At 44.5% G+C, this 71642-nt stretch overlaps 2 protein-coding genes across 3 annotated transcripts; one reads left to right on the top strand and one right to left on the bottom strand.

Moving 5' to 3' along the window:
- Positions 1 to 24570: 24570 nt before the first annotated feature.
- FAM43A (family with sequence similarity 43 member A) lies at positions 24571 to 27713 on the bottom strand. Its single transcript, XM_008151616.3, has one exon. It carries the CDS (start codon positions 26731 to 26733, stop codon positions 25447 to 25449), a length of 1287 nt encoding a protein of 428 aa, XP_008149838.2. The 5' UTR covers positions 26734 to 27713; the 3' UTR covers positions 24571 to 25446.
- A 15940-nt stretch (positions 27714 to 43653) lies between these two features.
- LSG1 (large 60S subunit nuclear export GTPase 1) lies at positions 43654 to 70067 on the top strand. 2 transcript variants are annotated; one of them, XM_008151615.3, is made up of 14 exons: positions 43654 to 43781; positions 45516 to 45642; positions 47804 to 47924; positions 48099 to 48185; positions 48827 to 48913; positions 52339 to 52399; positions 53524 to 53700; positions 55521 to 55934; positions 59404 to 59505; positions 59654 to 59797; positions 61617 to 61740; positions 64243 to 64322; positions 65636 to 65809; positions 69575 to 70067. In XM_008151615.3, the coding sequence occupies exons 1-14, from the start codon at positions 43683 to 43685 to the stop codon at positions 69752 to 69754; spliced, it is 1977 nt and encodes a 658-aa protein (XP_008149837.2). In that variant the 5' UTR covers positions 43654 to 43682; the 3' UTR covers positions 69755 to 70067. The 2 variants fall into 2 exon arrangements, with proteins under 2 accessions (XP_008149837.2, XP_028016533.2); XM_028160732.2 differs by lacking the exon at positions 48827 to 48913.
- Positions 70068 to 71642: the final 1575 nt, after the last annotated feature.

Below are 71642 nucleotides of genomic sequence, written 5' to 3'. Positions count from 1 at the left end.
ATACAAATTATGTGAGGAGATAAGAGGAGTAGAGGGAGGGATAGGGGGAAATAGCTTGGTGGGAAGAAAGAACCTGGAAGTCCTGCCAACATTAATTGCTAAATTTGACCTTAGGAAAAGTGAAATTACTGTGTGGTGTCTTGTACTTGGACACTATACTTGGAACATTGACAAGTGAGGAATTATGCAATCATGATGTCATGCCAACCTGGTGAGGCAGGCATACCTGCCCCATTTCCCAGAGGATGAAAGGGAGGTGACATGGTTTGCCTGGCATTATCCATCTGCTGGCTGGCTGAGCTGGGATTCTGAAACAGGCTTCCTGGTTCCAAGAGCAGACTGGAACACTGGTGAAGAAGCCCAGTCTGGATTTTCTTGGGATGTTAGCAGTGACCTGGACTGGACTCATTTCTATGAAGAATAAAGACGAGACAGACAGATTAATACAACCAGGACAGTGGAGACCTGTGCACTGTCTAAGCACCTGGGAAAGCCCGAGGGAGATAAAATAATCAGGATTTCCAGGCCACCAAGTTTCCCCTGAATCTTGGGTAGGAGGTAGGTGTGAACTTGTGCTGTTCTTACACAAGCCCCAGCAGTACAGAGACTGGAGCCGCCCAAGGCGGTGCAAGCGGCAGGTAGTACGCCCATGTGAAGGGAGTCAGGACTGAACCTCGCTGCTGAGACCTGCAATTCCCAGCAGACAGCAGGTCTGAGAGGAGCTGCCAGATCGGACAGGAAAACTGGAAGGGGAGGAAGGAGGCGCTGCATGTGTTGGTGGGCAGGGCTGGGAGTGTGCAGCACACAGGGCGATGGCCCGTGTTACCACATGCAGACTCCCTGCAGTGAGCTTGCCATCCCATCTCTCCCCTGGTCACCTCTGCCTGTGTCATGCTCAAAGCATCCTGGGTTGGTGCCCTGCTTTCTGTTTGTTACTTTGCTTAATTTTTATTATAAAATATTCCTGAAAGGCAGTATAGAGAACAATATAACTTGTGCCCACCATCAGGCTTTGGAAAAGCCTAACATTCTTTTCCATATTTGCTTCAGATAAATTTTTTTTTAAGACAAAACCTCACAGATACCTTTGAGGCCTCTCTGGTTTCTTTTCCCTTCCTCTGTCCCCAGGGGAAACCACTCTCTGGAATTTGATGTTTATGCTTCCCACTCATGACTCTTTACTTTTACCACATGTGGACATCCATAAATAATCAATGGTATTTTCACATATTTTACCTGGATCTTCATGGAATTATGCTGTTAACTTCATATAAAGTAATTTAGTATTAATAAACTATAATAGTATATTTTATATAATATAAACACTAGATAATACATGAAATGTGGTGGTAAACAAATAAATATGATATTAGCATAGATGAAATCAACTGCTGCTTGCTTTGTTTTTGCTAACATTCTTAACTTGGTATTCATCTATGGTAATGCTAATTCATTTTTTTTTTGATGCTGTATAATATCTCATTGTACGAAAATACTATAATTTATGTATCCACTAGAGGCCTGGTACACAAAATTTGTGCACGGTGGGGGGGGGGGGGGTGTCCCTCAGCCCAGCCTGCACCCTCTCCAATCCAGGACCCCTCGGGGGATGTCCAACTGTCGGTTTAGGCCCGATACCTGCGGGATCGAGCCTAAATCAGCAGTCAGACATCTCTCTTGCAGTCTGGGATCACTGGCTCCTAACCGCTCACCTGCCTGCCTGCCTGGTGCCCCTAACTGCTCCCCTGCCTGCCTGATCGTCCTAACTGCCTCTGCCTGCCTGCCTGATCGCCCCTAACTGCTCTGCCTGCCTGCCTGCCTGCCTGATGCCCCTAACTGCTCTCCCCTACTGGCCTGATCCCCCTAACTGCTCTCCCCTGCTGGCCTAATCACCCTAACTGCTCTCCCCTGCTGGCCTGATCGCCCCTGCCTCTGCCTTGGCACCGCCACCATGGCTTTGTCCAGAAGGACGTCCGGAAGGTCATCTGGAAGATGTTCAGTCTAATTAGCATATTACCCTTTTATTAGTATAGATACTCCTTTTGATGGACAGGCAATTTTTTCCACCTTTTTTCCAATGTTCCAATTTTCTACTCTTTCAAATAATGGCATAATGAGTATTCATGCACATGTGTGGGTTTGTCCAGGCAACATACGTGGGAGTGAAATTGCTGGTTTGGGGGATGCATATTTTTCACCTTATGCCTCAAGCTCTTTTCAGCCTCTTTGCCCATTCCTGACCATCATGAGTATTTTCCCAGGCAGGGGCACTTCTGGAAGTGAGACTGAGATCAGGAAATGCTACCCAATGAAACAGGAACTGCTAGCCATAAGTACTCGGCCCATATGTGAGCACCCATTCTGAGCTAGGGCCTGTGTGCTTGTCAGTGTGGGCAGATGATCTTGAGGAGCAGAGGAAATCGAACTGCTGACCTGTAGACCCGAAGGCTAGATCTAAGCCTGCGGTGACCCCACCAGCTTTATTTTTGGGGCCCAACCTAAAACAGACAGCTGCCCCATTTTTTTTTTTTCTGTTAAATAGTTAACTTTATTTTCCCTTATCAAAGTAATATGTCCTCTTGACTTAAATGTTAGAAATTTTCGAAAAACATTTTCATGGTAATCACCCAAAATATCACTCCTTTCAGAGACATTCACTGTTAACATTTTAGTCTATTTCTCTTTAATCTTTTTTCTTAGTATTTTTCTCTTACATATATGGTCTATTGTATCCTATTGTAATGTAACCTAACATTATGTAATTGTTCATATGTTAAAAACACTATAATTTAGCCCAGCCAGCATGGCTCAGTGGTTGAGCATCAACCTATGAACCAGAAGGTCATGGTTTGATTCCCGGTCGAGGTGCCTGATTTGTGGGCTTGATCCCCAGTATGGAGCGTGCAGGAGGCAGCCAATCAATAATTATCTCTCATTGTTGATGTTTCTCTCTCTCTCTCTCTCTCTCTCTCTCTCCTTCCTCTCTGAAATAAATAAAAATATATTCTTTAAAACACATTATAATTTTAATGAATTCAGATTATTCTATCTTTTACTTCATTTTCTAGTATGTCTACTTTATTATTCCTATATGTTGGACATTCAGGTTATTTCTAATTTCTATTTTCACAATTAAAACACAGTGGGCATCTTCGGGGATATATCTTGGATGGCTTTTTAGATTCATAAGAGAGGATCTTAGAAGTGTAATTCTCAGAAGGGCAAGGGGCATTTTAAAAACTTTTGATGGACATTACTAAACTGTTCTAAAAAGATAACCATGTCTCGGGCCCACAGACCTTAAAGTGTCCATAATGCCCAGCTGGCCTGCCTTCACCCAGGCAGCTAATTGTAAGATCCCTTTACACTGGGACTCAGATGTGGAGAGAGGAAGGACCTTTAAGTGCTGGCGTGCCTGCCCACAGACTGCTGGGTTTGGTGGAGGAGACTGTTTGGCGTCCTCCCAAGCAGTGTGAACTAAGCTGCTTCCTTCCATGAGCACTAACGAGACAGTGCAATGGATGAATCATACTGTGGGAAAGTCAGGCTGCAGAACCAGGCCTCTTATATAGAGTAGACAGTTAAAATAGGCCACTGGGACAGTAGATGTATTATTTAAATTTCTTTAGGTTGAACAACAACAACAACAAAAAGACTCTGGCTACTTTAAACAAAACAAAAAGGAATTTGCTGGGGTGAAAGGGCTGTGTCTACTGTTGGGCAAGCTCTGCACTGCGCACAGGCAGTGGGGAGTCATTGTGAATGGCACTCCCTAGAACTGTGCGGCGCACTGCCTGTACCACCGTGCTCAGCAGCCCTGCTGGACTATCTCGTACAGCAGTGTTTCTTAAACTATCTGGGCTGAAGGACCAGGTGTGTAAAATTATTATTAATATTATTATTAAAATCCATTGTAGATCAATACTTTGGTAAATTAAATATGAGTTACTAGAAAAATGAAATGCCACTTGATGTCTCAGCAATGTCAAGTGCTATAGAAGTTACTAAACATTCAGTTTCTGCATTTGCCTCACTATGGACGGGTAATATGTAGTTTGGGAAACAGCACTAGTCCACCACCCACACTTTGGGCAGTCCTGACATACATTATCCAAACTGCATAGAGTGGGGAGGAAATGAGAAGTCCAGAATAACTAGATCCAAGTAGTCAAGTGGAGTAGACTCTTCATCTCCCACATGTCTTTCACTCTACTCTGCCTGTTGGTACTATTAAACCTCATTGCAAAATTGCTTTCTCCAGATTGCAGAAAATGAAACAATTAATAGCTCTTTACAGTTTATGTCTTGCAGCCTCAGCCACCAAAGGAAGAATTATTGGTCCCCAATCCAAATATTCCACAGAAGGGACTTAGTGGCCCAGCCCAGGCATAGTGCTCACTCCTATGGCTGGGGATGTGTTACCTGTGGTCAAGGGCAGGCACCGAAGGAAATACCAGCTCTCCTGGGAACCATGTGAGAGGTGCTGGGTGCAGTTCTCAGAAAAGGGAGACAGTATTACCAGAAATAAGGGAATTTGCCAGACAGATAAAATAGTGGGTTTCCATTTATTGGGCTGCTATTTTCCCATACCTATATCAACTGAGTAGATTTTCTGAAATATATTCCACAAAAAAAAAGGGGGTTTATGGCCCAATAAATGTGGAAAAACTATAGATGTTATCACCTTTGTAGAGATTATAAGGCTTATTAGCATATACAGTCTGAGAAGTTCTGTTTGTTTCTTTAAAAAAACACCTGTTTAATTATGTTTAATTCAGTGTTTCTTCAAGGTCATTTGATAACTAAAAGCTTTTTTTAAAGCAACATCCAGTAACACCCCATAAGATTAGTGTTCCAAGAACAGGTTTTGAAAAAGCCCTTCTAGACATAGATGTTCTCCAGGAAGATAAGGCCCAGATCCTTCAAACAAAACAAAACTTTATACAAACCAGAGAGATAGATATTTACAGAAACTGGTAAAGTATTTGTAAAGAGTCATTGTATAACGTAAGTTAAACACCATCAAAGCTACCAGGGTCTAGGCTCAGAGTTTCGTATGTTGACATGTTAACATAGGGTACATCTCTGCAACTCCAAACCTCCCTTCTCTGGAACATCCCCTTCCCAGGGCCCTGTCACAGGTTGTTCAGAACCCTTTTCATGTGATGCCCCCTTTGAGGGAAGGTGTATCTTTATGTCATTATGTGGCTGGCCACTGTGGTTTGCAAAACCAACTTAATAGCACAGGACAGCCGTTCTGCCCTGTGTGCTCATGTAATAAAAGGCCCCAATGGGGTGAGCAACACGCTTGAGAGCAGCGTTAACAGCACCCCACATCTGGGGAAGCTTGGAGGCGGGGCCGACATTAATAAGTATAATGAAGGCCTTCTCCTCTCTAATGAGAGATTAGAATCTTATACCAGATCAGCAAACCAGATTATAGGCATAACTGATGGACAGAGTAAACTGCCTGGACAATCAGGACCAGGGGGCCTGATACAGGCTGGCCGCCAAGTCTGGAAACACAGGCAACTATATAATAAATGGTTTTTGATATTGCTTTTAATGCATGATAAAATAATACCTATGTTTCCAGACTTTGTGGTCACTCTGTAGCCAAAGCTGTTATTTGTACGGCGCAGTCACCGAATATCAGGAGGCCCTGTTCTAAATGCTTCACGTGAATGAGCTAATTTCATTCTCACAGCCACCCTGTGACGTAGGTAGTGCCATCATCTCCATGGGAATAGGTGAGGAAATTGAGGCACTAAGGGATTCAGTATCTGACCCAAGATCCCACTGTTGGTGAGTGGTGGAGCTGGGCTTTGAGCCCAGGAAGCCTCATTCTAGAGCCCATAACCTCCAAGAGGCCTAAGACACCTGAGCTTTGCTGAACAGCCGCCAATAAACAGGGATTTGGGTTCTCTATCTTATTTTGTTTTTGTTTTTTTTTAACCACAGGGGGCACAGGAGTGATCACCATAATTCACATCTGTACTATTCTATGCAGTTTGGTCCTCATCACAACCCATTACAATAAACCAGGCAGAAGCTATAGTTCCACTTTATAGATAAGGAATCTGGGCCTTTAATGGGATCCCTACCTACCAAATGGCAGAACCATGTCTTCTGACTTCAAGAGTCTCGTGGTTTTAACACACTTTCTGTGCTGGGTTTTGTGGAGGCCAACATCCAAGATGGTCCCAGTGATTCCTGCCTCTTATCCTCTCCCACATGAATTAAGACTTGCTTGTGGAAGCACCAGGATGCTCTGGAAATGACAATGATGACTTCTAAAGCTAAGTCATAAAAGATGTTGGAATTTCTGGATCATCTCCCTGAATCACTTGCTCGGGAAGAAGCCAGCTGCCATGTTGTGAGGATGCTCCTGCAGCCCCACGGAGGGTGCCCTGGTGAAGAATAAAGTCTTCCACCATCCTGCACAAATGCCCAGCCCTGAGAGTCTGCCCCCACGGAAGCAGATCCTCCAGCCCCAGTCAGGTGACTGCAGCCTCAGCTGACATCTTGACTGGGATTTCATGAGATACCCTGTGATGGTTAATTTTATATGCCAATTTGATTGGCCATGGGTGCCCAGATGAAACATGTCTGGGCGTGTCTGTGAGGATGTTTCTGGGTGAGATTAGCATTTTAATCTGTGGACTCAGTAGACTGCCTTCCCCAATGTGGGTGGGCATCACCAATCTGTTGAGGGCCTGAATGGAATAAAAGGTAGAGGAAGGAGGAATTCACCCCCACTTTTTCCTGCTTCGCTGCTTGAGCTGAGTCACCTCATCTCATAGTCTCTCTTGCCCTCAGACTGGGATTCACACCATTGGCTCCCCTGATTCTCGAGCCGTTGGACTCAGACTGATGACACCACCTGCTCTCCTTGGGTCTCCAGCCTGCAGACAGCAGATAGTGGAACTTCTCAGCCTCCATAATTTTGTGAGCCAATTCCTTATAATAACTCATCTCTATACACTATCGGTTCTGTTTCTCTGGAAAACCCTGACTAATCCAGACTCCAAGCCAAATCTACCCAGCTAAGTCACTCCCAAATGCCTGACTTTCAGTATGTGAAATTGTGAGATAATAAATATTCATTGTTATTCCTAAGCTAATTTTTAAACTTTTTAAAAAAGTTTTGAAGAAATGTTTTGCAGCTATAAGTTCCAACTCCAACTTCTGATCCTGATGAAGGCTACTCACTAGCTGTGACCTTGAGAAAGTCTCTAAAGCACTCTCTTTGCTAAATAATAATCTAGAAATTTTTTGGAGTTGTGACTAATTAACCATTACAACTGGATTCAGGGACAGTTCTGTGCAAAGATGAACTCCTGGCACAAATAAGGCAGGCAAACTTTAAGCAATGAATGAATATTTCAATCCTGCATCTGATTTACCAACTCATAAAGATCTAATTTAAGACTCTGTTAGCAGTAGCCCCCAAATGGTCACTGAGCATCTCCTGAGTGGCCTGCTCTGTGCTGAGCTACCCAGACGGAAGTGGGCCTTTGCTTAAACTGTGTAGTTCACCAAAAATGCCTTCCCTTACCTCCACCTACCGCAAACCCATCTCTTGCCCAAGGCCCATCTCAAATGCCTCTGAAACTGCCCAAGTCCACTTCAACTGACCCTGTCCTCTAACTCAGCAATAGTGTGCTGGGAAATGTTTAAAAACCAGCTCTCTTGAGAGAAAAGGTCTTAATTTGTACCCTTTCTTGCTTCCTGTGTTGTTAATACTTCTCCCAAAGCTGATTTAAAGCTCCCAACATGATGTCCCTAAGTGCAGAGTTGGGAAAAGATGTACGTAGCTGGCTCCAACACACCGCTGCATTTTGGACACTTCACTCTCTGACTGTCCTCTTGATTGTTTTAAAATGTCCCAAGGACCTGTCTCCCTCTCCCATGCCAGAATCTCTTCCTCGCCCAGCCTTTTATTATCTCCTGCCTGGACTATTCTGAAAGCCTCTTCCCTGTTCTCTCCACCCCTAGGCTGTCCTCACGCCCATCCCTCCTCCCACCACCTTGTAGTGAGCACTCTTACACTGTCATCTCATGGCACCACGCTGCCCATTCTTAAAATCCTTCAGACCCAGGGTTTTCAATGAAAAGGTCAAAGTTGTTGGAGATACAAGCTCTTTACAACCTGACCCCATCTCTCTATCTCTCCATCTTTACACACACACACACACACACACACACACACACACACACACACACACACACCTCACACCTCACACACTAACCCTAAGGCACTTCTCTGATGAACCATGGCACTCTACATGCTCCCTGAATATTCCTACAGCCTAAAATGCCTTCTCCCAGTCACAAATCCCACTCCTCCCTCTGGGCCCACAGGCCTGGTCCTCTTCCTCAGTCCCTCTTGTCTCCACATTTCCATGGCATTTTATTGGGAACTCAACTGGAGAAGTTACTATGGGGAATCATGGCTGGTTCTGTGTACCTCTGCCTTTCTCTCCCCTACCAAAGCCATAAGCTCCTTGAGAGCAGAACTCTCAAGTGAGTCTCCTATTGTTCAGTGCCTGGCACCATGTCCTGGCCTGATGGTAGAGCCTGTCTGGGTCTGGAAAGGGGGGCGGGGGCGGTGCTTGGATGTCAATGGGGTGAAGCAGTAGGAATGGGCAGAGCCAAGGACCTCTCCCATCCCAAATCCTAGGAAAGCTCCTGGCAGACAGGGGTACAGGTTGCTGAGGCAGGGGGTGTAGAGGGTAGGGGTTGAGGAAAAGATGCCCTTCCAGAACTCTCTATAGTGGCTGAGGCTCCCAGGACCCCACTCACACTTGTGCTGAGTGTCCACTGTCCATACTTAAAACCCATCTCTTAGGGTCTGTGTCTTTTATGTTGCTTTAAAATCAGTAATTAGGGGCTCAAAGCAACCATTTGACCACATGTTGTAGGCTCTGGTTCAGATCCTGACCCAAAGGGTGGAAGTCAGCCACTCCTTTTCCCCGAAAAAATTCAAACTTAAGTCATGCATCACACAGACCATGTCTTAAATTTCAGTTAGTTTTCTTAAAATAATTGCAAGAAAGCACCTTGGATGTTATCTCTGCTCTAATTATAAAGAGACTTCAGCACGTCCCTTTGCTCCAGCTGGCTTTTCCATCTGAAAAAGGAAGCTAGTGACCAGATATCACTAATATTTCTGACACTATGATTCTAAGCCAATTCCCCCTCTCTGTGCCTTAGTTTCCTCATCTATAAAATGGGGAAAATAATACCTAGCCACCTGAGAGGGCCGTTGAAGACCAAGTGAGATAATGAATACAAAAATACCATTGTAAGCTATGCTATAGCATATTAGTTATTATTTATAAAATTTAAATGTTTTAACATGATTGTAGTCATCATGGTAAGTGTTAACTTAGGAGAAAAGCTAGAGTGCATTAAAGGCACGCCTGCCTAAGTGGGGACTCCTCAATGGTTGGGTAAAGTCAGAGATCAGACATCTTCTGGGCGAGCAGTGGACAGACACTGCTGGCCAGGCCTGTATCAATAGGTTTCATTATGGCTTTTTTATGCCCCAAGATCTACACAAAGGATTGGCCATTAGAATCCAGGCATGCTTGCTTTTGAATGTTCAGTCAGCCTTTTAACAAATATGCTGGAGAAAATTAAAGTAACTCATGCCTGTTCACCTTTCCCAGGTGGAACATAACTAGGTCACTGTAGTATTTCAAATGTCTTCTTTCCATCACCGTTATTAGTATATATTATTATTATTATTATTATTATTATTATTATTTAGCCCTTCAAAAACAAGTTCAAAATTCAGAAGTAAGCCAGGTCTCACTTTCATCTTCAAGATCATGGCCACACTCTTCCCAGCAGCCTTCATCCCCACGTCTGCAAGCACAATAAAGGTCTAGTTAGGAAATCGTTGAAGTATCCTTGAGAATTGGTACTACTGCAGTGACTGAAGCCAGGAGACAGCCTGAGGAGTCCATGTCACTCCACAGATTTTGCCTGAAAATGATTGCTGACCGCTACCCCACGCTGCCAGACAAAGAGGGACACTCCCTTTAACCCTGCTTTGCAGATTAACAGAGAAGCTCTTGTTAGGAAACCTCCCTGCGGTATTCCTTCGCGTATCACCCTGTCTGCCCAGACCCTTCCTCTGGAACCACCACCATGATGTTGGGAGTGCAGTTGCTGTTTCAGTCATTCCAATCGATGTTTAGAATAAAAGGTTGAATGCTAAGCAGCTCACTTTTTTTACCAGTGTATGTTCTTGATCTACAAAGGTGGACAGACGCAGATCACCAGATGGCCTACCCATGGGTGACCATCTATCTTGCATCAATGCAAAAGCCCCTGCTGACGGAAGAAGCTAAGTAAGAAAGAATGACTTACTTCTCCCACTACCTAAAAGCAAGAGTTAGCCAATCAGAAACCTCCTCTTGGTATCGGAAAGGCAGCCCATTAGGAAAGAGGCGTGAAAGCCTAATCCAATGGTGCTTTTGTGAAAGGACTAAATACCATTACCAATAATAACATCCTATTATTGTTGTTGTTGTAAAATCTTTGATATTTGTAAATTATTTTACAGATTAAAAAAGTACTTTTCTCATGATTGATTTTTTGCTAGCATAGCCATACTGATAAAACATTAAGTTATTTCCATCTGTTGGTAAATATCACTGACCTAAGCCTTTCTGCAGTAATCCTTCTGGTGTCACTCAGGCCCTCCCTCTGGAAACTACCTCTCCCACACCTCCTGTCTGACACACACACACACACACACACACACACACACACACACACACCTGTCCAAGACCCAGCAATAGAGGAGTAGAGGAGTTAACACCTGGCCAAATAGGGGCTCCCAGGACCTATGGCAGGCTAGTGCTGTGACCAGTGTCCATTCCGATAGTGAGTGAACATGCCATGCTGGTCATTAAATGTGTTAATACCTCCCTTGCCTATCTGCCCTGAGGACTTCAGATGGAATAGCCTGCAGGCTCCCGGTACTCTGTACCCCACACTCCAGTGTCCGACTCTGTGGCAGCCCCAGTGTGGGAACACAAGTCAGGTGGCTCCAGAAAGCCACAGGGCAAATGCTGAGTGCCTGGTTAGGCCCTCCTGTAACTGTGAAGGAGGGTTAGGAAATGTCCTCAGTGATGAGTCCTGAAAGGTAGCTTCCTTCCCCTCAGCTGTGCCCCAAAGCTCCAGGTTGGGTGCCTCTTAAAAACCAGAAATAATATCACATACAGCTATATGGGAAAGTCCCCAACCTGCCATCTGCATCAGCTCCCCTCTGTTAAACCAATGGAGAGAGATAATAACCTATCTTAAGCTTAATTAACATCTAGGTCTTGCTGCTGGGAGATTCCCAAACCCACGTCTCCCAGTAATTGCAAACCTTTATTTATTTGGGCACTTTCATGATAGCCACATAATGGGAGCTAAGGCCCCAACCCCACCCAGAGCCTCATACTTAACCAGCTGCCAACATCCCCTCCCCACCCGCATCTGCCCCTCCCTGTTACTCTCTTGCCTGTCTACCATGCCCCCCCCCATCACCCAGAATCCAATGCCCATATCTCCCTTCCCTATGTCATTCTTAGTTAGAGCACTCAGAGCTTACAGAGCACTCAGAACCTGGAGACTTGGACCGCAGTTCCAGATCTGCCCATTACTTACTCCATCACCATGCACTTGATGTGCCCAGCACATTGCCTTGCAAACAGAAGGTGCTAGCCTAGCTGGCATGCTCAGCAGTTGAGCATTGACCTATGAACCAGGAGGTTGAGGTTCCATTCCAGGTCAGGGCACATGCCCAGGTTGCAGGCTCAATCCCCAGTGTGGGGGTGCAGGAGGCAGATGATCAATGATACTCTCTCATCATTGATGTTTCTCTCTCTCTCTCCCTCTCCCTTCCTCTCTCTGAAATCAATAAAAACATATTTTTTTTTAAAAAAAAAGAAGAAGGTGCTAAACACTTGTCAGTGGCCTTCTTTTTACTCCATTTCACTCTTTAATCCCCAGGTCCCTCATCTGAAAATTGAGTTGTTGATGCTGCCCTCCCTGCCTTCCTGAGTGGCTATAAGGATTAGGAGAAAAAATGGCTGAGAAGCATTCTATATAATAAAAGGCTAATATGCAAATTGTCCCCTCGACCGGGATTTCAACCAGGAGTTCGACCAGGAAGCAGGGCTGGCCCGCCAATCACCCATGGCCCCTCCCCCGGCTGGCCCTGCCCCTGATCAGCCACCCCCACCCCAATCAGGCAGGCCAGCCGGACCCCACCTATGCATGAATTTGTACACCACACCTCTAGCCCTTCATAAGTTACTAGAGGCCCGGTGCATAAAATTCGTGCACCGGGGGGCAGTCCCTCAGCCTGACCTGCACCCTCTCCAATCTGGGAGCCCTCAGGGGATGTCCTACTGATGGCTTAGGCCTGCTCCCCATGGTTCTCTGCTCTCTACAGGGCCTGCCTGCTCCACACTGCGGCAATGAGCAAGCAGGCCCTGCTGGGTGCTGCCTGCAGGCTGTGTTTGCCTGCTCGTGGGTCGCTGCGGCAATGGCCAAGCAGGCCGTGCTGGGTGCTGCCTGTGGGCCACACTTGCCTGCTCCTGGGTCACCGTGGCCATGGCCAAGCAGGCCCTGCTGTCTGCTGTCAAGCTGCATGGCCAGACCCTCCTGGGGGCGGGTCCGGCTACACCATCCACCCTGGAGTCACCTGTCAGGCCCTGCCTGGCTCCCCAGGACCTGCAGCAGCCATGGCCACTGTGGGTCTGGCCCTGCCTCCCTCTCTGGCCCTTGAAGCAGCCTTGGTGGCTGCTGACCAGGCCCTCCCCCAGCGCAGGCGTGCGGAGGCCCCTGCCACCCCACCCCTGCGCTGCGTGCACAACCTCCTCCTGTCTGGTCGACCCGTTATGGTGTCCCAGTTAATTAGCATATTTCTCTATTTTATATATAGATAAGGTAGCACCTACATAGAGGGTGGCCTCCTCAGAGGAGAGAGGGATGGAGTGCTGGAGGACTCACTGGCCAGCACAGCCTACCAGGGGACAGTTTCTTTGTCCAGCCTCGCCAGTCTAGGTCTGACCTTCAATAATGCAGGTCCTAAGGAAATACTCAGTCCCCATCCTCAAGAAGTTATGTGGGAAGCAGGACTCCCAGGAAGCAACTAAAGAAGAGCAGGGTAGGCTCAGCCGCTGTGTGGCCAGAATCTGTCCTGAGATCCAGCCCCAGCCCGCCCTCGAGGTTTCTCCAGAGGACAGCAATGAAAATTTCTCACACTTTTCCATAAAAGTGGCTCAGGTTCATGATTTCCTTTGAATTGCACAATGCCACAAGATAGCATAATTATCTCTATTTACAGATAAGGACCCTGGAGAATTGTACCTCTTGGTACAATGTCACACGGGGAGCCTTGTAGAATGGGGTGTAAACCTAGGAACAGGGTACAAAACCAAAATTGGGATACAAATCTAGGAACAGGATGCAAACCCAGAGTGGGGTATAAACCCAAGATGGGGTGCAAATCTAGGCCTCTGAGCTGGACTACTATGTTTCTCCCCAGTGGTAGTTACCTCCAGAAGAGACACACTTATTGACTTTGTTTTCTTTTTTCCTTTCTTTCTTCCTTCCTTTTTTTTTTTTTTTTTTTTTTTTTTTGCAATGATACATTTATTTAAACCATGTGCAGGTTTATCCCTAAACTTATCAAAGAATAGTAATGAGTAGAGTAATGCTGTAATCCATTAACACCCATACCAATAAATTTTCCAGATAATTCTGTTAGGTACCATATGCCTTTTTTAAATTTCATTTCCAATTAAAAAATTTCTAAAATGCATTATACAGTTTTTTATTTTTTTAATTATTTAGCCTCTTTTTTTATTGATTTCAGAGAGGAAGGAAGAGGAAGAGGGGGGAAAAAAATCAATGATGAGAGGGAATCATTAATCAGCTGCCTCCTGCACGCCTCCTACTAGGGATGGAGCCCGCAACCTGGGTATGTACCCTTGGCCGTAATCGAACCCAGGACCCTTAAGTCCACAGGCCGACACTCTATCCACTGAACCAGACAAGCTAGGGCTATATTAGCCTCTTATAAATGTAGCATGCTGAGGGAAAATTAAAAATCCAACCAGTACAGTATGGTATAAAGGATAAAGTGAAAGTCTCCGTAAGCTGCCGACACTCTGGGCCAGTGGCTGATCTAGCTGGTTAGCAAAGCTGTTTCTCACTGGGGACAGTGGGACCTCTACCAGACCTCTGGGTGGAGGTAGAATTCACTCAGAGCCTTCCTAGAGCAAACAGTTGCCACTCACACATCTGTCCAGGTCTCCCGCTTTCTTGGAAAACAGAGCCATCCCTCACCCCAGCTGTCTACACTCCCGAATGGGAGGAGCTGAAGCCTCTGTGGGAGAGAAAGACATAGCCCCTCAGGTGGCTGGTCTGACCAAGGACAAGGAACAGAAGGACTCTCCTGGCAGAGCATTTGGTGTGCCTGGTACGTTGGGGAAGAATGAGCCTCACAGGAAAGTGTGACAGGTTGCTGGGAAACAAATCTTAGAACGTGTCAAGAAGCAGAGCTGCCGAAACCGGTTTGGCTCAATGGATAGAGCGTCGGTCTGCGGACTGAAAGGTCCCAGGTTCGATTCCGGTCAAGGGCATGTACATTGGCTGTGGGCACATCCCTGGTAGGGGGTGTGCAGGAGGCAGCTGGTCGATGATTCTCTCTCATCGATGTTTCTAGCTCTCTATCCCTCTCCCTTCCTCTCTGTAAAAAATCAATAAAATATATTAAAAAAAAAAAAAAAAAAGAAGCAGAGCTATCCATCCAGGAGCTGGGAAAGAGAGATCTCCCAAAGGCCGCTGGAATTTGCAGACCCCCAGAGAGGAGATAGTCCACCTCAAATATCCCTTCTAGTCTTGAGCTAATGTTTGCAGTGTCTGTTTCTGAAAAGTTACTTGAGCTCTGGACTCTGAGCTATTCAAAGCAGCCCTGAGGACCAAATGCAAACTGAATGATAATGCCTTCACAAACTCTTATAAATAATGATTTCCCCGGATCCTCCTGAAGCCTTAGCATAAGCCTGGGCCAGTGGTCACGAGAGGAGAGTCTCTGTTGCAGAGACTGTATACCCTTCACCAAGCCCATTTTCCTTTTCTTCTGAGCACACCGCTCAACTACATTCCCCAGCTGAACTTGAAGGTGCATGTAGCCAGGAGCTGAGTTCTGACTAATAGAACGTGGTCAGAAGTTGTATGTATCACTTCTAGGCCTGCCCATTAAAACCTTCAAATAATCTTGCACACACTCTGTTCACTGAGGACAGTCTCTGGCCAGAAGCCTATGACCTGGAGAGAATTCCGAGGCACTGAGGGAGGGGTCAGCAAACATTTTCTGTAGAGAGCCAGATAGTAAATACTTGAGGCTTGTGGGCTCTAGTCTTTGTTACAACTACTCAGCTCGGCTGTTGTAGTGCAAAGCAGGCATAGACAGTGAGTAAATGAATGAGCATGATTATGTCCCAATAAAACTTCATATGTGAAAACAGCCAGCAGGCCAGATTTAGCCCATAGCTTCTTCTCTAGAAGATGGTGGAACCACACTGTACAAGAAGCTTGAGTGGAAATAAACTCTTATTATGTTAAGCCAGTAAGAGTATGGGTTTGTTAAAGCAGCTAGAATTCTTTACCCTATTTAGTTGCCAACCATATTCTATTTCTCTGGTTGCCAAATTCATGGGTCAGGATATGAACCAATGAGAAAAACAAAAAACAAATATCATTCTGAAAGGGCCTTTAGATGTACATGGCTGGAGAGAAGTTGACGGTGGTAGGAGTTATTAAAATAATCCCTTCTGCCCCACCCTCAATAAAGCTCTGGAGTACTATGCTTCCTTTAAAACCTAGATCAGGTAAGATTTTATGACTCATCCAGAGCCTTTGAGGAGAACACTCTGATGGTTGGAGAGGATGATCATCTCTTTTTGAACTCTTTGACCACTCCTCCCTCCCGTGAGGGAGTTAAGTGAGCTGGCTGCCCTCCTCTGCATTCCCTCAATAATATACACATAAACTGACCATACCTTTTTATGTAGCGCATGTATTACATGTTTTGATCTTTCCCACCAGAGTATGAGCTCCATGAGAGCAAAGACTACTTCTTATTCCCCCTTTTTATTCCCTTCTTTTTTCCCACCCCCATCTCCCACTTCATCCCCAGCGCTAGCACAGTGCTTGGCACACAACAGATGCATTACAAATCTTTCCTCAGTGAAAGAGAAATGAATGAATGAAGACAGGCACAAGTTAGTCAAAATTATCATCCAAACTAAGACATTTTGAGAGTGAGAGGTGGCTCTACTATATAGTCATGGGCCACATAACATTTTGATCAAGGATGGACCACATATACAATGTTGGTCCCCAAAAATTATAATGGGGCTGAAAAATTCCTATTGTCTAGAGACCCTAGTAACATCATAGTCATTATAATGTTGTAGCACAGCACATTACAATTGCCTAGAGTATTCAGTACAGTAACATGCTGTATGTATAGTCTTGTAGTCTAGAAGCAATAGATTATACCACATAGCCTAGGTGGGTAGTGGGCTATACCATCTAGGTTTGTGTAAGTGCACTCTGTGATGTTCACATGATGATAGGATCACCTAATGACGATACCGGTCAGAACATATCCCTGTCATTAAGTGACACACAACCGTAATTATGTGAGGACACTGGGCATAAATGAGGACTGTCCTGAGAAAACCAGAATCTACGGCCATTCTAGCAGCGAGCTACTTTGAATCACGGCCTCCAGCAATATAGAGCATTCCTAAAGGACACTAGTGATTTCTATTAGTTTAAGAACCTTTTAAGATTAAAAACAAACAAAAGAGAAAACTCATCGTACCATGGGAAAGAAAGAGTGATGTGATTTGAAGCTTTCCTTGGCAGGAATCTGGGCAGATCAGCATAGCTCTCTCATTGCACTATGAGTTTTCACTGATCATTTCACACTAATGCCAACCACAACAACTTGAGTTTACAATTCAGCTCATATTCACCCTTAAGCACAATCCCAGTCATACCCACGAGAACACACATACCACAGTTTCATCAGGACAAGGGGATCCGAAGTATTCTTGCATGTACTCTACATAGAATGTTCTCACGGAAAACCTCAGAACCTCCATTTCTAGAAAACAGTCTAAAGGATTACTTTAGGAGGATCGTGTCCATTTCAGGAACATCTATGTGAGAGGTAAATGAAATCATAACTGCAAATATGTATGGAAAGTATTGGGTGGTTGTATGTGTGTGTCTGCCTGTCTGTCTGAGTATAGAATACTAATCACACTAGAGATATTGATGTGGGCTGACAATCACATACTGACAAAATGAATCCCATTTCGGGGAACAAATAAAAATCCAGCCATAGAGTACAGGCAGCTGCCACGCTCTCCTGCCACAGCCGATGGAAGCGATGGGGCTGGAGATGGAGGCACATAGTCCATGTGGATATCTAGAGCTGCAGACAGAAAATTAGTCCGTAATCTTTCCACATGAAGCCTGCCGTTTAAATACCCACCTACTGCTTCCTATATTTAATAGATGACTTCCTCGTTTTTGTCTGTTTCCCCTCCTTGGGCCCTGGAATATGTTTCATGGAAAATGTCCCAGCCCATGTACACATTCGCCCTGTCGGGGAGCCCTAGGGAGGCTCACTCATCCCAACTGTGTTATTTCGATCTGAATATTCCAGCAGCAGCCTCTCCTTTCCTGTACTGCACTTTACAAAGCACTTACTCATCCAATAGTTAGATTTTGAGCCTCCAAACCAGCTGAGAGGTAGTTTGGTTAAATATTACTACCGTATCTCCATTTCACAGAAAGAACTATCCCCAAAGGGAAACTTGCCCAAGGTCACAGAGCTAATGTCTGAGAAAACCAGGGCTTGAGACCCGGATCTCAAGTCCAGTTTTCTTTCAGTTATGCCTTGTAGCCTTGCCCACGAGAACACTGCTCCCCACCCCACCCTAGGCCCTCAATCCCATATTTGACAGTTAATATTGGTAATTTGCTAAGATCTGGGTCAAAGGAATGGAAAGGCAGAGACAGAGTATAAGATTGAAACCTGTTTTGACTTCGTCAATGTGAACACACCCAAAAGGGTCTGACTAGCCATGGACTCTGCGAGGTTCCTTCATCTGTAATAGCTGCTGCATATGTAAGAGGAAAGGCCCCACACACCTTGATGTGTCTGTACATCTCATTCGGACAAGCAGCATGGTTTGGTCCAGGCACAAACAGGAACGCCTAATCACGTGGTGCTGTTTCACAGAGATGAGCTTCTCTACTGGAAATCAGGTGGTGAGCAGTTTTCCCTGGGAATCAGGGACACTGAGGGCAAGATGGCATGCAAAGGCCCAGACAAGTTTATCTGCAGAGGAAGCCTTGGAGGAGCACAGACAGCAGCTGTGGGTAAGGAACTGGTGATGGTTTTTGTAGATCTGCAGATGGTGCCTGAGATTCATTTGCAAGCCCTGAACTGCAGCATAAACTGAGAGTGTGCTGATACAGGATCCAGTGGCCCTACTCACCCCCCACCCACCCATTCCCATCCCCATGAACTCATGTCACCTTAGAAACATCACTTTCTCTTTCTCTGTGTAAGAGTTCAGCTGCAAGAGTGAACCTATAGGAATATGGATTATGATGCTAGGAGGGGTGCTCCTTGCACCAAAATATTTCTTCTTGCCTCCTCTAGCTTCCTCCCATCATGTTGCTTGAAATACCTTTTTTATTTGGCCTTTTATACCTCAAAGCCTTTTAATATTCAAGAGTCCCTTATAAAATGTCAATTCTAGGCCTCAGTTTCCTCATCTGTAAAAAGAAGGGACTAGACTGGAGAAGCACTGAGCTTCTGTCTAGCTCTCAGGCTCTTGGGGCAAGAAAGAGTCAAAGATCTTAGAGTGAGCTGGTGACCTCTTGAGCCATTGTTGGCTAATCCTGGAACCAAGAGAAGGAACAAGCAGCTAAGAACAAATTCTACTAGGAGAAGAATCCAGAATTGGAGTGGCTCCCAGCCTGCTGCAAGGGTTGATGGGGAAGCTTCCCCAGGTTATCAACTCCCTCTTACTCTCTGACTTGGTAAAGGTGGGTTCTGGCCTCTGTTGTTAGGAAAACGAAACACCTGCTGCCAGGTGCCCACATGGCCTTTGATCAGACACTTGGGCTCTTCCACATTTCCTTGGATGGATCTGGGTTGCTTCCAAACTAAGTTAGCCCAACCCAAAGATACAAGGGGAAAAGTATAGGACTTGGAGTCAGGAGACCTGAGTTCTGGCCCCAACTTGCTGAATGATCTTAGGTAAGTCATGTTATGGGCCCTAACCTGGCCCTTCATTTCAGTGTCAGTCCCCATGTTAAGATCTACCATGGTCTCAAAGTTTTGAGGTAGTGAAAGAGGTGCCTCACAGGCTCTGGGTTGGCCAAAGGAACATCACCTCCAAATGAGACTCTGGTGATTAGTCCAGGCCACAGCGGGTCCTAAAGATGAACTCTGTCCCCAGAGTCCCAGATAGTTTCTAGCCCAGGGTCAAAGGTTTCTTCTATTCTGCCCCACTAGGGGATGGAAGAAGGCAGAAACACATTTGACCTTAACTTTTGCTCCTTCTTCAATTCAAAACATGTGTGCTGATGCCCAGCTGGTGTGGCTCAGTTGGTTGAGCATCATCCCATGCACCGAAAGGTCACCCAATCGATTCCCAGTCAGGGTGCATGCCTGGGTTTCAGGGTTGATCCCCAGTAGGGGGCATGCAGGAGGCAACCCATCAATGTTTCTCAACGATGTTTCTATATCCCTCTCCCTTCCTCTCTCTGAAATCAACAAAAACATATTTTTTAAAATATTTGTGCTGAATGTCTTGCTATTATCTAATCCAACCCACCCATTTTACCTATGAGAATCCTGAGGCTAGTGAAAAGAAGTGACTTGACTGAGGCTAGCGAAGAGAAAGCCTTGAACCAAGGTTCTCCTGGCAGGCTTTCTCCCTTCATTTGGCTCAAATTAGAGAGCTGTGGCAATAACCTTGGAACTGAAATGAGCAGGGATGGGACTCCAATGCCATTCAAAGCCAATTCCAAGTAAATCTTCCTTCTCCAAACTAGAACCACCCCTCCCTCAGAAGGTCAAAGAAATTCCAAGGAAAACCTTGGGAATTGAATCTACCTTATGTAGAGTTGAGGAGTCAATTGAATCCCAATCTTCTCTGCTCTCTATAATCTTGGCTCCTCCTTTTGGGTGATGAGCTTAAGCTTTATCAGACCTATTCTCCTAGCCTGAAGTGGAACCACTTCTTTATTCCTTTCTTAGCATTTCCTGAGCCCCTACTAAACACCGGCCTCTGTGTTAAGTTTGCTGAATCAGAGATGCCTAAAAACATATGCCTGTCCTTGGGTAACTCAGCCAACCAGGAAGGATAGAGATGATTAATAATATTGATGATGCAATGGGCAGAGCTCCCTCAACCTTAAAATAGACCTGCTCTTCTAGGGCGAGGTCTTGCCAGACTAGATCTCATGGGTGGAAGCAAGAGGAGACCATGTTCCTCTGGGGGCTGCCACCCACCCATCAGGAGCATTCTTCCCAGGAAGACAGACACCTGACTTTTCTACCTCTAGCATGGTGCAGCTAGTAGATACTCGTTCACAGTGGGTGGTGGGAGTGGCACATTGATGAATGGCATCGCAAATATTTATCATCAAGCATTTACCATATGTGAAGTGGGAAAATAAAGAAAAATGTATCTTCAGTGTGGTGTCAATTTCTGCCATCACAAAGCTAAAAATCTGGTTATATGTCATAAAAACCGGAGGAATGTGAAAAGAGCATGGGTTTAAGAGTTTGGACCCCTGGGTCTTGATCCGTTTTTTCAGCAGAACATCATCCTTCTTTGCTTCAGTTTGTTCATCTCTACGTTCGGGCAGGGCCAGAGTATGCCCTGGAATTGCAAGAGTGGTGCCGCCTGATAAATGTTTGCTTGGTTTGTTTTTCCCTTAAAGTTTGGGTTTTCTTTTCTTTGAGGTGATTTAAGGTCTGAGCTAGGTTTGTGGGAAGGAAGAGAAGTGAAGCCAGGATCAGGTGGGAAGCTGGGTAATAAAAGCCAGAGGAGAATGATGTGCTACGGGAGGGAGTGGCCTGGGAGAGAGATGAAGAGGAGATGCAGAAGAGGAAGCTGTCAGAAGGGCCACTCTCCATGGAGGTTAGAAACAAGGACCTTTGCTGATGCCACTGAGCAGCCCTAGAGAGGGGAAGGAACCAGTACCAACCTGCAGGCCCACGTAGCCATTCAAACCACCAAAATAAAATGGTGGTGAGTCATTAAGGCTGCTCAAATTGGGTCCCATAAGAGCTGGTGGTGAGGGTTTGTCTGAGGCACATTGTGGCCTGTGAACATGGATGAGCCAGCAGGAGCAGGAAGGACCCCAGCTAAGAGTAAAGCCGATCCAGACACGGCCATGTTGCAGAAGGGGCTGGTACCTACAGTACAGAGCACCCTGGCCCCTGTGCTCCCTGGCCTCCTGGAGCCCTGAGTGGTTCCCCACATGTCGACATGGCTCCTCGCCCCAGCAGTCCACACACCCTTCTAGCTCCGTCATGCATCACTTACCAGCAGATGCTGGGGCTACTGATGCACACCACACAGAGGAAAGAGTTCTGCTTATTAAATTACTAAATCCTGTTAGAAACGAGGACAACTTGCTCCTAATAGAATTTTTATGTTTCTCGTGATCCTTGGTGACTCCCATGAGGTTCTTTATTCTCCGGTGTGGTGCCAGGAATGGATTCCACAGCCAGTTCTCTCTTTCACAAGCAGAACCATTAAAAGCAACTCGGTCCCTTGGAGGAAATCGTGCTTTCTTAGTACAACAGAGCCTTTCTAATTTGTTTAAAATCTACTGTTCTGCTGATGGTAGGGCAGTGAGAGGGATGTTTTCTTTAAGGAGGAGTGTGCGTGTGTGTGCGTGTGTGTGTGTGTGTGTGTGCGTGTGTGTGTGTGTGGAACAGGTGCTCTTTGAAACTGTAAGAGTTGAGAGGGTAATACTATTGTTTATTTTACAGTCTTACTCCTCCCTCTTTCCCCCTCAACACGCAACGAACTGTACAAATGAACAAGAGAAGTTGATGCGTAGACTCACGCTGCCACCCTGCAGCAGTCTCTCTTGCTGCAGAAAGCACTCCTGTTCCAGGCAGTCGGAGCTGCATTGTTGGGCTTGGAGGACTGCTTAGGCTGGGGGAGACTGTGGAAAGTGTCTCGCTGCATGTAAAGAACCATCAGGTTACTTAAAGGAGAAACACAAGTCTCACCTTGCAAGGAGGAAAGGCTGACTTTGATGAGCAAACCAGACAGACCTCAGGTGCTTTCTGGCACGTGTATTTCATCCGACTGGACTTAGTTTTGCTTTTGTCAGACCACTCTTTTCCCTCTGATTATCAGGAGCAAATTAGTTTTCAGTTTTGTTTTGTGTTTCTTTTTTCATTTAAAACATCTCTTCTTACGCTGGTGATATCATCCCTGGAAGACTGAGACGTAAGAAGAGTGAATCATGTATCACCTTCACATCTCTTCTAGAATTACATCAGCAGAGCCCTAGGGTGCAGTGAGGATAAAAGCCAAAAGTAGAGGGGAGGGAGGAGGGAAGAGGAGGGCACCAGGAGTGGGGAGGAAGGGAGCTGATTCTTTTGCATTCTTCTTGATTCTTTTGCTTATTTTCTTCTTCCTCCTTCCGCAACCTCTACACCCCCTTCTTTATTTATAAATCAGACAATAGGAAAAACCAGACAGTTGCCTTATATTTATTGATGGTGTTGGTTTAAATGTCATTTGTCTGAACTTTCGACCAATCACCATACCCCCATCAGTCACAGGTGAAAGCCAGCCTTAGCATTCTCACTGGACACATAAATTGGTTAAGAATGAAGACATGCAGACCCTGCCCCACCTCCAAGTAGCATCCATATGATCCCCACCCTCCTTAATGTTCTCATCAATTTTAAACAGCAAAGGAACTTGGCAACGTGTGGAGATTATTGGAAATGTGAAATCTAGTCATGCAAGAGAGTGATGGCCCACACAGCTGTCTGCTGGTCAGGTGAGAACAGAGTGGAGGGCCCACGATGTGGGTGTGTAGGTAGGATGGGATTTGACTTTCCTGACCTCTCTCAAGCTGGGGGTTTTAAAATGTCATTCAGTGATGTGTATCAGAGGTATTCAAGGAGAGGGACAGGGACTCTCAACCAAACCAAAACATGGTGAATGATAAGTTCGAAGGCCTGGACCTTGTCTTAATGCCCTTAAGAAATGACTCTGAATATTTTACTATTATTTCCCACCCACGCTTTGCTTTGCTTTGCTTTGCTTTTCTAAAGATAGTCTTATGCCTGAACCACTCCCGTTAATTAGGAAGAAAAATCTTTCGTCCTCCATTCCTCAAGGGTTCCAGTGAATTCCAGACTCCTTAAAATCTCTGGGTCTAGCTGCTCAGAACATGTTTATGATGAAAACAAAGCAAAGTGGCCTCAGGACACCAGGGAAGGCCAGGCGTGCAATCCATTTCTGCAATCCAAAAGGGGCCCAAAGGGGCAAAGGGAAAAAACAATTTGCAGAAGGCACAGCTTTGGCAGCATCTTACTACACATTCTAGCTGACCGGGGTGTAGCCAAATTAGAGACATCTGTTTGGAATTTACAACAGAAACAAACAGAAAGCATGAAAGCCCTAACACACACACACACCAAGCTCTAACAGCTCTTCTCTGCCTTGACCTCCACACCACTCCCCCACTGGGTCATGCTAGGTGGTAGAAGGGTCTTCCACCTGCCTCCCCACCCACCCCACCTGCATCTCTACTCACTCGTGCCATCTTCGGAGCTTAACAACTAACTTTCCTCTATCCTTGCTTTTCCTCCCAGAAAAAAAAAGAAAGAAAAAAAAAAAGGTTCTTCCCACTTCTCAGAAATCTCCTTCTTTGGGTCTCCAGTTCATCTTTCAAACTCCCTGAGCTGCTTGTAAAGGAAAAGATTATATCGTATTCTTACACTTGGTCATTAGCATGAACCTCAAAAGGAGGTGGTAAAACCTCACAAGATGTCGGAAGTCACTCCTCCCTAAATAACCTCGCAGGTCTGAGAGTGAGGAACAGAACTCACCCTGAATCTCCAAGAATTAACTCAAAGAGACCAGAGAAAACCCACACTCGCACAAGTTAATGAATGAAGAAAATGGGATATACTTGAGAAGGCTGTCCCCAGCTGCAGTACCCAGAGGGGCAAAGGGCCAGAGAGGCCCCAGGCTTCGTATAAAGTGGGTTTCCCTCCCCTATTCACCTTCAAGCGAGGCAGAGGCCAAACACTGTCTGACCACACCATCCGGTTGATGGACACACCCTCTCCCCCCCCCTCCCCCCAAGCATTCTCAGCAGCAGTTCCAGACGCTCACCTGTTCTGTTCAATTTTCCTCTTTATTCTCTTCCCACTGGCGGGCAAACAGAACCAGAGCAGTGCTACTCTTCAAAAATAACAAAATGTTTTATACACATTTCTGTATATACAACTGAACAACATTTTACATGTCCCTTTTGCACAGCAAAAGATATAAACATCCAGCTCTGAGAACAGTTATGTACATAAAAAGATGTCAAAAATACTTCACAACAGTGCAAAAATATTTTACACAGTATCATGGAGTGAGATCTTTTGAGCAGGATGAAGGTGTGTGTGTTTCTAAAGGAAAACTCCTTTTTTTAGATATTAGATGTCTTTAACTGTAAACAAAATGCAACTTTCTTTCATTTTCCTCTCCTCCCCCCCCCCCTCCCCAAACAAATATTTGAGGAATTTGGCAGAATTTCAAGGGTCTTAGTCTGAGGTAAACAACCCAAGCTCTCCACCAAGACTGGAGGCAAAGAGGCGGCACAAAAACAGCCTCAAACATTGTGAGAGTAAATTCCTTTTTCTTTTAAACGATATGCCAATGACTGACAATGCTAGGCTGCTCCCAGTTGAGGGGTGGGGAGGAAGTTAACCCCTCCTCCAGAGGCCCCAACTGCCCCACAAACAGGAAACTGGCCCTGCGGGACTTTTGCTAACTTCAGCGGGCATTTCCCTCACCCCTGACCCCAAGGGGCTGCCTCTCTCCTTCCCTTTAGGGTTTCACCACCCCATCCCCACACATCCAGCCGTATCTCCATAGGCAACCTGAGCTCCACTTAAAACAGAGCCAAATGTGTTCAGGGGGAGGAGCAGGAACTCTGGGCCTTAAGTGTCCCATTTTCCCTTTCCTGGGCGCAAGCAGGGGTCAGGGCTAGGTAAGGAAGCTGTCGAGGAGGCTGTTAGGGAGTCACAGTGGGGCGCCAGGGCGCGCGCAGAAGAAGGTTGCGGGGAGCTCAGCCCGAGCGCGGCTCGTCTGGGCTGGCGCGGTCCGTAGGGCCGGACTGGTCCCCGGCGGTGGCAGAGGTGGCATCTGGGCCCCCGCCTTCTATGGAGCTCTCGCTGCCGGTGCTCTCCCCAGACAGCAGGCGCGTCACCCGCAAGTCAGCCTGCAGGCTTCGCACGTCGTTGCCGAAGCTGAGCTCGCCCAGATCGTTAATAAGCTGCGACAGCTCGGCCTTCACGTCGGGGGAGCTACCCAGCAGCAAAGGCGGCGGCCCAGCCCCGGGTCCCAACGAGACCCCACTGCCCGCCAGCGCCTCCTCCCGGCCACTCTCCAACGTGTCCAGCAAGTCCCCACATTCCAAGTGCATGGCCACCACCAGCGCCCGCTGCGCCTCAGCCTCTTCCTCTGCCGGATCCCTCTCCCTGGCACGACCCTCTTCCTCCTCTTCCTCCTCCTCCTCCAGGCAGTTCTCGGTGTGCTCCTCTTCCTCTTCTTCCTGCAGCTCCTCCTCCTGCTGTTCACCGACCAGGTCCTCCGTGATGGAGCCGAGTTTGGGCGCGCTGCGGCTGCGCTCCACCGGCGGCTTGTAGCAGCAAGGTCCGTGCAGGAGCAGCTTGCGCAGCGGCACTAGCGGGATGGTGTGCGCGCCCACCAGCTCCTGCTGCTGGTGCCGCGCGTCGTCCCGCCGCTTGAGCCGTTTAAATTCCGCCAGTGCGTTGGCCGACGTTTGGTAGAGCAGCAGGGCCATGGCCTGCGCCTTCTCGGGCTTGGACACCAGCACCGCGTGACAGCGCAGCATTACCGCCTTGTGCTTGAGCTCGTGCCGGTACACCCAGGCGAAGACCTTGGGCAGCCGCGCGTCCGCCACGCAGTAGGTAACGCGGTGCAGCAGGTAGAGGTGGCCCGGGCGGCGCAACGCGCGCTCTTCGGCGTGCACCATGCGGATACCCTGCGCACTCACAGTCAGCTTCATCTTGGTGCCCTGACGGCCCGCCTCGCTCTTGCTCCAGATCTTGCCCACCGCGAGGTCGGTGCAGCCGTCGCCGCGCGCCTGGATGGTGGTGGCGTTGCCCAGGTAGAGCACGGTGTAAGTGGGGTCCTCGCTGGTGATGTGCAGCTTCTTGCGCTTGGAGCGGAACATGCTGCCCACCCGGCTGAGCGCGCCTTCGGGGCACGCCCGCGCCAACGAGCTGAGCGCCGAGTAGTGCAGGCTCACCGCGTAGCCCTTGGGCTTGGACGCCTGCCTTGGCGGCGCCTCGGCTAGCAGCTCGAACTTGTGTTTCTTCCACGGCAGCATCTCCGGAGGGCGCCCCCGCGCAGCTGGGCGGCGGCGGCCGAGCGCTGAGTGCGAGCCCAGCTGAGCCACCCGCCTAGGCCAGGCTCGGCCCCGGGCAAGACCGAAAATTAAAACTCTGCTGGGAGTGGTCCGGTGGTAGGGGTTGGGGGCGGGATAAGGGTGTAGTGCTAGAGAACCCTGCAGGAGCCAGGGGCAGAATTTTTTTAAAAGGAAAAAAATATTCCCTTGCGAGTGTGGAAAAACGCACACTCCCGCCTGGGCAAAGACCCCAGCCTGGGCAAAGACGGAGGCAGTCTTAGGCAAGCAAAATGAGAAAAAGACCGATTGGGAGTGAAATGGAAAATATCTGAGAGAGAGAGAGAGAGAGAGAGAGAGAGAGAGAGGGATGCGCGCCTGCAAATAAATAGAGGGACCCCAAGTAAAAGCAGCCGAGATGGTTCGAGAATAATGCAGGAACTCCTCGGCGGAGCTGGAAAGGGCCCCCTCTCACACACAGTTCCCAAGGCTGGGGCCAGGAACCTCGGAAACTCAGCAGCGAGTAAGGCCAGGGGCCAGTGCTCCCCGCCCCCACGGGGTGCCGGAGGCAGACTGCCACTCCGCCGGGCTGGTCCCAGAATCAGTTGCTTGCCCCAACTGCGGTCAGATGGCGGGTCCAGCTGGCCGCGGTGGGCCCGGCGCAGCAGTCCGGTCGTGGCTCACTGCATCTTGGCTCCAACCGGGCGCGGGGGATTCAGGCTCGGCCGGCTCACCGTCCGGGCTGGCTCGGCCGGGGCAGCGCGGGGCTCCACAGGCGGGGCGCGCGCATGGTCGGCTCCGGGGACGGTCGCTACCTCATTTCTTCCTCCCTCCGGGGGTGTCCAACTCCGCTCCCGGTCTCCCCTCGGTCTGCTACCCGCCTTTGCTGCGCGACCCCTCGGGTACTGGGAGCGCTGGCCGGCTCGCCAGCCTCACATCCTTGCCGTCCGAGAGGAAGATCTCGGGTAAATATAGGCCGGCGCAAACCATTTGCCGAGCGGGGACAGGGGAGGAGCAGGGAAGACTATCCGTTTCGGTCTCCGACGCCCAGCGGGTTCCTAGTCTCTTAAAGGGACCTGGTTGCAGTCATTGGTCGAGGGAATGGGGAGACCAGTCTAATCCAGCAATTACACCCCAAATTTTCCAGCATCTCTTTTATCTACAGGTAGCGCCAAGACCGGGGTTACCCCTCAGGAAAAGCCACTTGATTTCTGACGCTCCACCCCCAGGATGAATTGCAACTCACTGAATCAATTTCTCCATCGAAACTTGAGGAGGTGGTAGAAGGTGGGATTTTATACTATAACCTACTATGCAGCAAGGTTGGGGGAAATAGTGGTTCTTTCATTGCATGGCAGCTGAGAATGACTGGATGCTGTTCAATTTTTTTCTCTCTCAGAATTTTATTCTACTAAAGAAAATAGAGAGGGGCAAAGAAAACACCAAGACTCGTTTTTCACTATCTTGGAGCCTTTCTCCACAGGTAATAGTGAGATGATTGGAGTGAACAATATAGTATATAGTCTATAAATAAGCTGCTACCTGCCCCTAACCCCCAGCAGCGCCCCCTGCTGCTGTCACGTTTCAGAGTATCTGTTTTCTGAGATATACACAGTTTCCAAGAAATGCTTACGTTTGATCAGAACTCAATTTACTTTGACAAGCCAGTCATTCTATTTTATTACATCATTGACACAGTTTGGATGAGAATTCCCAGTAAAAATTCAAATGACGTTTTTATTTGAGTGTCGAATAATGCCAGGCCACCCTGCACTGGGAGTGATAATCACATGAATCATGCTTTTCTTAAAGCAAAAAAAAACAAAAAAATTCTGGCTGGAATGTGTGATATACACCCAGATGATCCTGCGTCAAACTTCCAAATTCATCCTAGAGGAGGACAGTGCGGTCCCCACTCCATAGGCCCAGTCCACCAGGGGACTGTGGATGTCTCTGGCTTCCGTGCCAGATTTCAGAACCACATAGCCCTCCTGGAGAGTCCTGGCCTTCTACCTTTGCTAACGTTTAACCTTTTTTAAAACTCTAATTCAGTTTTCTTAGAGTCACTGGTGTTGAGTTTCAATTTAACTAACTTCTGAGTACCTTTTCGTGCCAGTCCCTGACCTAGTCCCTTGCAGACCCAATTCCTGTCTCCAAGAAGCTCCCAGTCCAATGAAGGATGTGAAGTCCAGTCAACTCTGGGTTTGTAGATTCTATGAGAGCAACCAGTATCCCCAGTGCCTGGCACCAATAGGCACTGCTTAATTGTTGAATTAATGAATGAGACATGCATGTGAATAAGAAGACAGAGTTGGGCCCTGAGAAAGACCCAAAACTGGAAGAAAAGGTTCATTACAACTAGGACAGTGGTCGGCAAACTCATTAGTCAACAGAGCCAAATATCAACAGTACAACAATTGAAATTTCTTTTGAGAGCCAAATTTTGTAAACTTAAACTTCTTCTAACACCACTTCTTCAAAATAGACCCGCCCAGGCCATGGTATTTTGTAGAAGAGCCACACTCAAGGGGCCAAAGAGCCGCATGTGGCTCGCGAGCCGCAGTTTGCTGGCCACAGGACTGGGAGAATCAGAGAAGGCTCCACAGAGGTGGTAATGTATGAAGGATGAAGAGGATTTCTTCATGCAGGTAAGAATTAAAGGGCTTTGGGGGTATAAATGACAGCAAAATTATAGAACATGAAAATGCATGCACAGGTGCAGATTAGGATGGAGTTTAACTATTGTAACAATGAAAGAAGAAGATTTCCTGATCAAAGAAGAAAGTCTCTTGATCATGCTTTTTGGGCCCTCCTTGTCTCTTCGGGAAGGAATGGCTGGCTGGCCCCAGGCTGTCATTAGACCAGAACTGTGATGTCTAGTAAGTGCTCAGTAGCACCAATGGGTTAATTGAATGGGTATCAGGCATGGTGTGGGAATGAGATAGTTAGGATTATAATAAGCCATTTAAGCCAAAGTTAATTCATTCTTTGGCTCAAATTTCCAGAATATCTTGCAGTGGCAATGACATAGGCACTCCAAACAAAAACTTCCATTTAAAACACACCAAATTAACCTTTAACTGGTCCGTGATCTTGAAGTCTAAACTCTACAAAAGCAAATGTCACATTCAAGCAGTTAACATTTCCAAACTGCTTAGGGGTCCAAGGGTCAGAAGGGTTTGGGGAGGAGGGTGTGGGGCAGGTGGTGGGAGCTAAGGTTGGCCTCAGCATCTGCGAGGGGTACCACCATGGGCTGCATGCAGTGGCAGGGAAACCAGTGGCAAGGAAGTTTCCACTGGCAGGCCAGGCTCTCCAGCAGCAGCCAGAGTGTCAGTCCCAGGCACACAGGCAAATAGGCCCACAGAACTGCTCCTGTGGACTGGTCTCTGCCACACCTGGACTACCTTCCTTTTTAAATTTTTTTTAATGAGCCATAAATGACTCTTTTGACAAGAGTCATTTAATATTTTTGTTGATTTTTAGAGAGAGAGGACGAAGAGGGAGAGAGGAAAACAGCAATCAGCTGCCTCCTACACCCGCGCCCTCCCCCCCACCCCCCCCCCACTCCCCCCCCCCACCCCCCCCCCCCGGGGACTGGGCCCACAACATGGGCATGTGCCCTGACCAGGAATCGAACTGGCAACCTTTCGGTGCATGAGACAACGCCCAAGCAATGAGCCACACCAGTCAGGGCTGGACTACCTTCTTAATCGGCTTATGTTCAACCTTGGGAGGACAGAAAGGTTCGAGACAAATGGGAACACTCCTGTGTGTGAGTCATGCTCTGTGCCTGTGCTCAAAGACCCAGGAGGAGGACCGAGCTGTCTCCTAGGAGCCTGGGCCAGCCTCTGGGGCCCACCTCACCCTTTGGAGAAGCTGGCCACCCTTCAGAAAGCACACGTCACAACTGAGGCTTTATTTTGTTGGGAAAGTTAGTGGCGCCGTCTATGAGCCCACACCACAGATCTGAGACACAGGGCATTTCCAAAACAGAACTTCAGCAAAGTCAAGTTGGGGAAGCGGTCAGACACCCCACTGTAGGGCAGTCTGCACTTTGTTGTTGTTTTTTTGTTATGACACTGCCCCATCTACTGGTTGCCAGGCAGAAGTACCACTTGGTGAGAGGGTTTCTCATAGAACCGGACAAGCCAGTGGTTGAATCAACACACAGCCAAGTCACAGCTGGAAAGCAGCTCGGCTTCTACCTTGACATCTGAGAGTCCGCCTTTTAGCTCACAGAAAGCTTTCAGGCTGGCTTCCTCCCACCTCATATCTTGCATAATGCTCCTCCCTGTGGCCCCCTTGCCTGACATCCTACTGAATGAACATTGGCTTCAGAGACAACAAATGATGAATCTGGAATCTTCAAAGTCATTCAACAAATATTTGTTGAGAGTCTATTGAGGGTGTGACGTAGTTGCTGGGGATATTGCACTAAAGAAGACAGACAGGGATTTGCCCTAATGGGATTTATAGCCTATGGGGAGGCAGATAATAAGCAAACAAATAACTAATAAGACATCAGGTAGCAATAAGTCTCTGAAGAAAAGAAAGCAGTGTTAGGAATGGAAGGTGGCTGGTTTAGACAGCGTGTCCAGGAAAGACATCTCTGGGTAGAAACCTGAACGAGATGGAGCCAGCCATGCAAAGATGGGGGGAGGGATGATGACATTCCATCCTGCGCTGGCAAATATGATAGCCACATGACGGTAATGAGCACTTGAAATGCAGTTGATCTAAACTGAGATGTGAAACAAGTATGAAATACACACTGAATTTTGAAGTTAGTAAGACAAAAATGATGTAAAAATAGCTCAACAATTTCATAGTTATTGTATACTGAATAATATTTTGGTTATGTTAAGTTAAAGAGAATATGTTATTAAAGTTAATTTTGTCTGTTTTCTTGTACCTCTTTAATATGGGAACTAGAACATTTACAACTATATATAGACAGCATTGTGCTAGGTAAGCGGCATAGCTAATATGAAGGCCTCAAGGTGGGAATAAAGTTAACCAGTTCAAAACTGAGCTCCAGCTTCAAAAATCCCACTGTGTAATCCCAGCCTTTTACTCTGCCAGCCCTCTTAATTCCTGACTCCTATCACATGAATTCTTCAACCTCAAGACCTCCAGGATCTACATCAACATTCCACACAGAGTGGACTCACCCCCACTAGCTGCATCAGAATTTGCTGGCCCAATTCCTGGATCCCACCCATAAATCAAAATCTCTGCTTAAACTCCTCCTGTGACTGAACCCTAACTAAAGTTTGGGGAGACCTGCCCTAACTCACTTTATTTCTCCTAGTATCAACTCCTTCCCAACCTCTTTCCTTTTGCTCCTCCCCATCCAATACTTTCCAGATGAGCACCAGGTCCACAGTTTCTGTATACCATATCCACCCAGCAAAGCCCCAATCTGGACCAATACCATAGTCCGTATACTCTGCTTCTGGAGCTAGACACTGAGTAGAATCGCTCAGATAGTCTACCCTTGACACATTGTGACCTCTCCTATGGTAAGCAGAATAATATCGCCCCACCACCCCCGCAAAAAAAAAAAATGTATCTGTCCTAATCCCCAGAACCTGTGAGTATGGGGGAAGGGGAAGGAAGATTGTAGATTGCTGGAAGCCAATTCCAGCATGTCATAATTGCAAGAGTTTCAGCAAAAGGTTGATGGAACTTGGGGACTCAACAAGGGCTGAGTCACATATGTTATCACCTGTTGGGAATGGCTAAAGGCATTTCCCCAAACCTGAAAGGGATACATTAAATTGATTGTTTGCTGCCAGACAGCTCATGGTATCTTAATGTACATGTTATTGCCTCCTACTGGCCAAACACCTGAACAGCCGTAGGCTATTCCCCATTCTGACAAGGGACTCTGTAGAGGAAACCCTACCCTTTGAAGTGTATTATCTCCACCTTGCCTTAGGACAAATTGTGTTAATAAAAAGCAAGGGATCCGGAGACAAGAAGAACTTAGCTCTTTTAGCTAAAGCTCTTCTGACCCCCAATGCCTTTCAAAATTATCTTTTGTCTCTGGACTCCTACTTAATCTATGCACAGCCTTTCTCCAGATTGCTGAACCCTTCTTAATGCTAGAACAAGAACCCCGGCAGTAGATGAAGTTAAGGTTGCTAACTAGCTGACCTTAAAATAGTGAGAGTACCCCCAATTATCCAGATGGGCCAATGAAATCACCAGTCTCCTTCAAAGTGAAAGTGCAAACCTCAAAAACATCAAGTGAAATGAAAGAAGCCAGACACAAAGGTCATGTACTATTGTAGTAGGCTATCTATGTGAACTATCCACAGTAGGTGAATCCATAATGACAGAACCAAGATTCGTGGTTGCCAGGGCCTAGAGGGAGGGAAGAATGGGGGGAAACTACTTAATGAATATGGTTTTCCTTTCATAGTGATGAAAATGTTTTGGAGCTAGATGTAGTGATTGCACAACATTGTGAATATACTAAATATCAATTATTCACTTTAAATGATTAATTTTATTTATGCATCTCATCTTGATTTTTTTTATTGAAAGGAGGAGGAGAGTGTCAGAGTGATGCAATATGAGAAGGTCTCCACCCTCCCTTGCTGGTTTTGAAGATGGAGGAAGGGGGCAACAAGCCAAGGAATGTAGGTAGCCTCTAGATGCTGGGCAAGGCAAGGACTAATTCTCCCCTTGAACTTTCAGGAAGGATACCCTATGACACCTTGATTCTAGCCCAGTGAGACCCATGTTGGACTGCTAACCTGCAGAATTGTAACTCTGTGTTGATTTAAGCCAAGTTTATGTTAATTTGTTACAGCAGCCATTTTCCTCTTATCCTGACTCCTCACCACTTTTCCAAAGCTTCCCACTCCCCATCAGAGCCAAGCAAGGGACTTGGTGCTTCCTTAAGAAAACTGAGGCAGTAGAGTAATGTTAACTGTGAGCCAAGCCCAGCTAACCCCCTCACTTAACCACATCCACACCCATTCTCACCTCTCTGCCCCAGGCTCAAAAGTCTCTCTTTCTTTATACCCGTCCCCTCAAATCGATCTTTCAAACCACAAATTTGACAGTATACCTCTTTCTATTATGACCATTCAGTGGCTTCCCACCAATCACAGGTTATGGGCTCAACTTCTCATTATAACACATGAGAATTTTCAGGTCTGGCACCTGCCTACCTCTCCAGCCTCATTCACCTCTTCTCCCGGCCTTGTGATTTCTGCTCCAGCGAAGAAGAATGGCCTGTGCTTCTGACCATGCTCATGAGACTTGTTTCTTGTCTTCCAGCCGTTCTTATGAGGTTCTGTCTAATTGGAATGACCTTCCGCCACTTCTCTGGGCTGAACCCCACTCATCTTTAAAGAGCCACCTCAGATACCAACTTCTCCAGAAAAGTGCCTGGCCTCCCTACCTTCTTCTCCACCCTCCCCTGTGGGTATCTGTACTTCTGCTCTTGTCTCACTGATATTATCTTTAACTGCCTGCCTCCCTCACTAAACTGTGAGCTCATTTAGGAAAGTGACTGTATTTAATTCACCCTTCTGCCCCTTCAGTTACTAGCACCAATGCCTCCCTAGTCAGTGTACCATAAATGTTTGTGGGATGAACAATAGCCATGTGTTTATTTTCACAGCAATCAGACTATCATAAACACAGATGTCAGAACTGACGGAGGCCTTCCAGACAGCCTATCTCTTCAAACAACCCCTCCCCTTAGGTTTTACGGATGAGGAAACTGAGGCCCTGAGGGGCAGTGTCATAACAAGAGTAGGACCCATGTAGCCTGAATCTAAATTCAGGGCACTTTTCTTCAGCTAAACATAAAGCCAGAGGCTTTTAAACACATAAATATGAAGAACAAACGTTCTACACTCTCTCCCCTTCTATGAAGGGCTATGTTTCGGGGGCTTATGAGTTCATTGGGTGGACTGGACCAGAACAGCTCTCATCAACCAAACATCCTTCTCCCTGTGACCTGACTGAGCTGTCACTCTCTGGGCCCTTAATCATAAGTATTCTTGTTGCTGGCTCTCACAGCCACCGAAGAGGTTAGAGCAAGCATGTCAAACTCACGGGCTGCATGCAACCCACAGTGAATATTTTTATGGCCCAGCCAATATAACATTATGTAAGAAATGTTTTAACATTTTGTAACTTAATTTTTGCAATATCCTGTTATACATAATCCTATCTAATAAAGAGGGAATATGCTAATTGACCATCGTGCCCTCACAAAGATAGCAGCACCCACAGCCAATAAGGAGGGAATATGCTAATTGACTGCCATGCCCTCAAAGATGGCGGCACCCACCACCACAAGATGGCAGTACCCAGTTCACTCAGCCCCGCCAGGGCGGCAGATGAATGGCATGGTCGGGCCCGCCCCCAGGCGGGTCCGGCCACTCCGCGCCTGCCTCCGGAGTCCCCCAGTCCTCTCAGCCTCCCAGTAACCCAGGGCCAGCCCAAGGCCTGAGGTGCAGGCAAGCCTCAGATGGCAGCTGCCCAGCCTCCCAGGGCTGCCTGAGGCTCAGGTAATCAGGGCCAGCCAAGACTTGTGCTGCCAGCAGTGGCAGCAGCAGAGGTGTGATGGGGGTGTCACCTTCCCCTGATTGCCGGGTCACCTCCTGCCCCTGAGGGCTCCCAGACTGTGAGAGGGGGCAGGCCGGGCTGAGGGACCCCCCCCCCCTTACAGTGCATGAATTTTCATGCACCGGGCCTATAGTTATTAATAACGAACTACAACATTCGCTAGTGACTGATTACTGTAATCGTGTTACATTCATTTCCCTTCGTGCCTTATGTGCAGGTGCACCATTTCTCTCCACTAATACTAGCAGCAAATATTTATCAGCCGATTGCCACATCATTAGTTTTGTACTGACCTGTTTGGTGAAGCTTTTGTTTTTTGCAGCCCACATAAACCTAAACCTTGTTTATTTGGCCTGTGTTAGCCTTTGAGTTTGACATGCTTGAGTTAGAGTCTAGCATGGCTGTCATGGTCATGCTCAGACTTTGGTCCCCCTAGTCGTCAAGATCATGCTCAGATTCAGGAGAGTCTGGTGGGCCATTGGGTTCCTCTGCTCTGCCCAGTGACCCTTGACCTCTCTGGGATTTTCACTTCAAAAACAGTAAGAGTTGTAGCAGTTCTCATTTTTCAGGAAATCATATAAAGAAGTACCAATGAAATTACATGTGCATAGTAAATACTTGGAAATTTTCAACATGAGAGTAGAAAGGATATTATGCAACCTATGTTTTAGTTTGTCTTTTGCTTTTGAATTCTCCTGTGCACGTGGGCCTGGCACATCATTTAGGCAGGCTATGAAAATGAGCTTCTCAATCACAAATTTTTACTATACTGGCCTCTCCCCACTGGGCGCTGGGGTTATGCACATGGTCTCACCCTTAACCCTTTGCACTCGCTTGCTTTTTTCTCGATTCCTGCTACCGATGCTAACCGTGTCGAGTCACACTTGACATCCGAGTGCAAAAGGTTAAGGTGGTTATACTCCAACTGGGGCCCAGTGCACTAATTCGTGCACCTTGAAAGAAACTGTGGGCCGAGAGGCTGTGGTAGCACAGGGGCGGGTCTGGGCCCATCCTCCACGCCCCCGCCCGGCCCCTCCCACTGTGGTCCCCAGTCCCCTGTCTGCTGGCAGCCCCGCTCCAGCCACCCCTGCTCCCACGCACTGACGGCGTTGACCCAGCTTGCACCCACTGATGGCATGGAGTGATTGGGGCCAGCGACAGCAGAAAGTGCAAGCGGGGCCGGTGCCATCAGCGGATGCAGCAGTGGCTGCTGCCCTCATCGCCCCTCAGGTGCAGGGGGAGGTGGAGAAGCCCTCAGGGGCAATCAGGGCCAGCAGCCGCTGCTCACACCCACTGATGGCACCAAGCGATTGGGACCAACACTAGGCACCAGCAGCGGGTGCGAGCAGCAGCTCCAGAGCGGGCTACGGGTGCAAGCGGGGCCAGTTCCAGCAGCAGGTGTGAGAACTGGGCGGGACCGTGGCATGGGAGCAAATAATTTTCAGTAACCACCAGAAGCTCACCCTGATGACAGCAACCGACACCCCACCTTGGTCTGGTGGCCCCCCTCACCTGCTCCACCATCCCACCACAGCCAACGCCCACCATGTTCCACGCACACCCCCTGGTGGTCAGCACACGTCATAGCAACCGTTGCTCGATTGTTCTAGTTGTTCTGCCATTCAGTCTATTTGCATATTAGCCTTTTATTATATAGGACACTCACTGATTCAGAGTGGACTCGAGGAGATATGTTGGGTATGCTGCAGGGGATGAAACATAGGTACAATAATGAAGTGTGAGTTATCACAGGTTACTCTGAGGAGTTTAAAGGGAAAAACAACTTCTAGTCAAACAGTGAAGAGATGAGGGTCTCATCAAGGAGGGGATGGGCTTCATGCTTCATTGAAGGAGGTGCAGGTTGCTATGGACAGCAACAGAAGAAAGAAGACCAGGAGAAAATGGCTCACAAAGATGATGGCTAGTGCTGAACGTTTATGATTATGGCAAAAGCAGGGAACTCAAGCATGTTGAGCACCTACTATGTGTCCGACACTGTGCTAAGTGCTTCGGATACAGCTGGATGTTTCATCCTCATAAGAGTGTTGTGAGGTCCATGATATTCTCTTCATTTTACAGAGGAAATGGACTGAGTTTTGGGAGAGTTACGAAACTTGCCCAAGATCTCCAAAACCTAAGTTCTTTGTGTTGCAGTCAGGTTGGGGCCTGACTCTCAAGGGCCTTGAATAGCAGGAGGAGGTGACTCTAGAACTGTGATGAGTCACTGTAGGCATCTGAGCAGAGATGTGCCATGAACAGAACCAGAGCCGAGACACCCACATCCCAGCCTGATTCACTGAGGGTCTCAGAGCAAGATGTTGCCCCGCTCAGGGCCCTCACCTTCGATTTGTGGGCTGAGCAATTCCCTTTCAGTTCTAAGATCATAGGAGGCTGTTTTGGTTTCCTAGGGCTGCCATAACAAATTACCATAAACAGCGTGGCTTAAAACAACAGAATTTTTTCTCTCACAATTCTGGAAGCTGGAAGAAAGAAGCATGCTTCCTTGTCTCTTCTTAGCTTCTGGTGGTTGTCTGCAATCCTTGACTTGTAGACATATCACTGTAATCTCTGCCTCCATCCTCACATGGTGTTCCCCCCATGCCTTCTTTGCATGTGTCCAAAATTGTATCTTCTGATACGGATATCTATCATTGCATTATGGCCCACTGTAATTCAGTATGACCTCACCTTTACTTGGTTACATCGGCAAAGACTCAATTTCCGAATAAGGTCACATCCATGGGTACCTGGGGTTAGGACTGGAACCTATCCTTTTTGAGAGGCCATGACAAAAAACTGCAGGAGTGGGAGAGGAACAATAGACAAGTCAGATGTCTACAAACTCCAGAGGTCACCATGTGGCTCACGCCTCCTGAAATTTTCTCACCATGACCCTTGCTTGCCATGAAGCCATGAGGTCCCTCCTTTCATGGGCTGCTGACTAGGAATGTTTGCCACCTGAATAAGGCCCAGACAGAAATGCAAAGGCATGAGTAGGAAGTCATGAATAGTGAGATCATGAGCTTTGCAAGTGAGCCTTTCTCATCAGTGCCACCAGAAGTAATGGCCAGTAAAGAAGGACCAGAGTGGTATGTCCCCTCTGAAGGTGGAAGGAGGAGAAATCACTATCCCTGAATGGTTAGCTTTAATATAGAAGCCTTGGATCATAACATTTCCATTTGTAATGATAGTATTATAACTAATGATTAAATTTGCTAGATAGTAGTTCACAGTGCCCTCAACCCTCACATGACAAAGACGGCAGGATGGAGTCTTCTCCCCAAGTTACATGATGAAGATATTGCCCTACTATTGCCAGTCCAGGCACCCTTTCTGAAACCATCATTGTTCCCGTTATTTCAGATTTAGGGTAAGGAGTCTGTTAACCGCCTTAATGGTCCTCTATTCCAATACCCACTTTGAAGCATGAACTTGCTTTAGAACATACTGACACTTGGTTAACTAGCCATTGCTTGAACACCTCTAGTGGCAGGGAGCTCACTACCTTACAAAGCTGTCTATTTCATCTTTGAACCACTCTGACTACAAGAAGGTTCAAACAAATTGAACCTAAAATTGTGACTCTCTAGTTTCTCCCCATTTGTTCTAGTTCTGCTTGCCTTGTCTCTACTCAGAACAATCTTCGCTCCCTTCTCTATCACAGTCTTCACATAAATAGAAATTGGCCCCCACATTCTCTGAGACAAGTCCCCTCTCTGAGGCTATTCACACTTCTTTTCTTTTCTTAATTTTAAAAACATATTTTTATTGATTTCAGAGAGGGAGGGAGAGCGAGATAGAAACATCAATGATGAGAGAGAATCGTTGATCGGCTGGCTCTTGCAGCCCCACACTGGGGATTGAGCCTGCAACCTAGGCATATGCCCTGACTGGGAATCGAACCATGACCTCCTGGTTCATAGGTGGACACTCAACCACTGAGCCATTGGGTTACACTTTCTTCACCTTTCCCTATTCCTTCGCCATCCAAGTTGACACACTAACACTTACTAATAAATTTGCTAGAGTAATTTAAGTGGAGGGGTCACGTTTAGAGACAAAAAAATAAAATCCCAGTGGTCAGAAGGCCTTTCTGGCAGAGTAGGGTCTAATTGGTGTATAGTTCAGGGATCCACCACTGACCTGAGTATTTAGCCTGGAGGAGTCCCTCTGTCGGGCAAATGACTACCAAACTGTGAGCTCTTGGTGGGTGGGGGAAGCAGAGAGATTGCCCCAAACTGACTCCCAGAGCCTAGTGATAAATCAGTGAAAGAAAGAATGAATGAAAGAAACCTGGTGTTTTCTATCTGCAGATTTTAGAGGTGGTGATTATTAATTCTACTTCTAGCCTTCTGTATTTTGTTTTACTTGGCTTAACTTTATTGGGTCTCAAAATTTACAACTAAAAGTTCAGAACAATGATAGTGCCCTTTCCTACTTGACTGTTGTGAGGGGAAGAATAATTGCAAAATCATCTCTGAATAAAAGACCCTAGATATTCCACCTATAACTACACGAATTGGGGGGAAATTCATAGGTTCAAATATAGTGTGCACAGGATCTTGTAGCCTGTATCACCAAAGCAAGAGGTCTTTTACACTTTTCATTGCACACACAATGACTGCACAAGCAGGCAATCAATGTTTGATTGAAGTGACTCAATGATTTATAATAACCATAAATAAAAGGCTGCTGAATGATTGAAACTCACTCATGTGTGAGAATCCACTCATTCCCAATAGGGATAAATGGAGAATGACAGATAATCAGAGGGAGTTTCCTTACTGATTCAGTGGCTCTGCAGAGACTGCCAGACTTCTATTTTCACAACTCCTCAGCCTTATGCAAACTGCTTTAATGTCCTTTGGAAGAGAGTGGGCGAAGGGAGGGGTAGGGCTGCAATCTTGCCTTGGAACAATTTGTCTGCCACTGACACATTTTTGGCCAAGGGGTGAAAAGAAAAAACAAAAACCCCACCCATCGTATAGAGCCCAGAGGCACAACAGTGTGGAGTTGGAGCAGAATGTTACTTCCAGGTGTGTTCTCGGGTGTGGGTTTCAGGGTTTGTAACTACGTTTGTTTAGCCACAGTAAATCGAGCATTATACAACATCACGAATGAGGAGCCCTCTCTGTGCTGCTGTTTGGAAGCTGGTAGGAGGCTTCCAGTCCTGAAATCAATGCAACCGCCTTCAGGGGTCCGCTGTTTAGAGAATTCTGGCTTCAGCGGGAAGGGTCAGCTATGTGGGGATGTGGAGGATCTGACCAGTCTTCCAGACACAAGCCAGGTGGATGCGCATTTCCATTTTCATGACAAAGTGATGAGGGGAGTTTAGTTGGGTTGTGTTGTTTCCTGAAGTGTGTAGGTGGAATGACTTCTACAGCTGGAAGGCAGAGACTGAGGCTGATTCATCTTTGCGACTCCCTCACTGGGGCAGCAGCCAGCACCTTGCTCCACCCTTCACTATCGCCATTATCACTCCCCCCTCATTCTCACTTCGTTCTGTTGAATATGGATCCCATGGTCTTATCTCATCAGCACCTCAATTCTCTTCCTCCTTGCTCTTCTCAATGAACTGGCATCATAATCCCTCAACATGGGTCACTTATACATCTGGATTCTCACCTGCATCATCCAGTTGTTGGGGAAAATTTTGTTCAGCTGTGAAAATTGGTACCCTCACAAGCTAGCTACTAACCAATGACCTGGCAGCATTATCTCATCATCTACCTCTGCAGGACAGGAACTGTTTTTCCCTTGGAAAAAACAGTTAAGGTAAGGTAAAACAAAAACAAAAACAAAACAGATAAGGTAACAGGCTCAGTTTGTTCTTTTTCAATGGCAGATTTGAGGAACATCATGGGGAAAATATTAAAATTATTTATGCCTTACTTATTTGTCAGTTAAGAATAGTTGCTGCTACCCTAGCCAGTTTTGCTCAGTGGTTATAGCGTTGGCCCACAAACTGAAGGGTTCGATTCCAGTCAGGGGCACATACCTCTGTTGCTAGCTCTATTTCTGGGCCCTAGGGAGCATGCAGGAGGCAACCAATTGATGTGTCTCTCTCACATTGATGCGTGTGTCTCTCCCTCTCCCTTCCACACTCTCTAAAATCAATGGAAAAAATAATCTCAGGTGAGGATGAAAAAAAAAAAAAGAAGAAGAGTTGCCGCTATCTTTTTAAAATGTTTTTACTGATTTCAGAGAGAGGAGGGAGAGGGAGAAAGAGATAGAAACATCAATAATGAAATGCTTCTTGCACACCCCACGCTGGGGATCGAGCCTGCAACTGAGAATTGAACCATGACCTCCAGGTTCAAAGGTTGATGGTCAACCATTGAGCTATGCCGCCGGCAGGGCAATTGTTGCTATTTTAATCTTACAATGTCAGTGTCTTTTTGACTCCCCACTGGTCTTGATTAAATTATCACTGCATTTGGTCAAGATTTTTTGGAGCCCATGAGAAGAATGAGCATGGAAACCCAAAATGTTTGCTTTTTCTAAATCTCTCAAGGTGACAAAATCTAGAAGAGGGTGAAGTCCCAAGTTCCTGACTGAGTTCTAGGAATGAGATGGCAGGTTTCTTTATATCATCTCACTATTAGTATTGTCATCAGAATGTGAAACTCATTGAAACTTACTTTATGACTTAGCTTTATCTTTAACTGCTATGCTCCAAGAGAATGCCAATAACTGCTTATTCTCTTCCATGGATCTTTTCCATATTTTACTTCTGGAGATTAAGTTCACGTTTTTGGTCGTTAGTTTGTTTTTTTAGGATACACTGTCTCTGAGTTGAGAAATGGGAGAAGCCATGTTCTGATGCATTCCTTCGTGGGTCTGTGAGCACTGCCTTCCCAAAGCCTAGGTACTACACAGTGGCCTTGACAGGAAATGCAGAGATGGGTGGATGCTATGGTCGCAGTTCTGCAGGCCCCTAACTTTCTGTGACTGACCTGTAGCCGGTCCACTTCAGTGTCTTCATCTGCATCAGAAGGGAGTGGACTTACGTTGCTGTGGCCCATGGACCAGACCAGCAGCATTAGCATCACCTGGGAGTTTGTTAGAAGGATAGAGTCCCTGGCCCCATCCCAGACCTTATTAATCAGAATCTGCATGTTACAGAGATTTCCAGGAGGATTCATACGCACATTAAAGTTTGAAAAGCACTAGGTTCTGAAAAACATGTTAACAACCCTCATTCTCCCCTTTTCCCTGGAACCTGTAAGATAGTCGATGAGACTTGGGGCTTGACTCCCACCCATATCCCACCTGACTGAGCAAGCTGCTTCCTCTCTAAGCACAGTCACAATGAAATGTAGGCAAAATGCCCACGCGATTCTAACCGGACTTTTTATATTCCTAATACAGGGCAAACTTTCTCGAGTTGGTTGTTATCATAGAGCAAAAATATAAAACCGACGCACAAATCTGGACGGTACCCTAATAACGGTAAAGTGAGGAACAAAAGCCCAGGCTGCAGAGCAGAGCCGCCTCATTGTTTTTACTTTAATTATAGGGGGGTTTTAATACAATTCTGAGCGGAACTTGTAAGGTTGTTTAATGATAGTTGACCCTTGAACAAGGCTGGGGGAGAGGGGATTTTAAGGACGTCGACCCCCCGCGGCGTCGAAACTTCTCCCATAACTACTATTTGAAATAAAGCTTTTAAGCCAGATCCTGTTGGCTTTTCCTGCACTTGGCCAAACTCTGGAAACATTACTGTATTCATCCTTCCATTCCGAACTCCCAACCAGGTAGGGTTTTTTCCTCCCCTATTCGCAGCCCGGGAAGACTATGGGGTGGGGGGGGTGAGGGGGGCGGGGAAGCGATTTAATTGCTCGGCCTCACAGCGGGGAGGCCACACCTTCGGGCACCCACTAAAAACCAGAGCCGAGAGGCAACGCCACCGCGCGCGGGGCTCAGAAAGGTCCTTCCCTCGAGTCTCCGCCTCCTCCCGACCGAAACAGCCGGGAGGCGGGGCTAGTACCACTACTACAAAGCGGCCCTGTTTTCTAGCTCTCCTAGTTCCTTGCGGACGCTAAAGACCGACGCACAAATCTGGACGGTACCATTCTTTGATTCCACTACTCTATCAAAATTCGAGCTATTGTTAGAGGTATCTGTAGAAAATTAAGTTATAAAAAAAGTGTTATATTTTTGCTCTATGATAACAACCAACTCGAGAAAGAAGTTTTGAGCAAGTTCTTTCCTTTTTTTTTATTCAACGCGGACCTTGACTACTTGGGCTCACTAACCTCACTTCCGGGGATCAAGTGCTTGAATACCGGAAAACGTGTGTGTTGGGCAGAGGAAGCTCGTTTCGCGGCTGTGTTGCAATGGGCCGGAGGAAAGCTCCGGGTTCTGGGTCCCTCGGCCGGGCACTTATCCGGCATCAGACTCAGGGGAGCCGTCGGCACCGTCACACCGACTCCTGGGTAAGCCAGGTCTTGTCCTCTCTCTCAGCCTTTCTGTCTGGTTACGCGAGTGTGAATGCTGCGAATCCTTGGGCCAAAGGTCACGAAACTTTCCTAGAAGTGACGTCTAAGTAGGGTTTTCAAGGATGAGTGTAAATTTCTGCCACGCTGATACGCAGGTCCTCCTTCTAGGAGGGACAGAGCACAGAAAAAAGTAGGACTAGTCTAATGAGGCTGGAGTAAGATGTTTGAAGGGTCTTAATGTCAGAATAATAGTCTTTGTCTTGTAAGCCATGGGAACTTTGGAAGTTATGAGCAGGAAAAACACAAACACTACTTCTCTTAGTATTAGTTTGTTCAAAGAACTGACCCTCTAAAAGTGGCTGATTGCTACTAGAAATACAACATATCTCTCATTTCTGCTTCATCCTTATTATTTCCTAGTAATGCCGCTCAAAGATGAACAGTCCCATCTCCAGAATGTGGCCGCGGAACAATCATAGTTTTAGGACCTTTGAAAAATGGACGAAGTAGTTTGACTTGTGGTTGTTATTTTAACTATTCATAACCCCAGGTCTTTGAGACTCACTAAGTTCACAGTAAGAATTTGTGCTAAAGTCAAAGATGTCCCTGTTGCTAACTGTCCATGTGCCACTCTCACACCGTCTGATTTCTGTCTGTATAATTTGCAGAGTAAGCAGCATTATGGCTCATTAGTATTCATCAGGTCAGAGTTACTCTGGACATTAGATGCTGACAATTTCAGTTGGTTTTGAAGCAGCTTGTTGTTAATGTAGCCTTTAGGAAGTGATGGGAAGATTGAATATAAAGTCTAAAGAACTGGATAGTAATCCTTACTCTGATTTTTACTGATTCAGTGACCTTGGGCAAACCTTTTAATCTTCAGTGTTTTCATTTATTTGTACCGGTACTGAGCATGCAGCTAGGATGGTGTTTATCAAACTCTGGGTTGTGTCTGGAAATCAGTTAAGTAGATGGCAACCAGAGGTTTTGTGTGTTTTCTTAAACCAACAAAAAAGAATTCAAAATATAGAGTATATTACATGTAGGAAGGTAACTTTGTTTTAGGATTCTCTTGTTTCCACTTTACTCTAGTGGTATATAATTGTATCACTGTGTGTATCACAGCATTTGAGTCACTGTGTAAACCTTACTGTGGGTCTCCATCAAAAATTTTTGACTAACTGTGGCTGCCAGGACCAGAGAGTCTGTGTTCAAAATCTGTCTCTATCACTTATTAGTTGCAACTATAGGCGATTTTTTTTAATTGATTTCAGAGAGGAAGGAAGAGGGAGAGAGAGAGAGAAACATCAGTGATGAGAGAGAATCATTGATTGGCTTCCTCCTGCACACCCCCCACTGGGGATCAGGCTGCAGTGCAACCCAGGCATATGCCCCTACCAGGAATCAAACCCAGGACCTCCTGGTTCATAGGTTTGACTCAACCACTGAGCCAAATTGGCCGGGCTAGGCAATTATTTTTATCTACTTAAGCCTGATTCCTTGTCACAGAAAATAGAGCTACATTAAAAGATTTTGAAAATGAAATAAAATCATAAATGGAAAGTGCCTATCATGAGGTAAGAAAATGCTCATTTGAATGTTAGCTATTATCAGTTTTGATGCTAAAGGTGCTGATATCATGCTCAAGACCACGATTCCGTGGGGTTAGAGTTTGTTTGGATGTCAAGAGCAGAAGAGAGTAACTGCATTTTTACCCTGTTTCATTCATAGTTGCACACAAGTGAACTCAATGATGGCTATGACTGGGGTCGTCTTAATCTTCAGTCGGTGACTGAACAGAGCTCCCTTGATGACTTCCTTGCAACTGCAGAACTTGCAGGAACAGAGTTTGTAGCTGGTAAGTTGTTTATTGCTGAGTGCATATGACACTGGTCACATTTCCGTCTTTGCTGGCCAGATACAAACAAATCTACCTGGAACTGTTTTTGCAGACCCTACTAAATTCATAAATGAGCTATCTTTAATCCAAAGGCAGATATCCCAGGAGCATTGGGGGTCCAGTTGTACTCAAGTTGTGAGCTATAGAATGTGCCACAGTTTGTTGTTGTTTTGTGGGGGTTTTTTTCGTGCCACCGTTTTAAAATTCAGCTCTGAAAAAACACTTCAGATTATACAGTATCATATTAAATTCAAGAAACTCAATCTTTCCTAGGGAAAAAAAAAGTCAACATTATGGTGGACAGTACTAGCGTTTTCCAGAATGTTTTCTGATATCATTGTTAGAAGCACAATTCTAGGCCTGCTCCTGTTAACTTAGGCAATTTGAATTGTATTTTAAAGTACTTGTCAGCACATTATAGTGAATTTTTCTGTGCATGTAATTTGTTTTAGTCATTTCTCTCCCTGGTTTTTTAATATGTGTTTCTGAGCACTTAGAAAAGTACATGGCACAGAGATAGCTTTATAAACTATTATTCCTGTTGCTCTTTTATTATTGTAAATGTTATTAAGTTGTTTAGCAAATTCATTCATTTGTTCAGAATGTTTTTGTTTAGTCTCAGTCTCTCTCAGGCATTGTACTGGCAACAATGTTGAATAAGACAAATTTTGGTTCTGTATATTTTATTTTAGATAAATAAGTTTTTACAGAAAGAAGTCTGTAGCAGATATGTGGGGTCATAAAAGATGGAGGTGCTGACAATTGAGTTAATCACCAGTGGCCAATAATCGTGCCTATGTGATGAAGCCTCCAAAAAAACCATTTAGAGATTTGGCACTTCTGTCTCTGGAGTCTGACAGAATATAATGGAATTGTCGGACACCCAGTTGGTGTTTGGAGAATTGGTTGTTGGTGTGGGAAAAACCCACATATTTGGTGTCAAAAGTGTTGATAGTAAACACAGTTCAGAGACAGGTGCTGCATTGTTGTGTGCTTTCTTGCAGCAGCACTCATAGCATCACTACTGAAATGAGGAGAAAGAATAGTTGGCTTTAGCTAAGGGTGGAGATTTGGGAGTGGGTGCAGTGAGGTAATGCATTTTGATGTTCAATCAGAGTGGTCGAATGTATGTACCACATGGCTTTAGCCAAATAGGGAAAGAAGTTGGATGATGGACTGGAGAAAGAGGAAAGAATCGAGGGGCTAGAGGTATTTACAGTGGTTGGACATTGGGTGGGAGCTCACCATTGGAAGGAGAAATTAAAAGAATTATTAAATATATAGCTCGAGGTGTGTGTGTTTCAGCTGCGAATGGTGCTTGGATTTGACTGTACTCTTGGTTACTAGACTGTGCAGCCCAAGCAAGGTATTGGTGGTCTGAGGAGGGTGGCAGACTGCAGTCTTTGCTTAGAGGTCAATAGGAATGTTGCTGAAGATGTCTCGTTATCTTTGAATAGAACCTTCCCTTGACATTTTGGTAAGAAGCTGAGCTGACTTCTATGGAGACTAGGTGGCTGTGTGTGGTGAATTCGAGAGGCTTGGAGCAACTGAGGGGCGGCTGGAGGGAAATAGAGCCCTAGAACAGAGGTCTCTGATTCACACATGGACATGACATTTATTTGAATTTACATAGGGCACTAATCCCAGGTGTTGATCATGCATATCTTATATACATTATAGTGTAGTAGCTCACCATTTCTAACTGGAGTGAGACTGCTGAATCTTTGCTTTCCCACCCATTCCCATTGGCTTACAATTATTCTCCCTATATCAGCTGTCGGCAACCGGTGGTCCGTGGGCCACTGGTGGTCCGGGAGGTCCAAAAGATTGGCGACCACTGCCTATATAAAATGAAGAGATTGGTTGTAGTAAATCTTCACAGTTTCTTCCCACTCTTAATGCACTTAGCATATGGAGTTTTATAAAATTAATAAAAATCTTTTCCTTTTTTGTAGAAAACTTCATTTGGAAATTATGATTTATCCAAGGCTAGAGGAATCTAAATTTTAAAAGCTTAAATTCTGTTTTAGATGCTCATATTTTTATTTTTTAAGTAATGACCAGTATTCAGTCTCTGTATTGCCTCTTAAGTAACAGTTCTTTTCTGTTCTATAAACAGAGAAGCTTAATATTAAGTTTGTGCTTCCTGAGGCTAAAACTGGACTGCTGTCTTTTGAGGAGAGCCAGAGAATTAAGAAGCTCCATGAAGAAAACAAACAGTTCTTGTGTATACCAAGGAGGTGAGTTAAACAAGAATGCAGGACATCATGAGGCACAACATGGCCACTGAGTATAAAATTTTTATATGTTCATTCTTTTTCTGCTCTCTTTTCTCAGTTGCCATTTTTAAATACAAATCCCCTATTTTATTTTGGTAACTCATATGGAGTTTTTCCCCTCTGTGATTGTTTCAGACCAAAGTGGGACAAAAACACTAGCTCCGAAGAACTCAAACAGGCAGAAAAAGATAACTTTCTAGAATGGAGACGTCAGCTTGTCCGGTGAGTGTTAAGATTATCTGAAGATTTGCCTTGGATTTTGAGTCAGGCATTTTGATGGGCTTGCATTGCTGTTTGCACTTTGAAAACTTGACTCTTTTAAAAGAAAACTGGTAGATTTCTCTTAAGTGCAAATTGCTGGCCACACATGAATCCTTGCACAAAGATGGTGAGTTGGTTAATGCTGAGTTGGTCACTCTGCTCCATTCCTGGCTATTTCTCTCGTTTATATCCTTCTCCACCATTAGTCACCCTGGAGTTGATCACCGCTCTCGGCATTCCTCCAGGAAGAAATGCCTTGGAGAAATGTCACTTTGTGTAATAGATAAACTTCCAGGGTTTAAATAGATTAAATATAAAACTTGAATTTGATTTTCTTATTGATTCAGCAGAAAGTATCCTCTATTATAATAAAAGCGTAATATGCTAATTAGACCGAACAGCCAAATGACTTTCCAGACGAAGTTGGGGCTGTGAGGGCCGAGCCTCTTGCATGAATTTCGTGCATCGGGCCTCTAGTATAAAAATAATTTGACAGTTAATATTTGTGTACTTATTTTTTAATGCAATGAATTTGAGTGTTTATGTTACTCAAAACCTTTCTATAATCTGGCAAAGGTATAAACTTATCATTTTAAAGCCAGGCTAGAAGAGGAACAAAAGCTGATATTGACTCCATTTGAAAGAAATTTGGACTTTTGGCGCCAACTCTGGAGGGTGATTGAGAGAAGGTAAATGAGAATTTTGGGGAGGGGGTACTGGCGTTGTTGTGGTGGTGTTATATTAGATTTGGGTGTTAACACATGTTTATAGGCCCAGGAATGGGGGACGGGGCAGGATTAAGCTATACAAAGGGCTGTTGAGAATTATTATAAAAACTGAAAGTATGATACTGTATTTTAAAATATATATAATGTTTTTTGTTATTAGTTGAACACAATAAGCTTGTGAGAACAGTGAGCATTTTCTATAAAATGAGTTCTGAAGCAACTGTAGTTATTTCAGCCACTATATGTTGAATTTCTACTGGTAATATGGAAAATATGGGTGTGAAAGGGATAGGTATCTGCCTGAAAGAGCCAGTATATTGGGGGGGGGGGGGGTAGGTCAAGCAAAGCCCCAGGCAATAGAGCACACAGATGAATGAAATGCAGTCGTTCATTGCACACCTACGCAGTTCTGGTAAAATGCAAACCAGTGTGATTCCTACTACGTTGCAGATAGAAAGGTAGTGGGCCAAGTCATAGGGAGGAAGGAGAAGTTGATAAGGAAGGATTGGATGGGGGAATGATGTGTTAATTGGGATTTGAAAAGAGAAAAATTTTAATAAATTAAGAATGGGATATTTTCAGTCTTTTTCATGTCTTGATTGTTAGAAATTGATGAATTGACTTTCTCCATTCTCACCTCTTTGATATAGTGCAGTTTTTTTCAACCAGTGTGCTGCAAGAATTTTAAAACATGCAGTACCTGACTTTTGGGTCAGGGGCACTGACCTCTTTTTGCTTAGATTGTCAAATAAAAAATGACAGCATCTAACACAATAGCTGTCCCGTGTGAAAGAATCAAAATTATACCTTTTTTGTTTTTTGTCAGATTGTCAAAAAAAATCTTTTTTGGTGTATCGCAAAATTTTAGTAATTAGTTTATGTGTGCCTTGAGATGAAAAAGATTGAAAATTGTTGGTATAGTTAAAAGGTTTTTGTTTTCCTCAAGGTGTCTGAATTACTTACAAGGACTCCATAAATTAAATTTATATTTGAAATGATTTTTTTTAACAAAAGGAACCTTCAGGTTGTTTTGTGTTGTGTGTTTTTTAAATCCATAAAATATACCCAGTAAGAACATTAGGAAACAGGATGCCTGGTTCTTGGAAAAGAATAATAGAGCATTTGCATTGTTATGGAAAAAAAAACAACAGGAATTGGATTAAACTTGTTAACCGGGTGGGGCGTAATTGCCTGGTTGAACGGAACAGGGAATGACCTAAGAACTCCCTGTTCAGATTAGCTTCAGTGTCTCGCCTCACCCTTGCCTTGAGAGCTAGATCTAATGCTTCTAGTCCCGAGCTTTCTCGGGGCTTAGGGGCAGGCACAGGCTTGCCTCTTACAGGTTTGACATATCTTAGTTGCTGTTCTTTCTGTCTTTTTCGTCCTAATGAGTTCCTGCCTTTCCTTTTTGTAGGTTTTGACAGGGAACAAAAGTAACCATATGTGTTCTCCCATGTTTAATAGGACGGCCCTTTACACGCTTTTTATGCCTCTAAATAAGCAGTTGGTTTCCCCAGTGTGAGCCTGTGCTTGTTGAAACTTTTAGTTAGCTTCAGTTGGATTACAGCGTTACTTGTGTTACTGTTTTTATTATGTGATATTTCTCTTTTTATAAGAACATACTTCTACCTCCACGAATATAGTGTGTTTTACATGGAGGTGTGGATCTGAGTTACATAGAAGTATTATCAATAAAGTGACTACCGCCACATCTTTTAACAGGAAATATTTACTAATGTGTTCTGTATAACTGATGTCCCCTTCCATTAGGTAACGGGCAGCTAAGCCATCTGCCTCTTTAATTTCAAAAGTAGTTATCAGAAAAGATTTGATGTATGACATGTCATTGAAATGCAGGAAATTGCGAGGGCAGAACACTGCATTCCAGTAACATAGGCGCCTTCGTTGTGTTGTGTAAACCCTTCCTGGTATATAGTTGCGCTTTTCTCTGAATCCTAATAACACACGAAGCAAGCTGTCTTAACTTTGTCTTCTCTTACTGGTGTTTCTAAGCTGATTATTTGTTCTTATTCTTTCTACATGTTTGGTAGGTAGACATAAAGTTTTCGGACTTTGTAATTTTAGTTCATTAGGCTTTTTTGCAGTCATTCTTGCATTTACTCTTAAATACAGTTTTTAAAGTGGTAGATATTACCTTAAAGAAGAAAATATTAGGGCCTGCTTAATTTGAGAATTTAAAAACAATCTATCATAAATTAGCAAGTCTGTGAGTTCCTTTGAATCACACAATTATGCAGTAAATTTAACTGTTTTAAAGGAATTGTACATTGATTGTCAAAAACCCTGCCCTCAATGGTAACTGGGTTTCGTGCATTTCCTTGGTGTTTGCTATGGTTGCATAAGAGTTACCTCAGAAAAGGCTAACCAGATACGGATTTGGAGACTGCTGTAAGGGAGTAGGTGGTACATCTGCAACTTATTCCTTTCCAGTGGCAGTCACAACTGGCCCTCAAAAAACATCTTTTCTAAACACAAGCTAAAGGAAGAGAGGATACTCCCAGTAAACTGAAATATTTATGCTGCTTGCAATGCTGGGCTGCTATAGTCCCTACCACATTTTGAGGGGCTTGCTATCAACTGCAGTTTTCTTTTCATTTTTTCTTTTTTAAACCTCACCTAAAGATTTTTTTATTATTATTACTGATTTTGGAGAGAGAAGAAGGGGAAGGGAGGTGGAGAGACTTGATCAATTGCCTCCCATATTTACTCCGACTAGGGATTGAACTTGCAACCTAGGTATATGCCCTGACCAGGAATCGAACCCCAACCTTCCAGTGCATGGGATGATGCTTCAACCAACTGAGCCACCTGGCCAACGCAGAAAGATTTTTATACATCTTATATGTGATTGAAGAAGTTGGACTTTCCTGCTTCAGGGTGGCAACTTAAGTTGATATTTTGCTGTTTTGGATTCTTGCCATCTAAACCCATTCTTGAAGTAGGTGGATGATTATTTGCTAGATGTAGGCTTTGATAGGGCAGCTGTCAGCAGGTGATAAATATATTAGGGTTTTTTTGAGGCCTGAACACGGTTTAGATTAAGTACTAAATATATGGTGGACCTCACTTTATCTTTCCAGGAGAAGTTACTAGAAGATACAGTTAAAATATTAGCAATGAAACAGCATCAGAACTGTTTGTATAAGAGCAGGACAGTATTATATTTATGAGCATGGCCCCTGGTCCATACTACCTTAGTTACCATTCTGGTTCCATCAGTTGGTAACTGGCAACCTTGGACAAGTTACTTAATTGTTCTAAACTTTAGTTTCCTCATATATATGGAAAATGTTTGCTTCTCTTACTATATGGTCAGTATTTTCTTTCACTTCATAATGATTGGAATATCTCACCTTTGTTTTCAGCGATATCGTGGTCCAGATAGTAGATGCTCGAAACCCGCTCCTGTTTAGATGTGAGGATTTGGTAAGTAAAAAGTGTCATAAAATTCAAATCTAGCATCCTTGGAGGAGCAGTGGGAGGACAGCATCATTGATAGAAATACTCTAGACAAGTGTTCTGTATTCTCCTCTAGCTTTGTTTAGTTAGGCCTCTCTCTCCTCCGAGGGTTAGCTTTCGTAATGTGACTGTTTGTGACAGATGTTTTCTCTTCTCAAACAGCTGTTTCTATCTGCAGAACGGCACACACACTGACTTGAACTTTCTAGCTTTTCGTTTAGAAGCCACTTTGTTAATAGACATTTGCCAGTGTTTCTCATTTTTTGAGATACCAGTCAAAATAGCATTTTACTTACTTTGATGTATTCCTGGTTATTTTACTTCTTACCCATCCCATTAAGTTTTCTCTTCCCCCACTTTAGTTATTACCCCCTGTGGTGGTTTACAAATAAACTAAGTTTGTAAGCCACCACAGGGGCTGATAACCTGTGAGAATCACATGAAATAATGCAATATAGGCTTTGAATTAATAAAACACACATGAAATTTTCCTACTGAGGACTATAGTAGTAATAGTATAGATTATTTTAAAATCCACTGGTGAATAACATGAATCTTAATGGTGAAACTCTCATGAAGTCAGCTTTTATACTTCTGGTATATTTCCTAATACAGAGCCAAACTTGGGAATTCATTTCAGTGACTGAGTCTTGCTTTTCTTTTAGAATTCAAAAATAAATTTTACAGTAAATATTGTTGGCTGTTTTCATGAGGCTAAAAAATAAGTTCTAGCTGGCCAACAAATCCAGTTATGCGGGGTTGTTTTTTAACTAGTTTAAAAGGAACAATTCAGCACTATCAAGGACAAAAGGACCTGTTTTACAACTGGGTAGGAAAGCATTTTTTACCCCTTCCAATTTCTTAGGTTGAGAGTATTTCTTTATGTGACCTCACTTCTTTTCAGAGCTTACTGAGAGGGTCGGTAGAAAGTGCCATGATTAAAAATATTTAAATTAGGAATGATTTAAAACTGAGGGGAGTGAAAACTTTTAGTCATAGCTGGCGGGGGCGGGGAGGGGGGTCCTTCAGTATAATTAGCCTAACTTTTCCTTGTTGGAAGAGGCCTTTCTAATTATTTTTGTCTTGCCTAGGAATGTTATGTGAAAGAAATAGGTGACGATAAGGAGAATGTTATTCTGATAAATAAGGCAGACTTGTTGACTTCTGAGCAGCGGAGCGCCTGGGCCACATACTTTGAAAATGAAAATGTGAAGGTTATTTTCTGGTCAGCTTTGGCTGAAGCCATCCCACTGATTGGTGACTCTAAGGTAACCTGCGGGACTTTTCCAGGTTGGGTTTCAGGGAGATTTATGGAAATTTGGGGGGTTTGTTTGTTTATTTTCCCCTAACTGCTGTGACAGTAGGAGGACCTATAGAAAAATGGGCGACAAGGTGATGCCTCTGCCATCCCAAGGCTCTGTGTCACACACTGATGCTCATTTTAATATCTCTTAACCCAAATTTTATAGAAACAGTTTGGCATTTATTTTCTTTTAAAATATATTTTTATTGATTTCAGAGAGAGAGAGGTAGAAACATTGATGATGAGAGAGTCATTGATTGGTTGCCTCCTTCATGCCCCACACTGGGAATTGAAGCCACAACCTAAGCATGTACCCTGACTGGGAATTGAACCATGACCTCCTGGTTCATAGGTCGTCACTCAACCACTGAGCCACAATGGCTGGGCTGGGGATAGAAATATTGATGAGGAAAAAACATCATCAGTCGGATGCCTCCTGCACACCCCCATCAGGAATTTCGCCCGCAACCCCAGGCATGTGCCCTGACCAGGAATTGAACTGCAACCTCTTGGTTCCTGGGTCAACACAACCACTGAGCCACACCGGCTGTCTGCTTCTTTCATATTTTAAAATTACTCAGAAGAGCACAGTGACTTCTTTACATTGATCTTTTATCATAGAAATTGCTTCCAATTCCATGTTTCTGGTTGAGTTGCCAGGTATTATCATGAAATCATACCTATTTTCCCTCACATGTTGTTTACATCGCTTTCCTAAAATCTAAGATATATTTATAACTGAGTTCATAGTGTCCCCATCTGTGATGGCTGCTCATGCTAACACTATAGATTATTTGAAAATGATGTAAGGTTTATTTACATCACTTCTAAATTCAAACCACTTCACCCTTGTTACAAATTAGTAATACTGTAAATTGCCTTGTTTCTGCTTTGTTACCAGTAAGAATTCAGAAGAATTAATACACCCATGAATAGTACATGATTTTATTTTTCTCCAAAGGAAATCTTTAATTGGTGAATAATTTCCATATACAGAGTTGAGTTTTGTTGCTCCTACATTTTCCACTGGGAGCTATCTCCAAGGGGTTTTGATTTACTAATGGCAATTATAAACGAATAGCAGTTTCCTTAAACATTCAAACCACTGTCTTTAAAAATGCAAATGTAGCCGAAACCGGTTTAGCTCACTGGATAGAGCATCAGCCTGCGGACTGAAAGGTCCCAGGTTCGATTCAGGTCAAGGACATGTACCTTGGTTGTGGGCACATCCCCGATAGGGGGTGTGCAGGAAGCAGCTGGTCGATGTTTCTCTCTCATCAATGTTTCTAGCTCTCTGTCTCTCTCCCTTCCTCTCTGTAAAAAATCAATAAAATATATATTTTTTTAAATGCAAATGTAAAATGAAACTCAAATAACAAACTAAACCCTTTTTCCTTTGTGTAGAGAAGAGAATGTTTTATTGTTAATGAAAAATGCTTTGTTTTATTCTGCAGCCCATTGCAAAATAATGTACGGCCAAAGAATTCAGCTTGACACAGGCTTTCCTAAACCCGTGCTTCTTTAAAGATATACCTATTACAAAAGTAATGCATATTACTGTACGAAGTTCAAATCATTCAGAAAGGTATAAAGGGAAGGCCCACTGCTCCTCCCTCCACCAAGGGCACCACTGTTGATAGCATGGACATTGCATATTCACCTTTTCTGGCCTCCTTCATAACTTGTCCTGCATTTATCTTAGATAACCAACTCGAGTATTTTCACTGGAGTAAAAAAGTACAGTTATACAGTTTTGAACTTTTGTGTTTCCTGTTATTTCATCAGGAACAAGCAAACGCAGATGCTGAAGAAGCCAACAGAACTGACTCTGAAAACTCCAGTTGCGATGAGGCTGAAATTCCACAAGGTGAGAGTCGGCATCTAGAGATGGATCCTCTCTCACTTAGTGAAGTTGTCGCTAGTGATGAAGACGACAGTGAGTATGAGGACTGTCAGGAGGAGGAGGAGGAGGATTGGCAGACATGTTCGGAAGAGGACAGCAACCCTAACGAAGAAGCCTGTGGCCAGGCCTGGCAGGAAAGCTGTACAGTGGATGCCACGCCTCAGGGCAGGAAAGCCCCACAGAAGAGGCAAACACGCAATTTTAGCCACCTGGTATCAAAGCAGGAGCTACTGGAGATCTTCAAGCAGCTGCACACTGGGAAGAAGGTGAAAGATCAGCACCTTACTGTTGGCCTGGTAAGCTGAAATATGTCATAAATTTGTTACCACATGACGGTCTTTATTCTCCATCCTTGGTAGCTGCACTGGAACCCCAGAGACCAATTAGGCATCATAGGGAATGCCCACTGCCATTGTGGGAGTGGGCAATGTGACAGGCAAAGCCCAGCTCAAAACTGAATTTTCTCAAGGCTTATATTGGTTATGGCCCTGTTCATATTAGCCTTCACTCTTTCCAGTTCAGCACTGCCTGTCATGTGACTTACCAAGCGGTACTAGAATGAGAGCTTTTGAGTTTGTCTTTGGACTTTTAGTCTGATGTTCTTACCTTTAGGTAAGATGGGCTTTTTAGGTAAGGTAGGCATTTTGGCATCCTGTGATCCTTGACAACTTATACTCTTAAGTGTTTCAGAAGTGTGTTTGGGAGAATCCCAGCATCTTGGGAACAGGGAAAATATGATAAATGCTTTAGTTGTATAAACACTACAAATAAGGGAAAGGAGATTGCATCACTAACTCCATATACCCTAAATCCCAGATAGCTGTGAAAAGTGCCCAAACCTGAAGAGGGTACAGCCTGGTTCCAGTTGGCCACATCTTTTAGCTAAGGAAATGTACAATGTTAGAGAAGGTATTTATTTTAAAGATCTTCCATCCAGGAGAACAAAATAGTGGAGGAAAGTAAATTTTCCACATGTACCAGAAAGCCCAACTTCCCTCATGTTTATGGAAATGTGAAGCAGCCTCCCTCCTGTAGAAATCCTAAAATAGGTTAATTGACTCATTCTGCAAATACTTGTTGATCACCTACTACATGCCAGGCATCCTGCTAGGCCCTGGCCATGTATAGATAGTGTAGACAAGGCAGACACAGTCCCACCCTCATAGATATTGTAATCCAGATAGAGGGGGAAGTTCAATGCCCTTTAGGAATATACCGGATATCATGAGGGAACCTGATTGGGCTGGGGGAGGATGACAGCAACAAAAGTCCTCTCCCCTCACCCCAAAAAATAGCATTTAAGCATATAATAATATGTTAGGTAATCAAGATATAAATACAAAACAGAAGAATATTGAAATTAATAAGCAGTTACCTGAAATCTGTTAAGAGGTTTATCTTAAAGTATGATGTAAGGTTTTGACAAGTGACAGTGGAAGGACATCCAGACAGGCAGGAGGAATGGGAAAGTGTGTTCATTGCATGGCATGTGATCGAGTGTGGTTGAAGTTTGAAGAGTGGTAAGAGTTAAGACTGGAATGGTGGAAGTGTGTCCATTTTAAGTTTGTAATAGAGGTGAAAGTTTGGGATTTTATATTCAATGAGATTGGTATTTTCTAACCTTCCAGGCATGTTAACGGAGGATTCTTGGAACCATGTAAGAGAGTGGATTGGGTTTGGAGGCCTGGGAGAAAGCCTGAGAAAAGGCTTAGAACAAGGGTGGCTTAATTTGAGTGAAAAGTTTGCTTGTCATTTTGAGAACAGCTTTTGTTCCTTTCTATGATCCTGCTTGATCTGAGGCAATATGACATTTCCGATTTATTGATAGTTGGGGAGAGATAGAGGTGAAAGAATGGATAGTGTTTCACCCAGAACCCGAGTAATTGAAGAGTTTTAACAGCTTGATAACCCACCTCAACTCATTGTGTTATTTGAAATTTTGGCCAGTAAGACAGAAACTTGTTAATGTTATCCTACCTAGTAATAGACAAATATGCAAATTGACCATACCTCCGACACACCCACAAGCCACTCCCACCATCCAATCAGAGTGAGCATGCAAATTAACCCAAACCAAGATGGCTACAGCCACAGAAAGCAAGGTTTCCTAGGTAACAGAGGAAGCCAAGCTTTCCGCCTGCCCTTGCCAGGCCTAAGCCTCCACTCAAGCTACAAAGTTTCAATTATAACCCCAACAGAAATGGCTGCCGGCCTCAGCCTCGGAGGGAGCCCCAGGCTTGGCTCCGCTCCAGGCTACAAAGTTTCAATTGTAGAAGGAAAATAAATTCCAGATACCAGGGCCGCCTCTTGCGTTGCCAGGGGGCGTGGCCAGCCTGCAAACCACCACAGGCCCCTCGCTCAGGCTGCCCCATGCCCCAAGGGAACCCCCACCTGATCCGGGACACCCTTCAGGGCAAACCAGCTGGCCCCCACCCCTGTACCAGGCCTCTATCCTATCTAATAAAAGAGTAATCTGCAGATTGATCATCACTGCAACACACAATATAGCTGTCCCCATGTGGTCAAAGATCCTGCCCCCATGTGGACACAAGATGGCCACCACAAGATGGCCAGCAGGAGAGGGCAGTTGGGAGCACCCGGCCTGCAAGGGAGGGCAGTTGAGAAGGACCAGGCCTGCAAGGGAGGGCAGTTGGAGGTGATCAACCCTGCAGGAGAGGGCAGTTAGGTGTAACCAGGCCGGCAGAGGAGGGAAGTTGGGGGCAAACAGGCTGGCAGCAGAGTGGTTAGGGGGTGATAGGCTGGCAGGCAGAAGCGGTTAGGGGCAATCAGGAAGGCAGGCAGGCAAGCAGTTGGGAGCCAGCAGTCCTGGATTGTGAGAGGGATGTCCGACTGCCCGTTTAGGCCCGATCCCAGGTATCGGGCCTAATCGGGCAGTCGGACATCCCTTGAGGGGTCTCATATTGGCGAGGGTACTGGCTGGGCTGAGGGACAACCCCCTCCGTGCACGAATTTTGTGCACCGGGCCTCTAGTTAGAAATAATTGGCCCGGTTGGTTGGCTCAGTGGTTGAGTGTTAGCCTATGAACCAGGAGGTTGAGGTTTGATTCCCAGTCAGGGCACATGCCTGGGTTGCAGGCTCAGTAATTGTATGTTGTGATAATGAAAATATCTCTGATGCTCAGTTTCACCCAGTATGGAAGATCCAATGGGAACTGAAATGCCTGTAGATGGGAAGGGGGGAGGGAAGAGCTGGGAACAAGGTGGTAAGTTTTACTGGAGCATCTGCTGTGATAGCAAAACTTATAAAAATAAAATGTACTGCCCTGGCTGGTTTGGCTCAGTGGATAGAGCGTCGGCCTGCAGACTGAAGAGTCCCATGTTCAATTCCAGCCAAGGGCACATGCCTGGGTTGTGGGCTTAATGCCCAGTAGGGGGCATGTAGGAGGCAGCCGCTCAGTGATTCTCTCTCATCATTGATGTTTCTATCTCTCTGTCCCTCTCCCTTCCTCTCTGAAACCAATAAAAGTATATTTTAAAAATAGGGGGTGGTGGGTTGGGGGTGGAAAAAAAAAAAAAGTATATTTTAAAAATAAATAAATAAATAAATAAAATGTACTGTTCATCACTGGAGATGAATGCGAACAAATATACGGGTGGGAAAATGTCTGACAACGAACAACGTGTATTTCAAATAACCTTCGGAAACAACCAGAATCATGCTAGTGTTGCCACTATTTATATCATATCTTTGGTTCTTTGATAGGTGTGCTATTTGATTATTCAGTAACTTCTGAGTCTCTTCTAGGTGGGCTACCCAAATGTTGGTAAGAGTTCAACAATCAACACTATCATGGGCAACAAGAAAGTATCTGTGTCTGCCACACCTGGTCACACCAAGCATTTTCAGGTATTTATTGCTACAGCATTGGCCTCTGTATTTCCTACTCAGTCAGTTCCTCCATCTGGGTATTTTCTGAAGTTCTGTGTCACTCATGTGCTGCTCTTCCTTCCCTTCCTCTTCTCTATGCCCAACATAAAATCCTCTTGTCTTTCAGACTCTCTTTGTGGAACCTGGCCTCTGCTTATGTGACTGCCCAGGCCTGGTGATGCCATCCTTTGTCTCTACCAAGGCTGAGATGACTTGCAATGGAATCCTCCCAATTGACCAGATGAGAGATCACGTTCCACCTATATCACTGATATCCTTTCGCTTGGTAAAAACCCTGGTTATTATGTGTGAATTGGGGCTTCAAGTTTATTTTGCACATTGTCTTGCATTGATGTATTCAGGACTGATAATCTGAGAATGAAAAATTTTAAATATTTACTAGTGCTCTGCCCAGGTTTATATAGTGAGATAGCATCAGGACTTCAGAATTGGAACCCCACGTCCTGGTTGCAGCAGGGTAGCCTGGTATAAATGGAGGATCCCAACCTGGGATCTCAGCCTCCAATTGCAAACCTGCTGGACTCCTGACACTGCCATTTAACTCCTTGAGTGACCTTGGAAAACTTGCCTAACCTTCCAGAGTCTTTCCTTTTTTTTTTCTTTTTTTTTAAATATATTTCATTGATTTTTTTACAGAGAGGAAGGGAGAGGGATAGAGAGCTAGAAACATCGATGAGAGAGAAACATCGACCAGCTGCCTTCTGCACACCCCCCACCGGCGATGTGCCCGCAACCAATGTACATGCCCTTGACCGGAATCGAACCTGGGACCCTTCAGTCCCCAGGCCGATGCTCTGTCCACTGAGCCAAACCGGTTTTGGCTTTCCTTTTCTTTTAAATGAGGGTAATAATAGCTGCCTCCCAATCAGTTATGAGAATTTAATCATTATGGCTAACATTTATCAAATACTATGTACTTTCCTAAACACCAAGTAATACCTCATTTAATTTTCAAGACAACCCTTGAGGTGGATACTGCACGATTTTTTATTTTTCAGAGAGGAAGGGGGAGAGAGAGAGAGAGAAAAAAAAAAATCAATGATGAGAGAGAATCATTAATCGGCTGCCTCCTGTACGCCTCCCACTGGGAATCCAGCCCACAACCCGGGCATATATTCTGACCAGGAATCGAACTGTGACCTCCTGGTTCGTAGGTCAATGCTGGCCAGGCCCTGCATGGTTCTTGACAAGACTTGTAATGACTACACTTAAGACCACAGCTTTTTGTTTACCCCAATTTATTTTCTCTTTCTATAACAAGTACAAATTTATTTACCATGATAAACAAAATATAGTACATTTCTAAAATAGAATATAGTTGTTCAAAAGAATGCATGAAGTATAGCATAGGGAATATAGTCAATAATATTGCAATAACTTTGTATGGTGCCAGGTGGGTACTGGAATTATTGAGGGAGCACTTTGCAAAGTATATGATTGTCTAACCACTATGCTGTACACCTGAAACTCATACGAAATAATATTGAAAGTAAACTGTAATTGAAAAATAAGAAGAAAGAAAAAAGAGAATGTACTAAATCTTCTATAGCAACCTGGATGAATCTCAAAAAAATGTATTGCAAGCCACATTAGGTTGGGTTCTGTGGAGGATGCTGGCATGAGTCTGATGTGGATCCTGCCCTTTTAGGATTCAGTCTGTCAGGGCTATGCGGCATGTACATAAGTAACTGTGGTACAAGATAGAAAGTCGTAAGTGGGTTAAGAAAAATCTATGGGTAGACGAGAGAAAAAAATAAATTCTCCTTACATGGTCATAAGAATTAGAAACAGACTCTCTGTGCTTTATGTTCGAATTGGGATTATCTCACAAATTGATAGTTTGTTTAGGTAAAAATTTGTCAACTTTAAGATGTATTTCAGAGATATTTTAATAATTATTTAAAAGGATTCATTGGTGCATGAGGCTTTGTTTAAAAGGGGGGAAAAATTTAATTAATGAATAACTACTTCTCTTTTGGAGAGGTGAAAAGGTTTTGCCACAAGCATGTGCCAGACACCAGGGGGAGGAAGGGGACAGTTCAAGGGAATGGTTTCCTTGACAAGCTTACGTTTGCCAGAATATTCCAAGACATGTTTTAGAAGCTACCTATGGCATTAACATCATAAAGCCTAGAGAGGACGAAGATCCCCATCGGCCTCCAACATCAGAAGAACTGCTGACAGCTTATGGATGTGAGTTGTGGTTTATCTTAAAACATGAACAAAAAATAAAGTTAATGAGAGAAGTAGTCCTCTGCAAAGATACAAATTCAGAATTTTTCCTTAGCATTTGTCAGGTCATCTTCCAGAGTTGATATTTTTGTTTTCTCTGTTGGCCTTGCCTGTGAAGTGGCCTCCAGGTGTCTGGTTGGATGGTGGCTTCAGGGCCCACCGGTAGTGTTATTTTACTTCAGTGTGTTAAGTGCTTTATAGAAGTTAGAGAAGGAGATGCTTTGTATTCTTTGTCTCTTTCCCTTCACCTCAGAAATCACTCCCTGGGGAGACACGTCCTCCATGCTCTCCTGGTCTCGGGCCCTTTCCATGTAGAGGCCTCGATGTGGCAGTGTTCAGAGCCCCCACGGGGAGCGCAGGGCCTGTCAGCAGTTACCACACACTTCTAAAGGAAAGGCCCATGGGACATGCACCGCTTTGCTGATACCCAAGTGTAGGCACTAGTTCTGACCTGAGGCTAGGTTGGCTTTTTCTGGAGACTCCTCCCAAAACCGGGAAGAAAATGAATGTGCTTACCAGAGCAGGATAGAAGAGTAATAAGGGGAGCGTCAGAAGGGAAAGCCCTTAGAGCGGGACAGAGCAGTTAGGATAGGGAATAGGGACACAAAACCTCTCCCTTCCTCTTCCATCAGCCCCTGTAAGCCTCGTTCAACATTAAAATGAGTCCACACTCTCCCACCTCCATGTTTTACCTCAATTCCACGTGGGAGTTACTTTAGCCTATCATTTCTCCAGTTGGTTGTAATTTATTACCTTAAATACAAACTTTAAAGGTTGTCTGGGGGAACCTATGTCTACTTAAAGGGGTAGCAATGTTAGAAGCATTTCTGTGCATGTGTGACCTGCCTTTAAAAGAATTGTCACCAGCCTGGGAAGGAGTGCAGTTCATTTTATTATTTCCTGGCAGACAAAAGTGATTTGATAGGGACAGTGCTTAAGTCAGACCTTGAACTTACCTAAGTTGAGAGACTTTTTTTTTAATATATTTTTTTAACGATTTCCGAAAGGAAGGAAGAAGGAGAGAGAGAGAGAAACATCAATGATGAGAGAGAATCATTGATCAGCTGCCTCCTGCACGCCCCACAGTGGGGATCGAGCCCACAACCTGGGCATGTGCCCTTGACTGGAATCGAACCCGGGACCCTTCAGTCCACATGCCAACCCTCTATCCATTGAGCCAAACCAGCTAGGGCTAAGTTGAGAGACTTGAACAAGGATGGATACTAAGCACTTGTGGTAAGACTGGTATAGTCACAAAATCACAGAACTAGAAGAGACCTTAAAGATCACTTCACCTCTTGTTCCCCTTTTTTACAAGTAATCTGAAATCAGAGCATGAACTCACTTGCCCAAGGTGGTGTCTGGTTAGTGGCACAGCCTGGATGAGAACCCATTTTTCCTAATCAGACCTCTCTCCAGGACACTGAGCAAGATAGAGAAAGGAAAACACCAGTCTGTAGGCAGGGATGACCACACCTATCCAGTTTCTAAGATCGCTATGTGCAGGTCCATAAAGAATAGTCTCTGGCAGTTAATTTTAAAAGATGTTGCTAAATAATTCTTGATTTAATTTATTTCTTTAAATAAAAGTGAAATTGAGCATCTGTCCATATGTTTGTTAACCATTTGTTTCTTTTGGAAATCACCTTGTTTCTATGCATCACTTGTTTTTATCTTGATTTGTAGGAGTTCTTTGTTAGATGTGCCACAAATGTTTTCCCAATGTTTATGGTTTCTTTAACATAGAAGTTAACAATTTTAATAGACTGGATTGTTGGTTGTTTTTTTCCTTTTCAGCATTTTACTTGGGGAAGACCATTTCTATCCCAAAAGGATAAAACTATTTTCTTGTAATATCTTTTCTTATTTAAAACCTTTAGATTTTTAATCTGCCTGAACCTACTTTTTTGTGTGGTGTGAGCTCTAGGATTCTAACTATTCTAAACGGAGCCAACTCACAGCTAGTATGTGCGGGAGCTGAGTCTTGAACCCAACCTGGCTGCCAACACCTATATTCTTATCCGCTGTGCTCTGCTCCTCTCTTCTAATTGAGTTAGTATTAAAAAGATCTTCGTTGTCTCTTTGGGAAACTGGAAAAAGTGTGGGGATAACATACGAAAACTTGCTCTATTGCTTTTGGTTTTGCTAATAATGACAACATAGCATTCTACAAGAAGCCTCCTTGAATGTTTAAAATCAAGAAATGAGAGAAGTGGAGTAGAAGGAAGTTGCATGTGTCACAATGTGGTGCTGGGATATCAGATAAAACAATATGGTCTATTCTGGGTTGTCAAATGTTTTTATCATGTGAACCAAAATATTTTCTACAATGATAATTGACTTCAAAGTAGAGAGTACGGATGCTAGTGCGTTAAGGGAAAGGTCTAAGTTATCACCACAGTTGTTTTGTTGTGATACTCTGTCTTATAACTTAGGATTTACAAAATGCCTTTCTCCTCACAGATATGCGAGGATTCATGACAGCACATGGGCAGCCAGACCAGCCTCGGTCTGCACGCTACATCCTGAAGGATTATGTCAATGTAAGGGAACCCTGCTTCTTGTTGCTCTTGAATAAACAGGTCTTCTTTCTCCACGGTATGACTTCAGAAAATGACTACCTGTTAAGTTATAAAGGAGATATTTTCTCATTGAGATTGTTTTATAACTACATTTATAGTTTCGATCAAAGAGAGCTAGCATCATATAAATCAGTAAGGTGACTGACAACTTAATATGAAGGAGACAATGGTCTCCGAACACCTGTTTTTTTCCACTCCTATAACACAATCTTCCCTGTATTATAGTGTTTATATGTCTTTCTCCTTACATTTACCTAGTAACAACAATAATAACAATAATAGCTAACATTTATTCAAAGCTAAACCCTGCTGGGAATACTTTCAAATGTTTTACATTTATTATCTTACTAATAATACATAAGTCTGTGAGGTTATTATTCTCATTATAGATGAGGGCATGCTAAGTTTTGGATTTTCTTCATCAATGGAGGAGGAACTAATAGTACCTATCTCATGAGATTATTATGGAAAATAAAAGTGAGCAGGCATATTCTCTTGCCTTCAGTTCAGGGAGAAAGTAGTTAATGGAATATTTATGTGGATAAATTATTTGTTTACAATTTATAAAACTAGAGGATGGGAAGATGCATTAAAAATAATAGTTTTTAGAGTGTTTACAATGGAAGAGGGAAATCTGCACCCAGTGAACAACTGCAACCAGCCCAGGATCCCATTAGTACAGTCACTGTCCAATTGTGTCCTATTTTTCGCTTTGGAAAATATTTATCATAAGTATAGTCATATAAGTGTACTGAAAAGTACATACTTAATAGATATGCAAGTGAGGTAAAAAGGAGCACAGAGTCCTAGCCGGTTTGGCTCAGTGGAAAGAGCATTGGCCCGTGGACTGAAGGGTCCTGGGTTCTATTCCATTCAAGGGCACATACCTCGGTTGCAGGCTCAATCCCAGACCCTGGTTGGAGCACATGCGGGAGGCAACCAGTGGATGTATCTCTCTCACATCAATGTTTCTTTCCCTCCCTCACTCACTCCCTAAAAAATAATAAAAATAAATGAAAAATATATATCCTCTGGTGAGGATCTTTTTTAAAGAAGATTTTATTCTTGTCTGGGGGCTATGGCAGGAGGCTAGGCCTCTAGAACACCAAGGATCATCATCAGTTTATTAGGACTCTTCCATTGCAGTTAACCAAAACTCAACTCAGCTAACTTAATCAAAAGCAGAAAGCTCCATCAGAGTGTGCCTGGTTGAGATGCCTTGTCTGACAGATAGCACTTGTGATGCACTGTTACCATTCATACTGTCTTTATAGGGTAAACTCCTGTACTGTCATCCTCCTCCGGGGAGAGATCCCCTGACCTTTCAGTATCAACACCAGCGACTACTGGAGAACAAATGGAATGGTGGTGAAATGAAAATACAGCCAGGTCGGAATAAAAAAGCAAAACAGATTGAAAATGTTGTTGACAAAGCTTTTTTCCATCAAGTAAGTTTTAAAGCTTTTCTTAATTTCTCATCCAACACATTTTGTTTAACAGCTTTGTCAGCATACAAGTCACACATCATAAAATTCATCCTTTTAGAATATACAATTCAGTAGTTTATATTATATTCACAGAGTTGCACAACCTTAATCACTATTTTAGAACATTTTTATCATTCCAAAAAGAAACTCCATACCCATTAATAGTCACTCCGAATTCCCCTTTCCCACTAGGCCCTGCCCAACACTAATTTACTTTCTCTATAGATTTGCTTGTTCTGGACATTGTGTATAAATGGATTCATACACTGTGCAGTCTTTGTGACGGGTATCTTTAACTTGGCATAGTGACTTCAAGGTGCATCCATGAATCAGTACTTGATTCCTTTTTATTGCCGAATAATATTTCATTGAAAGATAGACCACATTTTGTTTATTGATTTATCAGTTGATGGACATCGGGGTTGCTTCCATTTTTTTGTTTATTATGAATAATGCTGTTGTGAACATTCATTGGGCAAGTTTTGTGTGGACATATATTTACTGTTCTCTTAGGTATATTTTTAGGAGTGGGATTGCTGGGTCATATGGTAACTCCACATTAACTTCCCACAGTAGCTGCACCATATTACATTCTCACCAGCATGTATGAGAGTTCCAATTCCTCCACATGCTTGCCAGTATTTATTTTCTGTCTTTCTTTTATTAGCCATCCTGCTATGTATGAATTGGTACCTTATGATTTTGATTTGTACTTTCCTAATGACTAGTTGTATGAGCATCTTTTCATGTGCTCATTGGCACACGTATATATCTCTTCTCTGGAGGATTCTCTATTATTGAGTTGTAAGCGTTCTTTGTATAGTCTGGATATGAATCTTTATCCTATTTACTAGGAGGCCAGTGCACGAATTCGTGCACCTTGAAAGGAACTGTGGGCCGCAAGGCTGCAGTGGGGACAGTGAGTGGCAGGTCTTGGCCCATCCTCCAGGCCCCTGCCCGGCCCCTCCCACCACAGCCCCCGGTCTCCTGTCTGCTGGCAGCCCTGCTCCCACTGCTGCCGCTTCAACGCACTGATAGCGCTGGCTCCACTCGATCCTGCTTACAGCATGGAGTATTTAGAGCTGCCGCCAGCAGCGGGTGTGAGCAGCAGTTGCTGCCCCAATCACCCCTCAGGAGCAGGGGAGGTGCAGAAGCCCTGAGGGGCGATTGGGGCTGGCAGCCCCCGCTTGTACCCTCTGAGAGCACCGAGCAATCGGGGCTGGCACCAGGCATTGGCATTGGGTGCAAGCAGGGCTGGCACTGGCAGCAGGTGCAAATGCCGGGTGGGACCATGGTATGCAGGAGCAAAAAATTTTCTATGACCACCAGAGGCTCGTCCTGATGACTGCAACCAGCGCCTAGTCTTGGTCTGGTGACCCTGCTCACCTGCTCCACCATCCTGCCGCAGCCAACGCCCACATGTTCCACGCTCTGCCGCCTGCTGCCGATGCCTGCCATGTTCTGCGTGCACCCCATGGTGGTCAGCGCACGTCATAGCGACTGGTTGTTCGGTTGTTCTGCCGTTCGGTCTATTTGCACATTAGGGTTTTATATATATAGATGATATGCAAATTTTTCTTCTATTTAGTAGATTGTCTTTTCTCTAAACCAACATATTTTAATCACTAGTTTATATCACAGGTACAATTTTTAAAATTTAAAAAAGTTTTTTAATTATAGTTGACATATACAATATTATGTTAATTTTAGGTGTGCAACACAGTGATTAGATATTTATATAACTTACAAGTGGCTACCTGATAAGTGTAGTATCCTTCAAAGGTACAATTGTATATTGCATTTTAAAGAGGAAATTTATGTGCAGAACAGTTCAATCATGTAATTGTACCTAATATATATTAATGTTTTTGTATCTACTATAACCAAAAAAATGGAGTGCAGTGGTCAGGTGTATGCAGAGAATGATTTTTTCTGTATTTGTGTGATGCCTTATTTGCGCCTCACACAGTGATCATGGTGAGGCACACCAAGCAGATATGTTACTCCCGTTTTACTGTTGAAGACATTGAGGCTTAAGGAAGCTAAGGGAACTCCCTAAGGACCCTTGTTTGACATGGCAAAGCTGGACTAGAACTTAGGTTGTTGTGGCTCCCTATTTGAATTATTTCCCAGTCTGCCAATGTTTAGAAGAAAAGTTACCAATATACAGGAAGATTAGAAGTTCTTTCTTGGGCCTATTACTGTTATAGAGGACATTTAAGTTAAAGTTTTACATTTTACAAAACGTTTCTAAAGGTCATGAATAAGAAAGCTGAAAACTTACAGTATAGTTATAATTATCTAAGCTTTAGTTTCTAGAGTAATGTCTATTCTATGATCATGAAATCCTGCTTTATACTTGTAAATCATATTGGATTGAATTTTTTTCTACTAAGTAAACCTAAAATTTTTTTTGTTTATTTTACTTAAATCATAATAAGTTTACAAAAACTTTTTTGAGCACTTACTGTGTGCCAGCTATTACACCAGGACCTGGGATATCAGATACAGTTATTGCTTTCGGGGGGGTCACATTCTAGCAAAGGGGAGACAGGCAAGTTAACAATTAACATGACATGTTAGGTCTAGCACAGGGGTATAAGTCAAGACTCTGTGAACCCAGACTGGAGAACAGTTATCTTAGAGCTGAGAGCAAAGTGGGCAAATGAGAACTGTAGAGAGGAAATGATATTTAAGCTGGACTTTGAGAGACAAAAATGTGCCAGTTGGAAGGAGTGGTGAGGGCCATATTTCCAGGCAGAAGGAGTAGCGTGAACAAAGGCATAAAGATACAGGAATGTAGGGTTTATCATTAAAAGAGCCCATGTTGTAGGTGGCCTTATGTGCCCTGTGCGAGAATCTGAATGTGATTCACCAGGCTACAAGGAGCCATCAGAGATTTGTGAGGACAGGAAAAGAGAATCGTGATTAGAGAACTTGTAGAAATGTGGATGCTGTCAAACAGTCCGTCAGTCTTCAGAGGGAAGGCGGGGAGGGTGGGGATTGGGGTAAGAGATCAACCAAAGGACTTGTATTCATGCATATAAGCATAACCAATGGACACAGACACTAGGGGGGTGAGGGCATGTGCTGGGGGGGTGCGGGTGGCCAATGGGAAAAAAAGGAGACATGTAATACTTTAAACACTAAAGAATTAAAAAAAGAAAGAAAGAAAGAAATGTGGATGCGGGATTAGAAGAGTCTTGCAGTAAGTGGCCCAGAGAAAGCTAATCAGCACCTGGGTTAGAGCAGTGGGGTTAGATGGAGAGGAGGGGACAGACGAACAAAATTCTAGAGATGGGATCAACAGAACTTAGTGGCCAGCTGACTGTGTATGATAGATGAGGAAGACAAAGACAGTGTCCTGTCTTGGCAGCCTGGTGGATTCTTTATACCACTCACTAAAATAAAGAATGGAGAGTCCATTTCTAACTAAATTTAGATTGAGGCAGGTTGAATTTTGATATCAGGATAGAGATTTCCAGGAAGAAGCTAGTGTTATGAATCTAGTTATAGATAATATTTGAAGCTATGGAACTAAGGAAAGTTGAGGGGTGGGTGGGAATGAACTGAAGACAGAATGCTGAAAACTTATTTAAGTAACGGGGAGCAAGGACCAGTGAGAGATGGAAGTCCCACTATCTTGGAGTTTCCATAAATAATACTATACATATCCACCGAAGGAGACTGCTGGTATCCTAAGTAAGACTTTCTCTTATTTGCTAGGAAAATGTGAGAGCTTTGACCAAAGGAGTCCAGGCTGTGATGGGCTACAAGCCTGGGAGTGGCCTGGTGACTGCAGCTACTGTGAGCTCTGAGAGCGGGGCTGGGAAGCCCTGGAAAAAACATGGCAACAGAAATAAAAAAGAGAAAAGTCGTCGACTCTACAAGCACCTGGATACATGAACACAAGCGAAGCGGCATCTACATTGTGCATCTGGAAAAGAACAAGCTGCTCCTGGCCTGCGGTGCTACAGAATGGCCCGGCTCGGTGGCGCACAGCCACCCCCAGCCACCTCAGCGTCACCAGCAAGACCCAGGGCTCCTTGGAGCACCAGCTCTAAGGTAGTCATCTCGGAGCCCGGAAACCTCCTGTGGGAGACTGAATTAAGGTGGGGGAAAGAACGATGTATATTTGTTTGTGTGAATATACACAAATGTATACTAATTTGTATGTTGGGAAATTTTTTAAAAGATAATAAAATTAAGTTGCCACTAACGTTTTATTGGTTTATGTAGATACACTGCTATTTGGACATTCCACGTTCTTTAGAAACAGTTTTAATTTGTTAAAACCTGACTGGGATTTTAGATGGATTCTTTTGAGTGCATTATTTAGATTAATTATTCTCAACTTCACACACCCCTGATATGGCAGAAGGCATAGTCTTTCCCCATTGAATTGTTTTGGCGCCCTTGTTGAAAATCGAATGTAAATGTGAGGGCTTATTTCTTCATGCCTGCCTTTGATATTTAACATTCATGAATGTGGAACAATTGTGAAGAGTATCTTTCTAACAACTATTATTGGTAAGATGTCTGTGTAGTTCCCCCCAACGCCATATCCATTAGCCTACTTCCAGTTCACCTGCAACTCTGAGGACAGTTCCTGTGCAAACTGACAGCTTTCCAACACAAGCCCTGTTTCTGCTTTCCTGCACCACAGAAACTACTCAGCGTATGCATAGGACTGTCTACGAGGGCTAGGGATTTAACGCCCCCAAAGCAACCCCAAACGGTGAGGAATGGGGGCCTGGTTAGTAAGTACTCCAGCTTCCCCGTCACTCGGTACATACGTTCTAGATATTCCTCACTAGATCCTAAGTGGAATTGAGCCCCACTTGCCCTCAGTTAAAATCACTTCATTAACTCATCCTTCATTGCTTTTCTCCCTTCCCTGTCTCACTTCACTCCCTCACTTCTGCTTCATGGAATTGTCCCCCAAATAAACTGAACCAAAATCCTTTGCTTAGAGTCTGAGGAACCCAGACTAGGACACCCTCAAAGGAAAATTTCTGTTTTCACTTTTGCTTCTGCCCAGATTATATCTTGTTAAGTATCTCTTGCAATGTTTTTTAACATTGTTGTAACACCCTTGTTGTAGAGCTTAGTACTTTTAGACTTACAAAATGCAATCATTATCACTTTATTGTTTTGGTATTTTTCACCAGCATTTTATTACAAGGAAAGTACCTACCACCCATTTGAAGAATATCCTGCTATACATCTGTCATCTGCTTACATTTCAGGAAATTAGAAGGAAGTTGAGGTATTTGTCAAGCCAATAGCAACATGTTTTCTTGGTGGGGAAAGTGGAAAATTTGGCAGCAAGCCAGAAACCTACTTTGTGCCACCTTGTTTTCATAGGCCTTCCCCCTCTTCAGTCTTTGTGGAAAAGTAAGGAAATTACTCAAAACTTCCACCATTAATAAAAAAACATTCCACCCTTAATAATTTCCACCATTGCCCAGCCACTGTGGCTCAGTGGTTGAGTGTCAACCTATGAACCAGGAAGTCACGGTTCAATTCCTGGTCAGGGCATATGCCCAGGTTGCAGGCTCAATCCCCGATCATGCAGGAGGCAGCTGATCAATGATTCTCTTTCATCATTGATGTTTCTATGTCTTTCTCCCTTCCTCTCTGAAAGCAATAAAAATATATTTTAAAAAAATAATTTCAAGAAGAAAAAAATAATAATTTTCACCATTTGTTGTCAGTTATGCTCAATTGGTGAATTCTGATTTTACCTTTCCTATGGTTTTGAAATTTTTCAAAATAAAAAATTGGGGAGTCT

The sequence above is a fragment of the Eptesicus fuscus genome, chromosome 3, assembly GCF_027574615.1.
Source record: "Eptesicus fuscus isolate TK198812 chromosome 3, DD_ASM_mEF_20220401, whole genome shotgun sequence".
Classification (NCBI taxonomy): domain Eukaryota; kingdom Metazoa; phylum Chordata; class Mammalia; order Chiroptera; family Vespertilionidae; genus Eptesicus; species Eptesicus fuscus.
Note: the sequence above shows the minus strand (reverse complement) of the source record. Positions and strands in the feature narration are given on the sequence as shown.

Bases quoted from the DNA above. Each gene is read 5' to 3' on its own strand.
- FAM43A (XM_008151616.3), bottom strand. From the start codon at position 26,733: ATGCTGCCGTGGAAGAAACACAAGTTCGAGCTGCTAGCCGAGGCGCCG.
- LSG1 (XM_008151615.3), top strand. From the start codon at position 43,683: ATGGGCCGGAGGAAAGCTCCGGGTTCTGGGTCCCTCGGCCGGGCACTT. The intron at 48,914-52,338 runs GTAAATGAGAAT...CTTTGTTTTCAG, and splicing joins TGGAGGGTGATTGAGAGAAG to CGATATCGTGGTCCAGATAG. The intron at 64,323-65,635 runs GTAAGGGAACCC...CTGTCTTTATAG, and splicing joins TCCTGAAGGATTATGTCAAT to GGTAAACTCCTGTACTGTCA.